The following is a 69,157-nucleotide window of genomic DNA, read 5'->3' as shown; positions in this document are numbered from 1 at the left end:
CAGCCTGGCATGCTCTTCCAGCAGCCTGTCATGAGCTCCGTAAACCTTTTATTTTTGCTCTCTGCTTGGGACTGCAACATGAGATTTTGTTGAGTCCTTGGCAAGCAATAATACATGGCTGGTGAACTACATTCAGCCTGGTGCATCACACTGTATATTAATTATAACCTATCATGACCCAATGAGCACATACAGTTGAAGTCAAATACATCTTCCTGGCACTGTGGCTGTACATACATTTATTTACAAGTATTTTATAAACCACTTACATCTACAGATTTCAAAGCGGTGTACATAAATCATAAAACATAACAATATAAAGACCAATACATAGAATATATTGTATCTACATATCCATAAGACTGAAGACTAAATTACACAAGGAAGGATGACATAAACAGATGTGTCTTCAACGTGTATCTAAAAATAAAGTGCTGGTGCATGTCTAATCTCAGGCGGAAGATTATTCCACATAGTGGGCACCACTATGTTAAATGCCTTGCTATGAACGACTATGGAGCAGATCTCAGCAGGGCCAGCCCTACCATGAGGTAGAGTGGGGCAATGACTTCAGGCAGCAGATGCTTGGAGGCATCAGGAAAGTGTTGGAGGAGAGAGCTGTGGGCCATGTGGCTTGCCTTGCACCCCCTAAACTAGCCTGCTAGCCTGCTGCCTTCAGATGCAGTGGAGGAACCTATCCCTTTCCCAGTATCGAAGTAAGATTCATCAGCTAGTCCAGCTGGCTTTTGTACATGGAATGGAAGGGGGCGCCATCTTGTTCTTCACCCCGGGCAGCAAAATGTCTTGGGCTGGCCCAGGACCTCAGGTATATGTAGCACCACCAGAAGGGTCTCACAAGATGACCTCAAGGATCAAATGGGTATATAGCAGCTTGGGATGTATGAGAAATTCATTTCAGTTCATTTTTTTTATCAGGACTTTACCCAGTTCTCACCTTCCGGACAGAACACAAATTTGGATGCAATCTGTGATCAAACTCCAAGCTTGCAATGTGATTTGCAGATCAAAAACAAAAATCCATTTGACAGCATGTGTACATTTGAAAAATGTGCAAGAAAAAAGGTACTTTTGAAAAACACATACACATATATTTTAATCAATAGGAGAAGAATGTATATATTTTAAAAATGTGCACAGTGATGCGTACATTTGGAAAAATGCCCATGAAAATACTCATGGATTTTCATGTGAAAACAAAAAGACAAAACTTACAATCTGACATGGATGCAAGTCAGAACAAGCTTCGAGATGGAATTTGGATGATTTCGGCAAGCTCGCGTTTTGCTGACTCACACATTCCTAATAGCAGGGTTGGGGAGACACGTAGCCCATGACCACTATGTGGCCCTTGCCATGCCCCCCCCCCCAATTCAGCAGGAATGTGAAAAGATTTTATAATTTATTCATTTATTTTACAAAAGCTGGCACCTTTAGCACTACAAAACGCAAAAAAGGGTCAAGTTCAGCTCGGAAACAAGCTAAATTTAACCCGTTTAGCACTACAGTGGTTTGCTGCCAAATACTGGTGGCAACCCACTGATTTTTTAAAAAATTGGAGGTGCCCTGCAGACTGCAAGGTGCCCTGTAGAGCGCACCCCACAGGAATGTGTCCAGCAGCAAAAATGGCCCCCAGACCTCCCACAGCTTCCCATCCCTTGTCTATAGGGGAAAAGGTGGTCTCTCAGGTAACCAAGTATCAAGTTGCTTATGGCTTCATATAGTAGCAACAAAACCTTAAATCTGGCCCGATTACAAACAGGCAGCCAGTACAGTTCCTTCTGTATAGGTGTAATATGCTGCCTATAGGTCTCCCCACTCAGCAACTAAGCAGAAACATTCCGCACCAGCTGCAGCTTCCGGATCAGCCTTAAGAACAGCCTTAAGGTCTCATTGCAATCATATGACTTTAGGTTACCCATGCCTGAACCACTATGGCCCAGCAAAATCCACATGGTATGCTTGTGGGTTGAAGCCAGATTGAATGAGGGGCTTCTTGGCTTACGCCGGCCATTGACCATGCTGACTGGGGATGATAGGAGTTGTAGTCTGATGCATCTAGACGGAACCAAGTTGGGGGAGGCTGGTTTACTCAGCTTGCCACAGGCTCATTTAAACCAGCAGCTCTAGCAGCAAAGAAGGTTCTCAGCTAACATTACTCAAGCTGCTGCAAGTTCACAAACAGAGATACAAAGAAATCTCCCCCCAGCACAGCCCACACCCTCTGCCAGCCCCATCTGTCTTGCTGCCACTGCGTCGGGTTTTGATTCACCCTACAACTGGAACCTGCGTCTGCTCTTCTTGTCCATTTCAGGCTCGAAGGTGTTAAGAGAAAAGGTAAAAATCAAAAGGGAGATAGGTTAGAAAAACCAAGAGGCAAGAGAAACCAAGATTCTGAAACTTCACACCTATGGTAAGGAAGAAAGAGGGAGGCACCCACACGCACTCAGAGGCAGATAAGATAGGTCAGAGTTTTGCAAAGGAACAAGAGAAAGGTTAAGGACTGAGCAAGGGTTGTGATATGCAGAGCGGCAGGGGTATGTTGGCCAGTCATAAGAACATCAGAAAAGCCCTGCTGGATCAGACCGAAGGCCTCTCTAGTCAGTGTGGCGTAGTGGTGAGAGTGTTGGACTGGGACTCAGGAGACCAGGGCTCTAGTCCCCACTCAGCCATGAAGCTCACTGGGTGACTTTGGGCCAGCCATTGACTCCCAGCCTAACCTACCTTGCAGGGTTATTGTGAGGACAAAATGGAGGAGGAGGATCATGTCTCTAAGAAATAAGTAATATTGTAAATAAATGTTCCAGCAGCCTGTTTCCTACCATGAGCAATCAGGTGCCCACGGAACACCCACAAACAGAATATGGGTGCAACGGCACCTTGCCACTCACGTCCCACAGAAAGCGGCATTCATTTGCATGCTGCCTCGAATCCAGGAAGTAGCACAGAGCCATCACAGCTAGTAGCCAAAGAACTAGCAGTCCTTTGCCTCCCTGGTGGCCCCAGGCTCCTTTCCTGGCTCCTGTCCCACATAACTTCTGCTTGCGGTGTCCACTGATGTCCCACTGCCTGTTGTGGTCACAATCCACAAGTGTATGCCCAGTGCCATGGCAAGCCCACAACTATTGGGGCAGTTAAGAAGGTTGCAGGTATAACGCTGCTAGGCAGTGGAGAGAACTGGCAAGAGAAGACAGGTCAGAAGGGATCAGTAGGCTGATGTGTTCCTTGCTCTGCCTACTGAGGAATGAGGAGTTTGTACACTTTGCAAGTTTTGTGCATGCAAGTTTGTACCCAAAGCCACAATCCTATGTATGTTTAAACAGAAAAAAGTCCCACAACTCCCAGCGTGCCCCAGCCAGGATGGCTGGGGCATGCTGGCAGCTGTAGGACTTTTTTCTGTCTAAACATGCATAGAATTGCACCCTGAAGCATTTTGTGCATTCATGTGTGCAACATTTTAATAACAAAGAGTGGGGCAGATCCAGATTTCGACATACTTAGACCTATCATCATCAATACCTAGACCTATCATCATCAGTGGGATTAAGTCCCATTGATTTCAGTAGGTCTACCTTAGCCTTCCCCAACCTGCTCCCCTCCAGATGTCTTGGACTACAACTCCCAGCATGCTCCCAGGCTGCTCCCCTGTTTTAAGCAGTAGGCTGTTTTGAGACTGCCACAATTCTATGGAATTCTCTTCCTAAGGAGGTTTGCTTCCCTCCTCCTCTGCTCTGATTTAGATGCTTGACTAGTGCCATATATGGGCCAACTGCCATACAGCCCACAGGCCTGATTCCCAGCTGACTGGCCTCCCTCCTCCCTGTTGCCCAGCTGATCGGGGCTGCGAACAGCTGAGGAGCTCACAGATCAGTGCGCTCCTGAGCTATTTCCAGCACCACTCACTTGGGCAGCGGGGAGAAGCATGATTGGAAATCTCCCCATCCTTGCATGTTGAGATGTGAGGGAAGGACATGTGTGTGTCTGGGTGTGTTTATCATGAAGTGGTGGGAAGGAAGTGTATGTGAGTGTATGAGAGTGAGTGCAGGGGGAGGAAGAGTGTGCACCTGAGGGAGGGAGGGAAAACCAGGCCCCACCCACCACCAGCAAGCAGCCCACACACCAGAGCCCACTGCAGCATGCGGCCCTGGGAGCAAAAAGCTTGCCCATTCCTGGCTGAGGCAGTGCCATTGCAGCAGCTTTGGGGCTTCCATAACTGCTTTGCAGCACAATCCGATACATATCCTGGGATTTCTTATTGTTGATTATTATAATTGTTTATATATACATATGCGTGCGTGCATGTTGTCATCTGTTTATATGTTTGTATAGAAATGGTTTTTCTATTATGTACAGTATTGTATTTTTAGGGGTTTTAATCTTTGCAAACCGCCCAGAGAGCTTTGACTATTGGGCAGTATAGAAATGTAATAAATGAATGAAATGAATGAATGAATATCTACTTCGAAATAAGCTCCATTGAGTACAATTAGACTGACTCACAGAGAAGTGAGTATAAGATAACAGCCTTAATTTCTTATGGGTATTTTTGCCTTGGTGCTAATATGTGAGTCATCCTCAACATGGGGCCTTCCAGATGTGCTGGACTACAACTCCCATCACCTCCAGCCAGCATAGCCATGTTGTAGTCCAACATATCTGGAGGGCACTAGGTTGGGGAAGGATGACCCAGCTGGACCACTGGCTGCACTACTGGCTGGCTGGGGTGGGGGTGATGGGTGTTGTAGTGCAACATACCTGGAGAACACCAGGTTGGGGAACATTGCCCCCCATGTTGTCCACCCTCTGCTAATCTTCTAGCCCCTACCCCCAAAAATTAGCAGAGGAGCCGGGGCAGACATAGCAACCCTTGTAGGAAATATTGCCCATAAAGAATTCAATAGCTGAAGCTACTGAATTAGGAAAGCTGGCACTGGTTTTGTGGCAGTTAAGTTTTTTTTTTAAGTAGAGAAGCCCTTAGATGTGGCTGCAGGCTAGGGAGGAAGTGGGGTTGGGTGTGGGGGAGTTGTTCTCAAGAAGCCTCTGCTGTCATGCACAGGATTGATTCTCTCTATGTTTCTTAGATTTTTGCTTTAGGGCAATGCACATTGCTGATACTGGCTTGGATCTAGATTTAGTCATACTTAGACCCATTCAGATCAACGGGACTTAAGTTAGTCACAACTAATTCAAGCCCCGTGGACTTCAATACATCTATTCTAGGTATGACTTAAATCTGGATCCTACCCCCAGTGTGTACAGCAGCCTTCCCCAACCTGGTGCCCTCCAGACGGGTTGGACTACAACGCCCAGCCTGAGGTGGTAGAATCTTGAGGTGATTGTGAGGACTGGATTGTTTCAGAATGCAAACGTGTGTGTTTTTAAATGCTTCCCATGTTTGAAAGTAAAATCCTGCAAGTAAAGAAAACTAACACATCTGGGAGAAGAAGAAAAACATAACCAACTCACTTCTGGTTGTGTCAGCTTTCTACTTGCAGGGGGTGGGGTTAAACATGGGGAGCATTCAAAAATGGCATCTTCCCTCCCCCATCCCCAACTACAGTCTGAATTGAAGGGAGGCCCATTGTATCCCTCAGAACTCCACCAGCCTCTTTCTGCTCTGTACCCTTTGTTGTTCTTTGGAACAAAGAAAACGGCCTCCTACCAGGTTTACTACTGGTCCATCTTGCCCAGCTCTGCCTGCTCTTACAGGCAGTGGCTACCCAGGGTCTTAGGCAAAGGTCTTTCCCAGGGCCTGCTCCTGGTTCGTCTTAGCTGGAGATACCAAGGACTGAACCTGGGACCTTATACGTGCAAAGCGAGTGCTCAACGAGTGCATGGTCCCTGAGCTATGGCATTCCCTGCCCCTTGTGGCTTCTCTCCTCGCGTCTTCCCACGGCTGTGCAGTTCTTGGGGGAAAGCCCTTGTCACTTTCACTTGTACAGCAAAACTCGGAACTTCCCTGGATTCCTTGCCGGAGGACATCGTTGCTAATTTCATGTTCGCCACCAGGACTACTTTTCTTTAAAGCATCACCTATGCCACAAAAAGGGGGCCACAATGATGGAGAGGGCGGTGGGAAGAAAGGAAGTGGAGTAGGACTCCCTCTCACTCCTTTTGGCCTTGCAGTGCCAGCACTGATCAAAGCCATGCTTTGGGAAGTGGGGCAAGGGGAATATGAGTGTCACCCTCTGCCTCTGTCATTGGGTCCCCTCCTTCTTGTGGTGAGATGGTAGATCGCCCCCAGAGGCTTCTGCATCGCCTCTAGCTGGAATAATCTCCCACTTCCCAATGGAGGGACGCCAGGTGGTGACAGCGGCAAAGAGCATGGCACACCCTTCCCCGATGCAGAGCCTTCCAGAAGTCTCAGATGGCGACTCCCATCACCCCTGCCCCTTGGCCATGCTACCTGGGGCTGATGAGATTTGTAATCCAAAACATCTTAGGAGGGTGCTGTGCATCATCATGAATACCAGGAAAAGGGGCTAGTCACTGGTGGGGGGCCCTGCGAGTCCGTGGGCCTTGGCTGGTGCATCATTTACAGGGAAGCGAGGTTAAAACGTGAAAAGAAGCTCTTCCATACAGGGCAGAGAGCTTAGAACAGCCCCCCCCCCAACCTGGAGTCCTCTAGATGTGTTAGACTACTACTCCCATCACTCCCAGTCAGCATGGCCAGTGGGTGGGACATGGGGGTTGTAGTCCAACACATCCAGAGGATGCCAAGTTGGAGACGGCTGGCTTAGAATGTGTGAAACACCCTATCAGATGTTTACAATTCAAAAGATGGTGGGTGGTGAAGGACTGAAAATGCACTCCGGTCAGAAGGCATCTGTTCTCAGGTGACACACAAAACCACGGGGAAGTTGAAATGTGACTGCAACCCCGCCCCCCTTGCATCCACAGTGATGATTTTTAAACATGAGGCCCCCCCACATGCTCCAAGCATCACACACAAAATTGGTGCCCCGTTTCCTATACAGGAGGTGGTGGTGTGTGCAAGGAACAGAGAGCAGCAGCAGCCCTGCGCAAGCCGCCTGTGTGAGTGCCCTGCTCTCAAGGTGTTGCTTGCAGCCTGGTTGCTCGTTGCAACCCACTGGGCTCTGAGTTACTGCGGTTTCTCACTATGGTTTCCCTCGCCGCTGGGAGCGCATCACTTCTCCCCTTCCTGCAACGCACTGTGGCTGAAGGGGAAAAGGAGTGAGGGCGGCGGAGGAAGGAAGCGATTACCTGTAAAGATAGAATGTGCTGTTTATAAGAAAAGGGGTTGGAGCCCTTCCCTCCTGCCTGGAGTTGAACTCGAGCTGCTGCTGCAGGCAGCAGGCCCCAGCCCTGAACACGCCAGGGGCAGGCAGTGCGGGCTCCAGCTTTTAGAGGGCCCTTGGGCAAAGCACCCTCCCCAGGCCCCCTTCCCCGGCGAGTCGGCCTTCCTTGTGACCACTTATGTGCTTGGGAGCCAGCAAGCAGGAGCAGTGTGGCGCTGGCATCTCTTGCTCCTCCTTTTCCCCTCCACCATTGTCTGGGCCAGAGGGAGAGGCAGTTGAACAAGCAGGTTGCCCTGGTGAAGAGGAGCAGCAACTCCAGGGGGCTCCTGTCAGTGGGCGCCTGCCAGGGTGCAGGCTCTCGGCCCAACCACACCTACCCTTGACATCGGCCCCGGGTTTTCCTGGCCTGGCAGTACTGTGATGTGGAAACCTGACCCTGTTGGATTTCTGCCTGTCACGCCCAAAGCTTCTGTCATGGAAGAACATCTTGGTAAGCTGCCCACCAGGATGGAATGTCAAAGTGGATCGTTAAAGGGTCCGATGCAGTTTGTATACCGTTGTTAAGGACGAGCTCAGTTGGGCAGAGACCACGGCTAGGGTGGCCACTTCTGCATCACCCAGAAAGAAGAAATGCATCACTAAAAAAAGAGGAGCATATTCTAATTTGCATGCACATATTCAAATGTAGAAATTACTCTAATTTAAATACAAAGTTAATACCTATGGGGAAGACCGTGCCCAGGTGACCTGTATGTCTGTTCAGTCTGCTGTCCAGGTGCGAAGAGTGGATGGACAGCTTCAAGGCCCCTGATCTGCTCTCCCTTCTTTGGGTTCGTTATCTTTAAATGAGACTTGGACTCGTCAGCCCTTTGAGGATTCCTTCAGTCAGAGGACTGTCTTGCGATAACCCTTCAGTCAGAGGACTATCCTCCGTAAAGTAGGATGTATGTCCAATCTAACAGTAGCTCAGTGATTGTCTTGCCTGGGGCCTGGCTTGCAACAGACTGCCACACAATCCGGTCTAACACAGGCCAATGGGCACGTGCAGGGCTGGTGTCAAGGGCAGGCATAGTTGCCCACATCCCACCCAGGGCCCACTGGAGTTGCTCCTCCTATTCACCATGGCAACCTGCTTTTTCACCAGTCTCTCGTTCTGGTCCAGGCAATGGTGGTGGTGGTGGAGAGGAGGAGGAGGAGCAGGAGATGCCTCGGCCTACTGGCCCCCTGGCTGTTTGGCTGTCAACCAAGTGGTAGCAATGATGAGAAAGAGAATGAGGAACAATAGGAGCTGGTGACAATGGCAATGAGGAGGTAGACGGCCTGAGGGAGGGGCCCCCATTGCAGGTGTCTTTCCCAAAGGCCCTCAAAAACCTGCAGCTAGCACTGGCTGCTTGGGTCAGAGCAGGAGGCATGGTTATGATTGGGTCACATATCAGATCAGGCAGACCGGAACAGAGGGCCAGAGGCAGGAAGCCTAGGGTCCTTCCAGAAATGAGGGTTTATGGTGCTATCACAGACGTTTATGGGGGATCCAAACATTGTTGGATTCCATAAATCCACTCAGGAGGGAAAGACGTAAGAGCTGCACAAGGCCTTTCAAGTGGTGGCACCAGGAACCCTCCAGCTAGAAGCACCCATAGTCCCAGGTGGGCTCCAGATCAAAGATGGGATTGGATCAAGAAGGTGACGTGAGATGGGGCAAGGCAGGTAACAGGCAAGGCCATCTCTGTTAGAGATAGATTGCTCAGATGGCCTGAGTGTCAGGGTGGACACTGAGCCCATAGAATCCCAGAGTAGTTCTGATTCTGAGGAAGAGCAGTTGCTCCTGGGAGAGGAGCGCGCTCCTCTTTCCCAGGGCCCACAGCTGATGGAGATTCCTCCCACCAGCATTGCTAGATTAGAAAGCAGTCCAGGGAGTGACCGAGCAGAGATAGCAGGCTTGGTGGATGCGCGACGCAGACGCAGAGAGCGGCGCCAGATGGAGGGCGCGGAAAGGAGGCGCAGTGCCCAGTTGGTGCGCAAACAACGGCTGCACCCAGAGGATCCAAGGGAAAAGGGGAGGGACTCTCCCTAGTCCTTAAGTTCAGGGGTCTGCCAGTAATTCCCTTTCAAACGGGGACCAACTGTTTCAACTTAGGGCATAGGTACTCCGCTGCTCAGATCTAGTTGCTACCTGTAGAGTTGTTAAGTTGTAAAAGAAGAATAAAGCTTTGAAAGGAATCCCTTTGTCTGTGTCTGGACTTGGCTACTGGATTAGACTGAGAGAGGCCTCCAAGGAGCCCTTGACACCGAGCAGCCTAGAAGGTAGGGTTTTATAGGGTAGCATCTGGTGCCTTACCATTGGGTTGCAAGGTCAGCTGACAACATTCAGGTTTTGGGGGCCACTTACACATCACCAAAAAAAGAATGAATGAATGAAAGGGGGTGCCATTATTATATTATTATAATGTAATAATATTATATTATAATATATAATATTATATATATATATATATATAAAATATTATATATATATATAATTTATATTATATTATATTATATAATAATGCATAATCTGCATAATAATATTTGCATATGCTAATATATATGTATAGATGCAAGTTTAGAAATAATGTCTATAATTTAAAGAGAAATACAATACATCTCCCCATAGTGGAGAGGACTGACTAGGTGATTTGTGTGTAAGGATGTTGGAGGAATCTGTTTGGGGAGTAGAACTTGATAAGCTTTTGTTGGTTCAGCCCCCTGGACTTTGGTCTGTTTTACACCACAGAACGCAACAGGCCAGTTCACAGTTTATCCTTAAAAAAAAAAAAATTGCACAAATTATGGCTGAATTTTGCACAAATATGCGCAATTTGTGCAAATTGCGGTCGCAAATTCTTGCAAGTTTCAAGTGCAATTTGCGTAAATCCCTATTTGCACAAATTATGGCTCGCCACAAAAAATACGCAAAAAGCTCATGAAGTTCAGGGGAAAAGCTGAGGCCTGCAAATTCAGACTGAGTCGGGCACACCATGGAACTCTGTCAAGCCAAAAGAGAGATGGCTTTTCTAGTAATGGACATCCCTACTTCTGTCCCTATTCAGCCTGCTGTTCAGCTATTAACTGAGGATGGGAATTTCAAGTCCTCTGATCTGCTCTCCCTCCTTATTGTTCTTTGACTTCAAACTAGACTTGTACTGGACAGCTCATCAAATAGAGGATGCCTTCAAATAGAGGACCGTCCTCTGAAAGCTCCCTAAAATAGAGGACTGTCCTTTTAAAGTAGGCCACCCGGCCACCCTATGGACTGTAGGGTCAGCTGACTGGTCAGTACTGAAGCTTAAAAGGTGCTCTTGCCCAATGCAGCTGAGTCTGGCTGGATGGGTTGAAGGCCCAGAGTGCTGGCATCACAAGAGTGAAGGTGCCCAAATGTGGATGTCCTGGTTCGACACCTCATAGTTGTAGAGCACATGCTTGGCACGCAGAAGGTGCCAGGTTCAATCCCTGGCACCTCCAATTAATAGGATTGTGTAGGAGAACCCCCTGCCTGAGACCCTTGGGAAATTCTGCCTGTCAGAGAAGACCAGCCTTCTCCCACCCAGTGTCTTCCAGATGTGTCAGACTGCAACTCCCACCATTCCCAGCAGGGAATGTCCAGGCAGGGGAAGACTGGAGCAGACAATGCTGGACTAGATGGACAAGTAATCTTGGCTGGGATAAGGCAGATCCCTGTGTTGTGGATAGAAGGGACAGGCAGGAATGTAATACATGCTAGAGCCCAGATCCAGTTTGAGGTCTAAAATGGAGCCCAGAATGGCCCCCAGGCACCTGGTAGGATGCCAAGGGTAGTCTGAAACTGGAGCTCCCAGCACCTGGGCTCCAGCACCTTACTTCCTGCTCCACAGTTCTCTGCTTGTGCTGACAACGGAAGCTTTTTTTCTTTCATTAACTGTCGTGCAGGGGAGTGAGTTTCCAGGGGGTGGGGGACAATCCTCTGTTTGAAGAGATGTCCTGTCCAAGTCTGGTATAAAGATAAAGAACCATCAGAAAGGAGAGCTGGGCCTTGAAGCAGCCCATCCACAGCACCTGGATAGCAGACTGAACAGGCAGGCACACAGCTCACCTAATGACAGTCCCCCACGCTACGGTGAGATGTACAATATTTCTATTTAAATTATAATAATAATTTCTAAATTTGCATAGCTGTGTCAGTCTATCTATCGATCATCTGTCTATTAGCATTTGCAAAGTACTGCCCTCTTTTGTCCTCTTTTTAGGTGCTGCATGACCTCTTTTTTGGCAATTCATAAGTAACTACCCTACTCACATGTAATTCCCACATGAAAGCCAGAAGCGGGCAAGCTGACCCCTAGCCTCATCTAGAAGTTGCTCGACCTTTCCTGGAAACCGGGATTTTGGATTTCAGTATTTATGGGCTGTGTTGTTTTTTTAAGCCTCAGAACATCCTTCCCAGTTCCAAACTCCCGTGGCAGATTAGACCAGTATGGTCTAATCATAATGTAAAGAGCTGGGCTCTTTACTTTAATGGAATCAGTCAAAAACAACTCTTAGCTGGTTTATTTTCCTAATGAAATTGGGAGCCTAACAAGATCTGGGAAGGCCTAGGTAGGGCAGATAACCCAGAAGCCCACTCAGCCATGAAATCAGCAACTGTTGTTCTGAACTCTCGGGTGGGTTAGACTTGGGCCACTCATGCACCCCAGCCTCTGTGATCTGATTAGAAGCGAACCTCTTCTACCTCCAGTATCAGAGGCAGTAAGCCTATGTACACCAGTTGCTGGGGAATATGGGCAGGAGGGTGCTGTTGCACTTATGTTCTGCTTGTGTGTTGCCAGTCAACAGCTGGTCAGCCACTGTGTGAACACAGTACTGGACTAGATGAACCCTTGGTCTGATCCAGCAGGGCTCTTATGTTCTTATTGCTTGAAAGTAGTAGATTAGGCCTGGTATGGGGAAAGTGGATGGGCAGAAACTCTTGTCCCTTTCTCATAATACTAGAACCTGGCCAGATGCAAAAGAGGACAGAGACTCCTGCACCTTTAATAGTTGTGTAGCAGTGGGAATTTCAGCAGGAGTAGCTTGTCATGCAAGGTACACTTGCTGAAATTCCCACTTCTACACAACTATTAAAGGTGCAGGAGTCCCTGTCCTCTTTTGCATCTGGCCACCACCCCTAACCCTGGGTCAGACACACAGTACATAAACTATGGGATCCTGCTGGAGATTTTTAAGAAAAATCCTGAATGGTGGGCACCTCTGTTAGCAAAATTATGTTCTCATATTAATACCATAAGAATCTTCTCTGAAGGATGGACATTGAGCATAATATTTCCAATTTATAAGAAAGGAGATAAATCTAAATCTCAGAACTATCAGCCAATCAGTTTACTGGATATCAGCTCCAGGATCTGTAGCTGTTTCCTCCTCCAGAAGTTGTCAGACGGGGAAGATGAAAATAGTATTTTACGTCAGGAACAAGCTGGGTTTAGGGAAGGCCACAGCACAGTGGACCACAACTGCACCATTAAATTCATAAATATACTACTGGTTCTTCCAAAAGGCGCTTTGTTTATTTAATTGACATAAACTATGGTATTTACCACTTTGATGGCTGAAAGCAAGGAGGAGCTGAGGAACCTTGTGATGAAGGTGAAAGAAGAAAGTGCAAAAGCTGGGTTGCAGTTAAACCTCAAAAAAACCAAGATTATGGCTACCAGCTTGATTGATAACTGGCAAATAGAGGGAGAAAACGTGGAGGCAGTGACAGACTTTGTATTTCTAGGCACAAAGATTACTGCAGATGCTGACTGCAGCCAGGAAATCAGAAGACGTTTACTTCTTGGGAGGAGAGCAATGACAAATCTTGATAAAATAGTTAAGAGAAGAGACATCACACTGACAACAAAGGTCCACATAGTTAAAGCAATGGTCTTCCCCGTAGTAACCTATGGCTGCGAGAGCTGGACCATAAGGAAGGCTGAGCGAAGGAAGATAGATGCTTTTGAACTGTGGTGCTGGAGGAAAATTCTGAGAGTGCCTTGGACTGCAAGAAGATCAAACCAGTCCATACTCCAGGAAATAAAGCCAGACTGCTCACTCGAGGGAATGACATTAAAGGCAAAACTGAAGTACTTTGGCCACATAATGAGAAGGCAGGATACCCTGGAGAAGATGCTGATGCTAGGGACAGTGGAAGGCCAAAGGAAGAGGGGCCGACCAAGGGCAAGATGGATGGATGATATTCTGGAGGTGACGGACTCGACCTTGGGGGAGCTGGGGGTGGCGATGGCCGACAGGAAGCTCTGGCATGGGCTGGTCCATGAAGTCATGAAGAGTCGGAAGTGACTGAACAAATAAACAACAAAATGTGGTGATGGCCACCAACCTATATGGATTTAAAAGGGGATTAGAGACATCCTTGAGTGATATGGCTATCAATGGCTACTAGTCATTTTTAATCTGCCTACAGAACATTAGTTATTGAGCAGATTAGAAATGCAATACATACATACATACATACATACATACTCATGATGACTATATGCTGCAGCCAGGGCCACGGTGGCTTAGTGGTTAAGACGCTGAACTGCAGACTGGAAGGTCGGCAGGACAGCAGTTCGAGACCCGAGTGCTGCGGGACGGAGTGAGCTCCCATCTTCAGTCCCAGCTCCTGCCAACCTAGCAGTTCGAAAGCAAGAAATTGCAAGTAGATAAATAGGTACTGCTTCGGCAGGAAAGGTAACAGCGTTCCGTGCACCTTGGTATTCAGTCATGCTGGCCACATGACCACAGAAGCGTCTTCGGACAGCGCTGGCTCTTCGGCTTAGAAACAGAGATGAGCACCACCCCCTAGAGTCGGGCACGACTGGCTGGGGACACCTTTACCTTTTTATATGCTGCAGAGGTGTTGAACCCTGTGACATGTTAATAATGTTATGCAGCTGTTTAAAGGCGCAGGAGACAGAGGGTGCTTCCAGATGAGCAGGGCTGGCTCAAGACATTTTGCTGCATGACGCAAAGGACAAGGTTGCACGCGTGCGCACGCACATACACACATGCCCGCATTCAACATATAGAAGTTGACTGGACTGGAAGATGAATCTTATTTCAATAATGGTGACAGGACAGCATCCTCCACTGCACCTGAGGGCAGCAGGCTAGCTTAGGGGGCACACAGCAGGCTATGTGGCACACACAGCTCTGTCATCAAGTACCTTGCCACTGCTCTGACTGCGCCTCCCCCCCCCCCGCCCCGCACCTGCTGCCTGAGGCTGCTGCTTCTCTCTGCCTAATGGTAGGGCCAGCCCTGCAAATGCAGCATTAATGTACAATGGGCCTGCCTTGTTCATGGAATTTTATAGGGAGCCAGAAGTCGTTGCCTTCAATTTGTAACACTCCCGTGTTTAAGGAGGGGGGATCTGTTAAGGAGGAGAAGGCGGAATAGCTGCACCATGTCTTTGGACTAGTAGGACTGGGAGCCCTCCGTCTGAAAGCACCCAGAGAAAAGGTTGGCAACTTTTCCAGCACAGAGAAGCGAGTCCTCTAGCAGAAATACAAGGCAAGACAAATGCTGAAGTTGTGGCATCAAATAACAGCACATCCTGAGAGCCACAGCGGTGTTGTGGACAGAGTTTGACCTAGTTCTCATAGAGGTGATAAACCTGTGTCTGGTCTGTTTGCAGAATGCTGTCAGGGCAAGTGGGGCTATTGCTTAATTCCTCCCAAGAGATGCAGAGGCTCAGGGCTGTGCAGGAGCCCTGCTCTTTAATCCTAAGCATATGGGAACAGGTTGCAATTGCTCATTGGCAAGAGAAAGGTCCCCTGTATATGCTCAGAGGTGCTCTTTATTATTTATTTATAGCATTTTTATCCCACCCTTTAGCCAAAAAGGCTCGCATGGCAGCTTACAAAGATATTTCTTGAGACAGTCCCTGCCCGCAGGCTTACAATGTTAAAACACACAACACAAAGGGAAAGGGGATTGGGAGGGAGGAGGAAAAAAAAGCAAATTCAGGTACTAAATTCTTAGGGCGCAATCCTATGGGGACAGGTGGCCACCTCTGAACTCGGAGGCAACCACCTATCCAATGGAGGGCAGGAGAAGCACGGAGGGAATTGTTCCCTCCACGCTTCTCCTGCCCTGCATTTGCGGCTAGACAGCCAATTTTGGCTGTCTAGCCACAGGAAGGCGAAGCGTGGGAGGAGGCTGCCGGATGACACATAGGATGTGTTGTACCAGCATTTCCGCTTTTCCTGCCCTGGAACGCTCCCCAGAATGCCCCATTTTTGCCACTCCGTACTCCTCTTCCGAGTGCGGAGCACGGGGCCATTCCGTGCTGCTTGCGAGGCACCGCAGAAGGGGGGAAGGTTGGTTCTCCAGGAACCAACTTCACAGCATGGGATCCAAGGTCAGTTCCCGGAAAACCACATATCCTATGGCCGTCTAGCCACTGACTAGCAGCCATAGGATTGCTCCCTTAGTTGCAAAGTTCAGCAGGTCATGGACACAGTGGAATAGCTGCTGCTTCCTCTCCCTCTGATGGCCTCAGCAGCAACAGTTCTAATATATGCTCAGAGGCACAATGATATAGGCTCAGAGGCGCTATTTATTACAATAAATTATATATTTATTATAAGCTGTACCTGATTCATAATTGACCATCATGATTGTGCTCCGCTGTACTATCTTTTTATTGCGTCCTTTTATTTTACATTTGTAGTTGAAAGCTGAAATGTCTTAGTGCTATATTGTATTATATAAGTATTTTTAATACTGATTTTTAAGATTTTTGTATGTAAACCACTTAGAGATTTTACTATATTGAGTGGTATTCAAGTAGCAGTAGTAGTAATCATCATCTGCATCATCAGTAATCTTCATCACCTGTTTCATTAAAGAAAGAAACATGCAGCCAAAGATGGAGCATCTCCCTTGTGAGGGAAAGTGACAACAGCTGGGATTGATTAGCTTGGGAAAAAAGAGGGTAAAGGGAGACATGACAGAGGTGTACAAAATCATGCATGGTGTGGAGAATGTGGACAGGGAGACACATTCTCCCATAGGGAGACAGAGGGATACTCCCTCTCTCATAATACTAGAACCCAGTGGGGTTATCCTATGACGTTGATTGAGGGGAGATCCAGGACAGATAAGAGGAAGTACTTCTTCACACAGTTCATAGTCAAACTATGGAATTTGCCACAACATGTAGTGATGGCCACCAATTTGGATGGCTTTAAAAGGGGGTTAGACAAATTCCTGGAGGAGAAGGCTATCCATGGCTATTAGTCCTGATGGGTATGTGCTACCTCCAGTATCAGAGGCAGTGTGCCTATGTACACCAGCAGCATACGTAGCAGCTCATGCTCCCCACAAGCAGTGGCAGTTCACACTTCTCCCTTCAGCATACACCAGCTCCAGTGGCATGTTGCATCAGCACTGTGGGAAGGGATGGTGCTAAACAGGTGTAGCTCAAGGAGGAGAGATGGGGATACACAACCAAGACCAAGGGGACGTGCAAGAGGATGTTTCTCTGCTTATGGTACTGACTGGGATCTTCTTCTGCTTCTTCTGTCTGAAATCTTCAGCCCCCATGCGCACGCACATACACACACACACACACACACACACACGGAGCTGTTAATCTGTTTTACCCAAATGATTAGTGGCTTCAAAAGGTGCTCTTATTTTTGCTCTGGGGGAGTGCAAAAGGGTGCAACCGGGAAGTGGGGGAGAGAGAGACTCGTCTGGGAACAACAGCAGGATTATTGCCTGATAACATCAACTGAACGCGGGGAAAGGGTTGGGCTATGGATTACAGAGGACTAAAGTCAGTGGATGGAGGGCAAAGTTATAGGTGAAGACAGTCTAATTTGCAGGGCCTTGCAAGGAGGGGGAAGCAGTGGTGCTGTCAGGGAAGGACTGTGGGGGAAGACGTCCAGGGACCCCACTCAACAGAATAAGCAGGAGGGCCCCCAAATGAAGTAGGGCTGGCTTACCACATTTTGAAGTTAAGAGAGCAGTCCTCCAAACTTGGAAGCTTGCGGCCATCCAAAGCAGAGTGGGAGGCGTGGCAGAAGTTATCTTCGCCTCTGTATTTTCATTAGATGGGCTTTTTCATCTGTCTAGCTGAGGCATCAGGGAAGGGGAGGGAAGGAGGCTAGGGAGAGCTGCGGGAGCTCATATCCCCACTTCCCCAGTCCCCTCGCCTCCCTGCCCACAGGCCCACCCCCTTTCTGTCCTCTCCATGCCAGCTGTGAGGGGGAGAGGCAGGGGAGCTCGGACTCCTGAGTCTGAGGTCAGAGCGTTGTCTTCGACCTCGTATCCAGGAATCCGAACTATCCTATGTCTAGGGGCCATAGGATTGCTTTCCCCATCAAGTAATGCACATGGCCATCGAAAGATGAGGGAGCCCACATGCCCGTTAAATCCAGAGACTAAAATTACCTAATTGCACCACTGGTTCAAGTTCTGCCCCTTTCCCTGAAGGAGGAAATGAATCTTGGGATTGGCACAATTCCTGTGGATTTTAGGCATTGGATATGCCAATACTATTACAACTGTCGCTCACAAGAAAAACCCAAAACAAAACTACCCTGGCTCTGGAAAAGAGCAAGGCACTGCACTGCTTACACCCATTTTACAGATGGTGAATGAAGTGGGGCTTGCAATGCTATTCAGTAGGGGGAAGCAACCTGCTTCAGGAGGCACCATGAAGAGGGGATAGATAAAGGGCTCCGTCACACCGGGCTTTTATCCTGCGATTGAGATTGCTCCTTCACAGAAGATTGCAGGCACTGTACATGACCAGTGATCATCCCAGGCATCTCCTGCACTAAATGCCCTTTGTTCCATTTTTAAATAGATCACAGATAATGAGCTATCGAATTACCCCATTATGTTCCACTTCAGTTTCCTCCCTGAAAAGAGTAAAAGCGGCAAGAAGAGGAGCAAGATCAATGAAAGATAATGGAAGACTCAGATACGGGGAGAAGGAGAGGGGGGGAAAGGGAGTCAGTGGTGCTCCTGCATTTAAAACGGAAACAGAAAGCCCTGTTTTAAATGCAGGATTTTAGGCTGATGTAGAAATGCTCAAAGGCACTGTCTGAACAGTGCACCAAGACTTTTTAAACTGAGCGGGGAGTGGGACACCTTATGGCATCTGCTTCAGGCAGCAAAGTGTCTTGTGGCAGCTCTGAAATTAAGGCTGAAAACTAGCAAGCTGTTTGTTTGTTTATTTAAAGCATTCATCCTGTTCGGACTTCATGGAGGTGTACAATCAGAATATATTGTTATATCCTTGGGGTCAGTCTAAATTATCTCCAGGGATTCCTTACCTTTCAGTGCCGCTGAGGACAAAGAGACTGAGGATTTTCCCCAACCCAGTAACTCTTGAAGTGGTAACCTTTGTTCTACAAGGCCTGAGAGGGTAGGATGAAGTGAATCTGAGGGAAGGGTGAATCTAAGACAAAAGGGGAGAGCAGCTTGTCTTGCAGAAGATCCTGAGCAGCTAAGCGGGGATTGATTGGAAGTGTGATGTTGTGGGCCTTCATCCTGAGCACAGTGTAAATAAACCTTTACAGAAGAAACATCACAAGTCTCCAGTGCTCTCCTTCCAGGAAACTGAAGTCTGAGCAAGCACTGAAGCCCCTGCAAGTTCTCCCCTCTCAGGACCGGGGTGCAGGAGCATAACAATATACCATGATCTTAAAAACAGCAACAAAATATTTATAAAAGCACAATTAAAATGACAACCATTTAAGATGCCTGGATAAACAAACATGTTTTTGCCTGGCACTAAAAAGACGGCAAGGTAAGCACTGGGAGAGTTTCTTTAGGGAAGGCATTCCATCGCTGGGCACCATGGCAAAAAAGGCCTCTCTCCCTCGTGACTGAATCGTGAACCTCCCACCAAGGGGTCACAGGGCTTCAGCAGACGCTCTAAATGCCCAGGCAGGTAGGTATGAGAAGAGGAGCTTCTTCAAATACTTGGATACCCAGTTAGGGCTTTAAAGGTAAGTACCATCACCTTGAATTGGCCCCCAGTGCAAGAGCTCCCCAATATAGTCTATGACTTAGCAGGAAGGAATTTGAGCCCAGGGCCACTACTCTATGCATCAGTCGTTACTGCAGCCTTCCTGCTTCCAACAAATAGTTTAGTTTTTCTCAGGGGAGGGGGCATTCCCTTTACTCTGAAGACTGTTGCTGTCATTTCCCTGAATCACCCCTTCCTTGGAAACAAGCTCCCCCAGTACAGGTGAGGTTAATCAATGTCGCAAGCCCATTCCCCTCGCCCCTTTTGAAGCCAGTGCCTACCCTTCGAGACTCTCTCTCTTTTTGTGGTGTTCCTCAGCTCAGAAGTCCTTAGAACATGGTACATCTCTTCCCCCATGTGCCTGAGCCACACTTGTGGATTTCCTGTGAGCCTCAGACAAAAGCTGTCTGCAAAAATTAGGAAGTGGGGTCACACTGCTAATGTTTTGTATGGCAGAGACTAATCGCAGAATCCTAGGCATGTCTGTTCAGTAGTAAGCTCCATTAGGTTCAATGGGGCTTACTCCCAGGACAGTGTGTACAGGATTGCAGCCTAAAGGTAGCTTCAGCACTTCATCAGCCCTCTAACCCAGCCTTCCCCATGGCCTTTGGCCATGGTGGCTGGAGATGATGGGAGTTGTAGCGCAACACATCTAGAGGACACCAGGTTGGGGAAGACTGGCTTATAGACTACGCACTGCTGGCCCCACAGTTTAGGGAACCCCCATACAAGGCACTCACAGGAAGCTTCTTTAGCTTTGAAGAGGTAGAGTTTGTTTGTTTTTGTTATTTTTATCCTGCTTTTCTGTTCAAGATCAAAGCGTGACAGACAGTGCGGTATGGTGGTTAGAGTGTTGGACCAGAACTCTGGAGATTTGGGTTGTAGTCCCCATTTGGCCATGAAACTCACTGGGTGACTTTGGGCCAGTCACTGACTCTCAGTCTAGCCTACCTCACTGGGTTGTTGTGAGGATAAAATGGAAAGTAGGCGGAGGACCGTGTACGCCGCCTTGGGTTTGTTGCAAGGGGAACAAGGTGGGATATAAACGTAATAATAGTAAGTGGCTGGCATAAAGAACTCCACCCCCAAAGTCACAAAATTAAACAAAATATAATAAAAACAAAACAGCGGCTAAAATATGAAATAAGGCGAGCAGGATAAAATGTTAAAAGAACTGAAATATTTAAGAACAGCACAGCAAACAAAATTCAATAAAAGCAACAAAGCACACGCTACGGGCTTTTCTACATGAGGCATTTATCATACACTTGTCATTCCCTAGTCATAGCAGTTTACAAGTTCTTTAGACAAAAACATCACCCTCCAGTTTCACTACTGTGTCCAACCAGCAGTTTCGGGGAGTTTTTTTAGAGCAGCAAAAATGCGGCATTTGATTATGGAAGTGAAAGGAAGTGTGATTTCCTCTTGTGTATTTGCACTATTCTGCTATACCATAGTGCCACTTAGAAGTTATATAGCAGGAAAGCAGGAAAATAAAAGCTCCTCATGTAGTACTCGGATCTCAGTTGTGCGATGCAACTGAAAGCAGATATAGCGGAATAACAGCCAATTAACAGCTTCGTGTAGAAAAGCTCTAAAAGCTAGCCAAAATAAAACACATTTTCATCAACCATGTAAAATGGAGCAAAGAGGGAGCCTGGCGGATATCCACCAGCCATATGTTTCATATTTTAGGCGCTACTACTAAGAAGTCACTGCCCCTCTTTCCCACCTGCCTAACCACACACATGGATGGGACAAAGAGCAGGTCCTCCTGTGTTGATAAATGCCAGGCAGGTTCACATAGGTGTAAACTAGCCTTCCCTAACCTGGTGCCCTCAAGATTTTCTGGACTACAACTCCTAGCATTCCAGACCCATTGGCCATACTGGCTGGAGCTAATGGGAGTTGAAGTCCAAAACATCTCGAGGGCGCCAGGTTAGGAAGACTGGAGTAGCCTTTTTTTCTTTCTTTTTTTAAATTAATTAAGGGTGCAATCCTATGCATGTTTTAACAGAAAAAAAACCTACAACTCCCAAAATTGCCCAGCCAGCATGGCTGGCTGGGAATGCTGGGAGTTGTAAGTCTTTTTTCTGTCTAAACATGCATAGGATTGTGTCCTAAGAATCTTTTTTGAGATTAATTAAGGATCTTGAGGGCACCCGGTTGGGAAGGCTGGATTTTTTTATTTTTTTTTTTAGAATAAATAAGAATTTTCTCAAGATTTCTTTAAGCTGCTTTTGACTGCCTTGGGTGCTCCAGTGAGGATAGCATGTTTGGGGTGGTATTTGTTTGTTTACCAAGCACCCCTCAACGCAAAGTCTCTGGGCAGCTCACAAAACAAAGGCTGTAGTTTAACCATGTGTTTCCTTTCACAGGGGCCCAATAACACTGGAGGGAAAGAACCTGTGATACAATTTTGCACATCCAAGATGTGGCACAGGACAGTATCAGCTGTGAATGAGATGGCCCCGGATAGAGGGCAGAATTTTAAAAATGAAGGAATGAAACCGTTCTCCCACATTATTTATCCGAATCAGGGTCCAAATCAGACCCCGCCAGTGGGCGCTGGTAGCCCCGACGTCAGTCGGGCAGTGAATCTGCTCCGAGTTTCAGTTAGAACTAGTCAGAACTCTAAAGGAGCTATCCAAGGCACCTTGGATAGCTCCTTTAGAGTTCTGACTGGTTCTGACTGAAACTCGGAGCAGATTCACCACCCGACTGACATCAGAGCCTCCAGCCTTCACTGGGCCCCACTATCTGCTTTGCCAAATTTGCCAAATAGTCAGCCTGTGACATTTTGCTGTCTGAGGTGAAGGACGAGACAAAATCCCCCACTCCACGTACAGAAGCCGATTGGGCCGGCAGTTCAATCTTACTTCAACACTGGTAAAAGGACAGTTTCCTCCACAGCACTTGAGTACAGCAAACTGATTTGGGCAGTGGGCAGTGGGCAGCGCAGCTGTATCCTCCAACACAGAAGAACGGTTAGCAGCACAGAAGGAATAGCTGGGGATGCAGCCCCCCAGCAACCCTCCAGCATCCGCTTTCTGAGGCAGCCACCTCATTCTGCCTAATGAAAGGGCTGGCCCTGCTGCCAGAGCTTTGGTCTGTAGCATGGGAAAGGAATCAGAGACCGAAATGCCTCTGAACATGTGCAGGATGTCTTCTGACCACCGAGTCATCAAAGGCAGCTGTGAAGAGGAAAGGGTGTCTGTGTCACACAGTGCAGCTTCCAGCCCATCTTGAACCCTGGCACCTCTCTTCGTAGAAATTAAGTACCACAGAAGAATATTTTCATTCTCACTCTCTTCCTGTCCTCCTCCTTGTGGTGTGGTCGCTTTGACTTTCCTCTCCCCATATAGCAAGAACTGAAGAATGAAGGACACTTCCTGTTGCTTCAGCTGAATCATTCATAACGTGCACCAAAGACATCACGGTGGATTCCCCTTCAGTCTCCCAACTAGTCTAGCTTTACAGCAAAGCAGCAACACAAATCCAGGTAGGTACTCTTTGATCCCCTCCTGCCAGGATCAAAGAACGGGCTTTTCCTTTTTGTTGTCTCTCTTTTGGTCTTTTAGTGGAATAACTGGCAATATGCCTTTACTCTCTGTCTCTTCATTCCCCCACACATCATAATACAGCTTCCCTCCACCCTGGCTTATACATGCTTATATCCAGATGGCCCAGTCTTAACTGTTTTCAAAATAGCCAAATTTACATTCTTAACAATATTAAGTTTGGATCTGAATGACTTCTTCCCAGATCCAAAGGCAGAGTTAATCATAGGAAGCTTCTCGACTAAGTTTTTACTGCACAATTGTCCTGTCTCATTCACAGCATTTTATGAGGGCCCAGCTGATGATGTCTTCCATTTGTAAACCTCCCATGTTTTTCCCACTGTTTCTTCCACTTCTTGCTTATTGGAAAATTTCGGTTAAGAAGGGAAAAGGCAGAATGGCTGCACAATGCATTTTGGTCTGGAGCATTGGGATCTGTCTGTCTGGAAGCACCCGAGGTGCAAGGGCTTACTTTGAAATCTGCATTCCTCAGTAGTCCTTCCTTATCATAGCCCTGCTTTGCCATTTCTTTGGAGTAGCCTCTGAAAATCCTGATGTTATGGTGTGTGCTTTTTAGGAATCACTGAGTCTTTTGTTCTCTGCGCATCCCTTTAGAGTCATGATTCCTGGGCAATTCCAGGTGACTTCTCCAAACGGTAGAGCCATGGATAACCGTAACTGTTCAAGCAGCCCTGTTCACAAAACTGTAAAAAAGCAAGGTAATAGAAAGAAACAAAAATCATGCATGTAAAAATGAAAAAGTGGAATTGCAAACAAGTTCGAACAAGAGGTACAAGAGACGGAAACAGGATAACCGAAACAAAATGGGGAGAGGTAGTTTAAAAAACTGCTCAGAAAGTACAATTGCCAACTATTTTACTGGCTGCTACTCACAGTTAGCAAGAGAGGGCCTTTTTCTGGAAGCACGATGGTTATGAAATCCTGTCCCAAAGAAGGTGAGAGTAGCCCAATCCTTGATCAGGTTTAGGTGGACAGTAAAAATATTTTTTATTTCATTCTGCTTTTATTGGTTTTTAACTGAAGGCTTTAATTCTGCTCTTTTTGACTTTAAAACCTTAGTTTTAATTTTGTCATTTTAAACTCTTTTTTGTTATGTAAATTGCTTCAGGGGGCCTTGTTAGGGCTAAAAATTATATTAAAGGGTTTTACTTATAAATAAGCACACTCTAGGAGAGAGCGGAGGACAGGAAGGCCTGGTGTGCTATGGTCACGAAGAGTCGGACACGACTTAACAACTCAACAACAACAAAAGTTAATAAACATAGTATTATTATTATTATTATTAAATTTTATATCTCATCATTTTATCAAGGATAACCCACAGCAGTTAGCAATACAAAGATTAAAACAATATAATAATAAATTCAAAAATAAAAACACAAAAAATATTACAGGGGCAATAAAACCAGATGGAATTAAAAACAATCACCAATAAGAAGAATCCAGACAGCCAACTAAAACAGGTCCAAAAAGGGAACAGCAGAACCACTATTAATTTAACCCAAAGGCCTTATGAAATAGCCAAGTTTTAGCCAGCTATCTGAAGCCACATATTGTCTTACGCTTGTCATATTAACAGGTGACAACTGTTCTCTCCAAGCTGTCAAAAGCTTCACCTGTGGATTTGTACAGATCAAATTGCTGTTGTTAAGGGCACAGGGGAAGGACAGGCTGTATGTATGTTCTGATCAGTTGGCAACCCTAGAGATGTTGTGATTAGGAGTGGTAGTAGTGGCAGATGGTAGCTACTGTGGCTGTTGGGGTAGAAGCCAGACCAGTTCCTGCATTGAGCAGGGGGTTGGACTTGATGGCCTTGTAGGGCCCTTCCAACCCTACTATTCTATACTATTCTATGTGGCAGAGGTGGATATGTAGAAGGACACCCCTATAGGGTTTGGTTCTTTTGTTAAGCAAAGAAACCACACAAAGGAACAAATTATAAAAGCCATGCTCATTAGCAAAGGCATCACATTTGGCACAAATAATTCGATAAACTGGCGGTGGCAATGATTTAGTGATCTGGAACAAAGATCGGTGAAACAAATAACACTCCATACTTTATTTTAAAAGGCAAAAATGGCAACAGATCATCACCTGCAAAGGCATGTTGGGAGAAGGAAGAAGGGAATGAAGAAATGGAAAAGAGGGGCACACCACACTCTATTGCAATAGAATAGCGGTAGCTGATATTTGGAAAAATGTATTCCAGTTTGGACAGGGATGGGGGCTGGATGCAAGAGAGGACAGGGCTCCTGCAGCTTTAATAGTTGTGGAGAAGAGGGAATTTCAGCAAGTGTAGGATGTCATGGAAGCTTTTTTCCTTCTATTGTGGTCCTCCAAAGGACAATGAAGAAGCAGATAGACCTGCCAAAATGTACAGCTTCCTCTAGCACCCTCTCTGGGACCCAGAGTTTTTTAAGGGTATCATCGGGGAATTCAGCAGTGGGCTAAAACTGCCTTAGAACTGCACCAAGCAAGCAGAAAATGTGACACAACAACCACACGAAAACGGAAGCCCCCGTTGCTTCTGCTGCTGCTTTGCCAAGAGGTCCACATCATACCTGAAAGCAAAGTATCCCTCTTACAAAGCTGGAATCATGATGGCAAAATCATAATGGTGGAAGAAGTTTTGCTGAGAACTGTATAAGACATCTTCTTATCAACACAAAGAGTGGATCTACTGGTAAAAAGAAAAATAGGAGGAGAATATGCAAAGAATGATTACAGAATGCAGGTGCAATTGTATTCTTCACATTGGACTTTGCATGGCAAGCCTAAGCAGGTTTACTCAGAAGTAAGTCCCATTGAGCTCGATGGGGCTTACTCCCTAGTGAGTGTGTTTAGGATTGTAGGTAAGCATGTCTTGGCTTCTAACATGAAGGAAAACTTTTATTAGGTCCTCTAAAAATGGTACCTAAGAGCTAACGAGATCTGGGAAATCTGTGTTTGGATCTTCCAACATCTTTTTTGTTTGTTTCTTTGCCTAAAGGCAGCCACAGTGGATTGGGGCTATGATGCTATGGGCGGAGGTGTTAACTCTTTCTCACACACACACACACACACACACACATGCTCTTTCCCCGTGGAAATTGCTCCCCTGTCCCTGGACGCTGGTATTAGCTGCTGGGCATGGGGGAATACACATACCCAGAGAGATTAGTAAGATGTCTAACACAATATATATGATGGTGGAAATGTGGTTCTCTTAATGCTGGTCTTTTTCTGTCAAGGGCTGCATTTCCTCGTGGGTAATCTGTGGTGAGCAGGGCCAAAGCCAGAGGTAGGCAGGGCCTGAAACAAAGCTGAGTCACCCCTTTTCTCTTTCTACCACCCCCTTTTCTCTCCAGCTTCCTTCCCTTTACAGCAGGGATGGGCAGGAGGTAGACTGGGATCTCCTGGTAGAACTCTGGGTGAATTGCAGTAGCTCTCCAAGGGTTTCTGGTTCCAGTACTTGAACAAGAGCAAGTAATCATTCAAGAAAAAAAAATCCTCTGCTATAGCTGGCTTTGAGCTAATTCCTTAACTCTTGGCCTCAGTGTTCCTCATCTGTAAAATAGGACTACTCACTGGTTGCTTTTGACCAGGTCTTTGTTCCACTCTGCTGTCCAGTTTTAGAGTGTTGTGTTAGACTCCCTGATCTCTGGTAACCTACGTGTAAATCTGTATATATCCCAATACGTGGTTCATGGGGTGCAGTAGATAACTGACTCCATACTCTGATTGGTAGACCTCAGCATTCTAGTATAAAAAAACAAAATAGGACCCACAAGCCTGGAGTCTGCCCACTCCCGCTTTACAGGGCTGTTGTAAAAATTACTGAGATCATGTATGTGAAGGACTCTGATTGCTCCAGATATGCTAAATAGTCTTATTCATATTCTAGGGGAAATTGAGACACTGTCTCAGTAAGTAATTACTTTCTCCATTAGAAATGTCTTCAATGGTTTGTTCAATGTGGCACAGTGCTCAGTAAGCTGTTCTCATGCTCCCCCACATGCGTGCGCGCGCGCACACACACACACACACAAACTTTTACTGGAACTATTACATACTTATTTAACCCTTGTCATGTTTTCTGCTGAAAGCAAACCTTGCAGCATTGTCTCAGCCATTTTCGATGAAAATGTTAGAGGGATTGACTTTGGAGTAGTCAGAATGAAACCACCTCTTGCCTCTCAGCTGACACTATGAACGGGGAGGAGGAAAATTATGATGCACTTTGTTCAAGGCACAACCTTTCCGGTATAAAACCAACTAGACAGGTTCCAGTTTACTCTACATCTATCAGCTGTGGCGTTGGATGTCTAGCAATTCCCACATCAAAAGAGCAATTCCTTCATGGGTGGTTTTACTCTTTCTTCTCTTCCTCTTTCTCAGCACCCATATGTAGATCAGTGGTTTCTAGGGGCTTCTGCATCTTGTCATTAAGCCTAATGGTTATAGCGTCAGATGAGGACTGGAGACACCAGGGTTGAAATCTCTGCTCAGTCATCAAGATTACTAGGTCATCTTGAGCCAGACACTATCTCTGAGCCTAACCTACCTCGTAAAGTTGCTGTGAGGATAAACCAGTGGAGGTTGGTGGCTCCAATTTCAGTGGGGCTGTGAATCCATTCTGGGTTTCAGTCAGAACCAGCCAGAACTCTAAAGGAGCTATCCAAGGTGCTGAACCCTATCACCAGTCTAGGCTCAGCACCTTGGATAGCTCCTTTAGAGTTCTGGCTGGTTCTGACTGAAACCCGGAATGGATACAAAGCCCCACCGAAATTGGAGCCACCAGTCTCCACTGGGATAAACTGACCATGAACACCACCCTGAGCTACTCAGAGGAAGGCTGGGATAAAAATGAAATCAATACATATATAATAATAAAGGAAGATGTGTGTGTCTGTCAGCGTTATAGCTCCAAGACCATGAAACCTAGACATCTGAAACACGGCATGCATACTACAGGCACCATAGTGGTGTGCACCTCTGGGTTGTTTGGTTTTTTAAGCACATTAATTAATTTTAAGTAATTAATGTGCCCATGTGTTTGAAGCCTGCAGTACCATCTTCGGTCACCAGATAGTTCCCTAACCATTGCTTATGTGCCCAGCTCTGACAGCTCTGAGTCTTTACTTGAAGGCTTTGCTGTAACAAACAATGAGCTATTCCACCCAATGCAGTGCTGGGTCCATTCACTAGTAAATAAGTAAAGGAAAAACGGATTGTTACCTGCTCATCACATCTCCCTGAGCAGTGAGACATTCTAGGAGCAGCACTACCAAGTTAGGTTTCCTATGAGAGCACTGGAGACTAGGGTGGTCACTCGTGCATTGCCAAAAAAGAGGACAAAAGAGGGCACCAATCTGCATAACATTTTATGCTAATTTATATGCATACATGTACATTTAGAAATAAGTACTATAATTCAAATACAAATACAATACCTCTCAACATAGTGGGGAAGACTGCGGCCAGGTGACCTGTGTGCCTGCTCAATCTGCTGTCCAGGTGCTAAGGGGTGATGGGAAATTTCAAGGCCCCTGCTGCTCTCTGTTCTTAGGGTTTTTTAATCTTTAAACTGGACTTGGACAGATGAGCCTTTCAAATAGAGGACACCTTCGAAACAGAGGGTAGTCCTCTGGCAGCCCTTCAAATAGAATCATAGAATAGTAGGGTTGGAAGGGGCCTACAAGGCCATGGAGTCCAACCCCCTGCTCAATGCAGGAATCCAAGTCAGAGCATCCCCAACAGATGGCTGTCCAGCCTCGTCTTGAATGCCTCCAGTGTGGGAGAGCCCACTACCTCCCTAGGTAATTGGTTCCAATTACCTAGGTAGGACTGTCCTCTCTAAAAGAGGACACATGGCCACCTACAAGACTTAGAGTGCAATCCTATGCATGTTTAGACAGAAAAAGCCCTACAACTCCCAGCATTCCCCAGGCAGCCATGGGGAATGCTGCTTGGGGAATGCTGGGAGTTGTAGGACTTTTTTCTGTCTAAACACGCATAGGATTGCATCCTTAAATACTTCTTAATGTTTCCCATATATTTTCCACAGGGGTAGCTGTGTCAGTCTGTTGGAGCAAAACCAACAAAGAATATTGTGGCACCTTAAAGACTAACAAAACAAACCTACGTGAAGTTAGCCCTGCCAGCTCACGCTGGCCAGGGCGGAAGGTGTGGTGTGGTGGTGCTTTTGCAGTGCTGATCTTTGTATTTTAAATATACCCAATGAAAGCAGTGGGGTGGGGGTGGGCCCATCTTGGGGAACAGAGCGGCTTTAGGTGCAGCAGGTCCACAGCTGACTTTTCCCCACCCTGCAATGCCTCATTTTGGAATAACACCTCTGGTAGCTTTCTGCATGCTGAGTTGCTGTGGGTGGGGGCATGGCCCCTGTTGGCAGAGCTCCTCTCTGCTGAGCAGGTGGGGACACCTCTGGCATATCCTAACCCACTAAAGCAGGCAACTTATGGGGAAGTTAAGCTGTGGTGGTGCTGGAGTCTCAGCCCCAGGAGTTGTGCTGTGTGGTGCATGTGCCTAAATGTTTTTTTTTTGCCGGGGGGGGGGGGGTTAAGAGAAGGTTAATGGGTAGCGAAAGGCCAGCACTGTGTGACTGTCCATGCTGCCGCCTGATGCTGCATCTGTTTCCTGCTGCTGCCCACTCACCCTCACCCCAGCCATCACCTGCCACCTTTGTCTCTTCTGATGTTTATTTCAGCTCTGCCCACCCCTGCCCCCACCGCCAGGCTGCAGGGCTCTGGACTTGCACTTCAAAGTCCAGCCTTAAGTGGAGCCTCTAATGTCATGGGACACGTCCTTGCTCAAAACGTCCCCCACGAAAATGCTGTGATTAGCCCTGCACAGAGAAAAAAAAAATACAGGCAACCTGCAGGCTTAATTGCAGGCGGAGTGTGTGTGTGTGTGTGTGTGTGTGTGTAGGGGGGGTGTGATTTAGACTGGGAAAACAACACAGAGGAAAGGAGTTCAAGACCCCAATCCTCATCCCACTATTCTGATCCAATTTGGTGGGGGATAAAATTTAGCTGCATTAAAATTTAAAGTTAAAAAAAGGAGTCCCACTCCCCAAACTACATTAAAGTAAAATTTAAAACCTCCTGCATAACATGTACTTTTGCCTTCACACACACTAAATAACACCTCCCCTCCCCCCAAAAGTCCTAACAGCTCACGTAAGCAGTAGTAAAGGGGTCTTTGATGCCAGTGGGTTTTTTTTTTTTTTTTATCAAGTCCCAGTATCTTATTGTAACTGTCTATTTAGCTGTTTTTACGTTTTTACATTTTGTATGTTAACATTTTTATATTAAGTTTTTGTTTTGTAATTGTTATGAACCATCCAGAGAGCTTTGGCTATTGGGAGGTATAAAAATTAAAGAGGAGGAGGAGGAGGAGGAGGAGAAGAAGAAGAATCCTAGATCCATTTACCTGGGAGTGAGTCCCACTGAATTCAGTGGGCATTACTTCTGAGTCGACGTGTATAAGAGTGTGCTAACTAGCTTTATCACCCCTACAGAAGTTCTTTGCCAGCCTCCTGAATGGCTGAAGGGATGCACATGGCTAGATAAACAAAGGACACAGATTTCAGCAGGGAGATGGTGCTTAATGTCCCAGCTGACAGGGTGGGTTGTGAGCCAGGTAATTCCCTTTCCTTTTTCATATCTCACCTTCAGCCATGATGTAGGGTGGCCAAGTACAAAAGAGGCTGGGGCTCCTGCACCTTTAATTGCTGGGTGGAAGAGGGCATAACACGCTACATCTGCAGTGACTGCCCTCATCTGGACAGCTATTAAAGGTGCAGGAGCCCTGTCCTGTTTTGAATCTGGCAACCCTAGCCATGAACCTGACTAGGTGGCCTTAGACCAGCCTCCCCAAACCTGATGCACTCCAGATACATTGGCTACAAATCTCACCATCCCCAGCCATTGGCCATGCTGGCTGGGGATGATGGTTGTTGCAGCCGAACACATCTGGAAGGCACCAGGTTGGGTAAGGCTGCCTTAGACAGAGCACTTCCTCTCCGCCTCGGTTCCCCATCTGCAATACAGAGAGAAAATTTACAGGGTGGTTGTAAAGTTGACTAAGGATATATTCATGCAGTCTGAATGCTCAAAATATCTTGCCTAAAAATGCTGCTGCTCCTTCTCATGGTTGTTGTTGTTATTGAACCAGTTCTCTCTTAAGTAGAGTGAGGCTCTGTCCATAAGGAAGCAGTCTGGCTTGGTTTTCTGTTTTTAAAATGTCTCCTATTGGACCAGTTTGCTGATGGGCAACGCTAATGACCCCCATTCCCTCAAGTGGGTCAAAGGAAACCCTTGACATGCCACACTTCTGGTTCATGCAGAGGTCATGGCTGCCCCTGGTGAGGCTCCTGCTGTTCGTCCTCCCCCACCCCTTAACCTTCTTTTGGCCTTCTAAGAAGAGGGAGATACCAAATCCTCCATCTGGACCCCCTTCTTCATTTCGGTGAAACAGGAACCACCCCTTATACACATATGCTAATCCCCTGTAACCCCCCTGCGAGTCATGTGAGGGCCCTGAAGAGTGCATTTGCCAAAACATGCTGTCAGAATCAAGGGTCTGTTGGTGATGATCCTGCCAGAAGGCACTTAACCCAGTAAGGTCCTGAGAAGCACGAGGTGCAGCATGACGCTACAAGGGATGGGGATGTGATGGTGAGAGCAAGAGACATGGCAGGGTCACCGTGGGATCCCTGTGGCCCCAACGGGTGGAGGCACGACCAAGTAAGTGCACAATATTAAGTGCAGTCAGGGGCTGTGCATGTATATAGCAACCTGTATGCTCCCATTATAAATGAGAAAGCCACATAACCCAGTGGTTAGCATGTTATTGTTAGTTCTTCCTTCCGAGCCCGGCACAGCTAATAACGCAGTCACTGGCCTTGGGCTGGTCACAGCCTGTCTTCCAATCTGTAAAATGGGAATTTTAGATGATTGTCACAGGCATTTTGTTAGAATGGACGAGATATGGCTCGGATAACAATTTGCTTACTCATACAGCTATAAGAAATGAAGGTATTTTCAAATAAACAAAATAATTCTTAAAAGTGGGTTTGCTCCAAGGAATCTTCTCCTGTTCTCTCAGAACACTAGAGTAAGACTGCAATTGATCCCTCAGCAGAATGTTGTTTTGTTTACTTCTAGTAGGGTAGTCAACTTTTTTTTCTTTTTCTTTTACCAGTCCCTGCTCCTGTATCTCTAACAGCAGCTTGGTCTATTAGTACTTTCAGGTGATCTTGCTTATATATCCTTGTCCTGAATAACTTCATCTGCCGATTTCTGCAGATAGGGGCTGCTGCTAGAGGAACAGGAGCAGGCCATGTCATTTCTTTTCCTGGTCACTTGGCATTCCTAACTTTTAGTAGCTTAATTCTAGGCCAGCCTTCTCCAAACCTGGCACCCTCAAGATGTGTCGGACTACAACTTCCATCATCCCCAGCCAGTGAGGGGTAACCTAGTCTGTGTTTCGAGGTCTGCTGCCAGTTTCCTATGGGTAAATGCAGCAGTTCCCCCTTGGGACAGGAAACAAGGATGACCATGTAATGTATTACGAGCGGGGGGAAGGAACTACATAGCTCAGAGTGTATTCTTTCTATGCTTTCTAGGCCACAAGTTAAAACCCTGCAACTCATAGGTCACCAGTCTCTGACCCACTACTGTGTATGAGGATCATCTTCACTTTTCCAAACATATACAAATCCATCCCTCCTTCAGTGGGCTCTTGGCCCAATATAACTGGCATGTACCTTATTCCCAGCACTTTGAAGATTAACCTCAGATCCTGGTGTAAGATGATGATGATGATAAATTTTATCTTGCTCTTCTGCTAAAAGTACCCAGAGCAGTATACAGTATAATAATAAAAGCATATGACATCAGTTCTTAAAAGCAAAAACAAAATACAAGCACCATTCAGAGAGAGAGAGAGAGAGAGAGAGAGAGGTTGCACATTCAAACTGGCAGCAATCAAAATAAGTGTTATACATTTAAGTATTGAAATAAAAGTGTCTTGAATTTCTGGTGAAAAAGACACAAAGAGGGAACCTGATGAATTCCAGTTGGAAGGGCATTCCAGTGTTGCAGCATTGGCACAGAAAAGCCCTGTCTCTTGTGCTCACTTGCCAAATTTCCTGAGGTGGCACTGAAAGCAAGACCTCCGACACTGATTTTAATCTATTGGGGTCCTTAACGTAAACTGGTCCTAAATTGTTTAGGGCTTTAAAGGCCTAAAGAACTGGCACTTTGAATTGAGCTTCGAAACAAACAGGAAAGTAATAAAGTTGACGTAAGATTGAGGTTATATGCTCTGATCTGTAAGCACCAGACTAAAGTCTGGCTGTGCATTTTGGATTACTTGAAGCTTCCAGACTGTCTCCAAAGGCAGATCCACATAGAGTGCATTACTGTAGTACAGCCTGAAGGTAATGAATTACCATGGACGACTGAAGCCAAGTCTCCCTTCTCCAGGTAAGGCTGCCGGTGAGGCAATCCTAGCAACCACTGCCACATGACCATCAAGGGAAAGTGATGGGTCAAAAATTACCCCTTCAAGGGCAGCGCAAGCCCATCCAGAACAGGTTGAGCCACTTCACCTAAGGCACCTGTGTTGCTGACTAATAGTATCTCCAGCTTGTCTGGATTACATTTCAGCTTGTTAAATTCTCATCTACTCCTGAATTGACTCCAGTTTATCACTTCCACTGCCTTCTTCAGATCAAACAATAGGAACAAGAGATATGGTGGCCATGCATCCTACTTTACATTTGAAGGTACCCTCTGTTTCAGTGGCTGTGTCCAGAACAAGTGTCCTTTAAAGGCAAATAATCCTAAGAAGGGAGAGCAGATCAGGGGCCTTGAAGTTTGCCCATCAACATTTAGCACCTGGACAGCAAGCATGTAGGTCACCTGTTCAGTTTTCCCCACTGTGGGGAGATGTATTGCATTTGCATTTCAATTTAAATTGTAGTCAATATTTCCAAGTCTGCATCCCTACCTACACATTTTATGCATATCTGTGTCCTCTTTTGGGGTGCTGCATTTCCTCTTTTTTTGGCAATGTGTGTATGGCCACACTAGAGAAGTAGAGCTGTGTGTCATCTGCATACTGGTGACATCTCAAGCCAAAGCTCCAGATGGCCTTGCCCAGCAATTTCAGGTCGATATTAAAAAGCATGAGAGACAAGATAGAGTATGTGGTACCACACAGGCCAAAGACCATGGGGTAAAACGACAGTCTCCAGGTACCACCTTCTGGGTCTAGCCTTCCAGACAGGAACGAACTATTGAAGAACAATATCATGTATACCTATCCTATCCAGGTGGTCCAGAAGGATACCATGGTTGATTGTATCAAAAGCCACAGGTGTTCAGGAGAACCAGCAGAGTAGCACTTCCACTGTCCATCTCCCATCGCAGGTCAAAAGGATGACCAAGGCAATAATATGAATCTTCACTCCCAGTTTTTCCCTTTCCCCAGAAGTTGGTTAAAACAGGGCATGCCCATATCAAGTGGGACAGATCTTCCTTATTCTACTTCTAGCAATTGTCTTGTGGTAACAAGCCCCATTTCCAACGCTTGTGTGGCTTTCAATAATGCCTTAGTGTTGATTTGTAGGCCTGAGCATAATTGTTATAGGCAAACCTTGGGAAAAGGGAATTTCAGGGGACTGAAAATGTTCTTCAGACTCCCCACCACCACCAAAAAAGACCCTTGCCTTTTTCTTTTCTTTCTATTATGTTGTTGCAGTTTCACACCTGTTTGGACTCATCCCTGTTAATTTCTGTTGCTGGATTAAATGCCAGGCAAGATCTTGTGTTGATTTAGGAATGAAGGAGAGTGCAATTTCCATTCTACAGTACTTATTTCTTCCTCCAGAGCCATGCCATTCTGAAGTATTCTGGCCTGGGTTTGGGGCTCCTGGAGGCACTTGCCCTATATAAATAATTGCCTTCATAATTGCCCTCTTTCCTTAATCTTCTTAAATATCCAAGGGACTTTCAATGCTGCTTGTGCAACTGGTCCAAATTCGTCAATGACAGCATGCTTTAATTATATAAAGCATCATTGTCCTTGAGTTCTTAGGCTGTATTTGTCATAACAGCAAAGAAGTGAGCCAGCAGTTGCCAGCATGAGAGTTAGTACCGTCCTATATGAATGAATACTCAGCCATGCATTAAAAGGGGGGGGGGTAGGATAGGGTGGTGTTGATTGCTAAGATACTGATCCTTCAGCATTAGGAAGTTCATATCCCTATTGCTCTCAATGGATGGAAGAACTATCAGCACTGACCATAAGTGAACTTTGTTAATATATAAGAAAACAGATCAAGAGAACACTTACCAGTTAATATGGTCATCCTGTGCACACATATTCAATCAACAGCACAGTGCCATTTGTACAGATAAACATTTGGAACCTGCAAAAGACAGAAAAAGCAAAAGCTACTAATTTGTGAACAGGGCAGGACTTTGGGGCAGACGTCTGGGGTCTCACTCAGCAGAATTAACAGGAGGGCCCCAAAATGCAGAAGGGCTGGATTGCCATATTTTGAACTAAATTAGATAACACACAATACCATCTAAAGAGCTCCCCTCTGCCAGTAAGACAATTAAGTCTAGAGTCTAAAATTCCCTAACTGCACCACTGTTGGTGAACATGGACAATGCAGTCCATGTTATGTTGGTGAACAGTCCCCCCCCACACACACACCATTTTTATTCTCTCTCTCTCTCTCTCTCTCTCTCTCTCCCTCTCTCCATTTTTTGTCTTCCCCTTTCTCTCTTCCCACTTGGAGAGTTATAACTTCCTCCCCCAGAAGATTCCAGTTTTAGTTATAAAAATATACATTGATATTTGTTTGATTTGTTATGGAATGTTTTTTCAACCATTAAATAACAAATAATTTGAAAGAACAAAAAAAAACCCAACACCAATATTTGTGGACATAGACTAGGCTTCAATGTGTGACTCCTGAGTTTGTCACAGAGCTCCAAATACCTGAGTTTAATTATGTATTCCTGTTCCCCCCACCCACCCGTTGTGCCAGGCTCTGCTCTCCATACTCCGGCTGGACTGAGAGAAGGATGAAAGAAGAAGCCAGGCTACCTTGGAGGGAGGAGGCATTTGAAGAGCGATGCATGTACATTGTGAAGGACCAGCAGTCCAAGCAACACTCCAACCTTCCGCAGGCACAAGCCTCTTTGCCCCGGAACCTAGCCTTCCGGCATAACAGCAGCAATAAGGTCAGAGTGGCAGCCCTCCCAGGGCAGATGTTTAGCTGTGGGGTTCCCCTGGGCTCAGCTTTGCACCCCTTCCCCAATCCTCACCGGGTCCCAAGCCACCCTGAGATCTCGCCACCCTGAGATCTTAATGATACAGGGCAGAATACGAACGTTTTAAATAAATAAAAATAATAAATATATAAGACACAGCTATACATCCTCTGATCTGCACCCTGTCAGCTTCTACCATTCCCACCACCTCACCCCAGCCATAGCAATATATGTGGGTACAGGCTGTGATAGGTCTCCACAAAGCTGGCAACAGAACCATATCTGGAAATTCCGTGCAAATTTGCTGGGCTGTACATTTCCAGATCTTTAGCCGATGCTGCTCACACTGTGGTATCCTTTTTTCTGACCGCTGGGAAGAAAAGAGGACTCCAAGTATATAGAGCTGAGTTGACTTCAGGCATCTGAGATGCTCAGAAAGGAACAGCCTCTGCACACCCAGCTTCCTCTTGTCAAAGTATATGAGGGTAAAGAGATGTGTCGTATTTAAAGTACAGCCACAAGTGAGTTCCTCACCCACAGCATGCACCCACCTTTGCATGCTAGCAGCATATCAAAAAGCGGTTCAGCTGTGAGTCTCGCTTCTCACCTCATGCTTCAGGCAAGCTATCTCTTCATCTTTCGTTCGTTCATTCTTTCTTTCCCAAAGCAGCACGTGTATGTTTATCTATTTACACAATTGTGTTGCACCTTATTAAAAGAAACTGCAAACATTTTTAAAACGTTGCAAAAGTGTTCGGGGGATAGAGGGGAGATGTGTTACTGACATCACAGGGTACTGGGCCAATCAGCACACTCCACAGCCAGCTTTTCCCCACTTCAAATTGATCCGGGCATGCTGCAAAACTGTAGAACCAGATTTTCATCACTCATGCCAGGAGATGAAACAGTATGGTTGTAAGTAATGAATGCAATGAGGGCTCTTCCAAACCAGCCCTGCATGAAATAAGACCTGAGTTAGATAGAGCATGAATTCCTGTATTTGTTGTTTCCTTTTTTCTGAATGAATGTGCTGCTAGCCAATAACAGTTGTGCTATAATGTTGGATTTTTCCATTGTTTCTCAGGGCAGATCTTACTTCTGGAAGTCGGGGGTGGGGGTCCTCAAGAAACTGGGAAATTCCATATCCCTGTGATGGAATGAGTTGCTGAATTTTCTTATCTCTATGGTTTAATCTGTCACTACTTCCCCCAAAGAATTCTGGGAATTATAGCACTATGCGGGTGTGAAGACTTCCTGTGATAGAGATCCCTAGCCCACCCTCAAAAAAGCTACAGTTCCCACGAGGAGAATATGGCTATTTAAATCAGTTTAAGCTTGCAGTGTAGACATGCCCAGAAAGGTAGTAGTGTGGGATCACATGCAGAAATCCAGAATTACAGCAGATCCAACAGGTCTGCTCCTTCTCTCTACTCAAGACAGAGGAAATGGTTGACAAAAACAGAGAGCCAGTGTGGTGTAATAGTTACATTGGACTAGGACCTGGGTGGCCATGTGACTTACTTTACAGAGGACAGTCCTCTATTTGAAGGACTGTCCAGTTCAACTTTGTTTTAAAGATAAAGAACCATAAGAAGGGAGAGCAGAGCAGGGGCTTTGAAGTTGCCCATCAAAAATTAGCACCTGGACAGCAGAATGAGCAGTAGGCACACCAGTCACCTGGTCACAATATTTCCCACTATGGTGAGCTGTATTGTATTTAAATTAGTCATTGGGTTAGATCTAGCTTTAGTGATACTTAGGGCTTCTTCACACCAGGCTTTTTATCCTGCAACTTACCAGAGCTTCTGCTTCTGGATTCTTTGCGGGATTAAGCTTGGCTCCTTACATGGGCGGACACGGGCTTTTTTTCCTGGGACTTCCTCTGTCTACAAGTTCTACATGTTTCCTGTAGTGCCATCTACAGCCACTAGATGGCACTGTGTTATAGCACAACTGCGCAATTTCACATGACCATTAAAGCAGATTAACATTTATTACTGCATTATCCCTGATCTTTTAAAAACTGGGATAAAGGCCAGAAAGTGAAGGAGATGCACTGGAGGTTGTGTAAAGGACCCATAAACTTCCATGAGTGACCAATCACAAGTGGGCAATAAAAGCCTCATATAGAAATGCTCTTAGAGTTTTCAATGGGACAGTACCATTTTTTTCATATTTCCTGACCATTCCGTCGTTTTAATATAAATGTCAATTTTGTCCCATTTTTAATTTTTTGTAAAAAAACTGAACGCGTTTATAATAAGGCTCTATGCTAATCAATGCGTGCAGTAAAACTACTAGTGTGACGAAAGAGGAAGTTCCATTTACTTTATCCAGTCAGGGCCAGGCTTCTTGAGCTAGCGACGATCAGACGCCGCCCCCTTGCTTGTCTGCAGTGGCGGGGAATTCAAGAGGCGGTCGCTAAGCCCCATTCAGCATGTGGGAGCCGGGAGGGTGAGTCTTACTGTTATTTCTACCATCATTCCACCCATAGAGATTCTTTCTGCCCTACATTCAGTTTGATTCGGACTTTTCAGACTCATATTTCAGTTCAACAGGCTGTTAGCTATTTTTTATTACAGCGGAACTCTCCGGTGGGACATTAGCATATGCCGGCTTGTGATAGCAGTCGGGGTGTTCATTTCTTTTCTTTTTTTTCTTGTTGTTGTATGTTTATGATTTTTTGCAGTCTGGCCACTGCAGTCCTGCATTAGAGTGTTCAGTGTGGTATGTCATACAGATTTGTTTACTGCTCATGTTATATTTTATAAGTATTTTATACATGCATATTTATGAGTGTTTTTCATACTTTTCCATGAATACAGAATATTACATAACCTGGTCCCGTTTTTGTCATCCCAATATCCCATTTTTATCTCAAGGAAATATGGTCAACCTACTTAGAGTGGATGCATTAAAATTAATGTGACTTCAGTTAGTCACAACCAATTTGTCTCATTGATTTCAATGGGTCTACTCTCTGGATCCAACCCATTATTTCTAAATGTGTGTATATGTGTGTGTGTATCCATATGTAAATATTATGCAAATCTGTATCCTATTTTGTCCTCTTTCTTGGTGATGTGTAAGTGCCCACCTTACCTGGGAGACCAGGGTTCAAATGCCCATTCAGCACATGAAACTCACAGTGCAATCCTATGAATCTCTACTCAGGAGTAAGTCCCATTGAGTTCAATGGGGCCCACTCCCAGGTAAGTTGGTATCAGATTGCAGCCTTAGCCTTGTGCCAGTCACTGTCGCTTAGCCTATTCTTCCTCACAGGATTGTTAGGAGGATACAGTGCGGAAGGAAGAGAAACATGTATGTTGGCTTGAGATATTTGGAGGAAAGATGGGATATAAACAAATATTTAAAGGAATCTTGACCAGATAGGAGGAGGATCAATTGTACAAGGCAGCTTTTCTTCCTCCATGCAGAGAAGCTAAGCAATATATGGGTTTCTAGAGCTTCTAGAGCTTCAGTCTGGGTCACGATGTGTCCGATTTTCTATGTGTGCATAGATCTTGCTTTGTATAAAGCACGTTTTAACAGTATGTATGAGTGTGTGTGTGTGTGTGTGTTATAACATAAGCACAATCCATGCACATGTGCAAATCTGCCAAACATTGGAGGATACAGGTAATAGCAGGAGAACCACAGGACCTAGCTTGCACTGACAAACTTGTGGTGTTTCTTCAGGTAATGGCTGTGATCAGCAGAGAGTACATTCCACAAGGCACACGCTTTGGACCGCTGGTTGGGAAGATCTATACCAGAGAGAATATTCCAAAGAACGTGGATTGGAAGCACTTCTGGAGGGTGAGCAATGGCCACAGAACACATAAACGGCTCCTGTTAGGCCAGATAAAGGAATCATGCCTGCCAACAGGCAAATAGACCCCCTGGCCAAGGGCTACTTAGTCTGCATCAAACTGCCTCCATATAGCAAAATATTGTGCCATGCAAATGTTTTCAAATATAGCTGCTTAAGTGATTTATGTGGATCTGGCCTAGAGCTAGGATGGCCATCTTTTGTAGTGTCCCTGTTCTTCAGACAGGGGTTTGGCTGGGGCCAGAAGTGTATTTTGCCACATAAATTCACTCCTCACAAGTGGTCAGGCTCCATAAGACAGATGGTGCTGGATGTGGAACACATGCACTTCCTAACTACAGATCCCTTGTGCTCAGGCATAGTATCTTACAAGTGGGACCTGCAACAAAATGTTGTATTGTGGAGTGCTCCTGTTCAAGGTTCCAGCTAGCCAGCCATGTTCTCTTCCAGGAAACTCCATGCGCTTCTCCTTCCCACTTCTTGGTCTCCCTCCAACAATCAGCCAGTACTTCCGGGCCACTGAGTATGCTAGCTGCATTATTTATTGATTTATTCAATTTATGAGTCACCCTGTAGCCGAAGCTATAGGTATGTCTCCCCCACACCCACCCTGCTTAAGGTTTTTTCCCTAACGGATTTTTGTTTGTTTTTGTCCTTCTGCAAGCCTTGGGTTTCCCCAAGCCTGTAAATAGCCTCCTTTTTTGTGCACGGATGGTGCCATTTTGGCTACATCAGGACCCTCACTTGCAGAATGAGTTCACTCTTAGTTTGTAGCATCCTTCTCCAGCCTAGTGCCTTCCAGATGTGTTGGGCTACATCTCTTATAATCCCCAGGCAGCATGGCCAAGGGGGATAGTGGCTGGTTGTAGTCCAACACTTCTGGAGAGCACCAGGTTGGGGAAAGCTGGTATGCAGTATATAGTAATAGCAAATGTATTTTCCAAGTGCAAATCTCTATGTGCAGGATGTGTGTGTGTGTGTGTAGTCTTATAAACCCCACATGTCTGAAGTGTTTCAGTTCAGATACAGGTTTCTCAGCTTATCAGCTACAAGTGATTCCTTTGTTCAGAGATATCAGAGGCCATCTTTTTATCCATTATCCTATATGCATCTGATTTCCAACAGGAGGCAATTGGCAAGGCCCTTTTTGTGTGTAACTACAGAAAGAGAATCTATTTGAAGAAGAGCTTCCATTTAATACATGACATCATTCCCCCCTCCCCTCCACTGCCTTTTCTTCCTGCTCAGGTTTTCTCCGTAGAAGGAAAGCTTCACCACATCCTTGATGTGAATGACCCTTGTTGCAGTAACTGGATGTGCTATGTGAATCCAGCTCCCATCTGTCCAGCCCAAAACCTGATGGCCTACCAGCACAACCTGGAGATCTATTTCTATACCATAACACCCATCTTGGCCGGAGCTGAACTTTTGGTCTGGTACACCCATAGGGTATCCAGGCACTTCCAATGCTTGCTCTCAGGGGAGCCGGCAACTAAACCAGGTAAGAGTTCAGAATGTGCACACCACTCTTGCCAATATCTTACATAATAAGAATTTGGGCGAGGGCCATCTTGTTCCAGGCCCATCAGCATGAATACTGTCAGGGTGGACACTGAGCCCATAGAATCCCAGAGTAGTTCTGATTCTGAGGAAGAGCAGTCGCTCCTGGGAGAGGAGCGTGCTCCGCTTTCCCAGGGCCAACAGATTACAGAGATTCCTCCCACCAGCATTCCTAGCTTAGATAGCAGTCCAGGGAGTGACAGACTTGGTGGACGCACGACGCCGACGCAGAGAGCGGCGCCAAATGGAGGGCGCAGAAAGGAGGCATAGTGCCCGGTTGGCGCGCAAACAACGGCTGCGCCCAGAGGATCCAAGGGAAAAGGGGAGGGACTCTCCCTAGTCTTAAGTTCAGGGGTCTGCCAGTAATTCCCTTTCAAACGGGGACCGACTGTTCCAACTTAGGGCATAGGTACTCTGCTGCTCATATCTAGTTGCTAACGGTAGAGTTGTTAAGTTGTAAAAGAGGAATAAAGCTTTGAAAAGAATCCATTTGTCTGTGTCTGGACTTGGCTACTGGATTAGACTGAGAGAGGCCTCCAAGGAGCCCTTGACAAATACATCAGGATCCTCCCACTCCACATCGTCCAGCCCTGCTGAGATGAAAGAAGTTCATTTTTAGAAAGAGACTCATATGTTCTGCTAGACTGTATGCCAGCTTTCCCCAATCTGGTGCCCTCCAAATGTGTGGGACTGCACCTTCCATCATTGCCAGTCAGCATGGCCTTTGGACAGGGCATAACAACCCTATAAGATGACACTGGTTATATACTTCTTTAACTATCTTAGCTTCCCACAAGGACTCTTGGGAACTGTTGTCTGATGAGATGCTGAGAACTCTGCTAATAGAGCTCTTAACACCACAGTTTTCTGTGAAGAAACTTATTGAAGTCTGTAGTAGTGATATGTCCTTCACTGTAGGTTCTCTCCTAAGAGCAAGCTCCATGTTACACTGAAGCTGTGTACAATGAAGCCCCGAGAGGCTCTTCTCCCTTGCAAAATACACCTTGGTGGAGGTCACTTACATAGGAGAAGGGGTACGGGTCCTTAACCCTTCCCCTGCCAGTTGCTTTTCTCTTAAACCTGCCCCTCCCTCTATTGCTTTTATCCTCACCAGTGTTCTGGACCTGTGTTGATTTTGCAAATGCAGGTCTCATACCATGTAGGGGTAAAAGCAGGGGTGTAATTCAGGGTAGCCCTGGCCTACCTAGTTGTTATCTTGGGATCTCAGTTTTTAACGTTGTCTTAGGTTAACAGAAAACTATAATAATGTTTAGAAAATTAAAATTAACTAGTTCACTCCGTCTGTAAAATGGGAATATTTTTCTAGCCTATCTTCTGGGCCAGGCTAGAAAAAAGTACCCATTTTACAAATGCTTAATTCCTTGATAATATGGTACATAATCTGCATGCTCTGTGTTTTGTGTCTTGATGTGTAATCTGTGGATGAGATTGTGTGCTTGCATTATTGCCTCTGCTGCACATATTTTGATTTAAAATTTTGTGTTTATGGCAGATTATGCTAGTCTGGATTATGGTAGTTTGATAGTGGTGTCCTTGTATTATCTCTGGGGCAAACATTCTTCCTAAGTAAGAATTCCACCCTGGGTAAAAGCAGTTGGACAAGGGGGAGAGGGAAAAATTTCATAGAAAAAGTAGGAGAAGGATTAAGCATTTCCTTCTGTCCTTTCTTTGTTACAAATCACCCCAGTCTATAGCTGTTTGCAAGGGAGAAGGGGCCATTAGAGCTATTTCTAATGCCTGTGGCGGCCTGTGGCAAACCGGTTTTGTGGGATCGGTTCCAGCTTCTTCCTCCTGATGAAGTGGACAAGGTGCTTTCATCTGTAAGACCGACCACCTGCTTACTTGATCCTTGCCCATCTTGGCTCATTATGAGCTGCAGAGAGAGACTGGGTGAGGGGATCAAGGCGGTGGTGAACGCCTCCCTTGAGGAGGGAGTGATGCCATCAGCCCTCAAGGAGGCAGTGATAAGACCGCTCTTAAAGAAGCCCTCCTTGGATCCTCAAGTTTTGAACAACTTTCGCCCAGTCTCAAATCTGCCATTTTTGGGCAAGGTGATTGAGCGGGTGGTGGCGGTGCAGTTGAAGGCACACTTGGAAGAAACTGATTATCTAGACCCATTTCAGTCGGGCTTCAGGCCTGGGCATGGGACAGAAACGGCCTTGGTCGCCTTGGTAGATGATATGAGGAGGGCTCTGGATAGGGGTGAATGCTCCTTCCTTGTTCTCCTTGACCTCTCAGCGGCTTTCGATACCATTGACCACGGTATCCTCCTGGACCGCCTGGAGGGGTTGGGCATTGGGGACACCGTATTGCGGTGGTTCTGGTCCTTCCTCTCCGGCAGGTACCAGAGGGTAGCACTGGGAGAGGAGGTTTCGGACCCGTGGCCACTTACTTGTGGGGTGCCACAGGGTTCCATCCTCTCCCCGATGCTATTTAACATCTATGTGAAGCCGCTGGGGGCTATCATCAGGAGGTTTGGGGTGCAGTGTCATCAATATGCGGATGACACGCAGCTCTACCTCTCGTTTAAATCTTCACCAAGGTTGGCCGTAGAATCCCTGTCCAAATGTCTGGAGACGGTGAGTGGCTGGATGGGGAGGAATAGGCTGAAGCTGAACCCTGACAAGACCGAGGTACTTTTGGTGGGAGACAAGAGGAGGCTGGGGGATGTTGACCTGGTGTTGAATGGGGTACGGCTACCCTTGAAAGACCAGGTCCGCAGCCTGGGGGTCATTTTGGACTCCCAGCTGTCCATGGAGGCTCAGGTGTCAGCTGTGAGCCGGACAGCGCTGTATCAACTCCATCTGATACGGTGGCTGCGCCCCTTCCTTCCCGACCATCTGCTCCCATCGGTAGTACATGCCCTGGTCTCCTCTCGTTTAGACTACTGTAATGCGCTGTACGTGGGGTTACCCTTGAAGACAGTTCGGAAACTGCAGCTGGTACAGAACGCGGCGGCTCGCCTGATTAAAGGCAGCCGCCGGCGAGATCACATCACTCCAGTGCTGAAGGAGTTGCACTGGTTACCAGTTGTTTTCCGGGCCAAATTCAAGGTGTTGGTTTTGACCTTTAAAACCCTATATGGTTCCGGCCCAGCCTATCTTAAGGAGCGCCTCCAGCAGCACCAGACAGGCCGCTTAACAAGATCAGCCTCGGATGGCCTTCTCTCTGTCCCATCAGCCAGGACAGCTAGACTGGTGGGGACGAGGGAGAGGGCCTTTTCTGTGGTGGCCCCCACTCTGTGGAACTCCCTCCCTAGGGAACTCCGTCATGCCCCCTCTTTAATGAGCTTCCGTCGTCCATTAAAAACGCTGTTGTTCAGGCAGGCATTTGGGGTGGGTTAGGGTATTTTAGAAAATACTTTTATTGTAGAATTTTATTGTTTTAAACTGTTTTTATTGTATGTTGTACATCGCCCAGAGTGGCTGGGTGACCAGCCAGATGGGCGATTAATAAATTTAATAATAATAATAATAATAATAATAATAATTTCAGTCCCATCTGATAACTGAGACAGATTTTTTTTAAAAAAGATAGATATTTGGCTTTCTTTCTTTCTTCTTTCTTTCTTTCTTTCTTTCTTTCCTTCTTTCTATTTTTAGAGAGATCTCTACCTGTGATTATTGTAGAAGATATATTTCAACATCATGAGGTATAATATAAATATGTGTGTACTTATATATTTCACACCAACACACATGTATGTGTGCATAGTTAGTGTTGTATTTAATTCCTCTTAAGTAAAAATAAATGTCAAGATAAAGAGCTACAATAAAAGGAGATTTGCCTCCTTCTTTGCAGAATGTCTAGACTCAAGGGATTTCCTGGTAGAGTCCTTCCCTAAGATGGGCACTAGACCGCCACAGAACAGCTCCAACAGTGACCAAAAATGCACAACTATTTACCCAAAGAAGGACAAAAATGGTGATGAGGAAAAGAGAGATGACACTGAAGAGCTAGAAAAAGACATGCCACCAAGGAGGACAGCAGAAAGCCAAAACATGGATTCAAGGACACAGGCCTCCTGTAGAGTCAAAGAGCAGCCTCAGAAGCTTAAGTCTTCCCACAATGCATCTGGGCAGGAAGTTGTATCCAAGGAGCCTGGTCCTCCAGGCCAAAGAGACATGGGCTCAGAAAAACCACATGGCCACAGATATTACCCACACAATCCTACTACTTCACTACAGAAGGAACTCCATCTCAGCAGCCTCTATTCCTCATGCTCAGGGTGCCAACCTATTGGCAATCTTCCTCAAGCCTATCACTATGCCTGCAGCACCACCACTGCCCACTACCCCAAATTTGTAGTGGCCCCTCAAACCTTCTCCCTTCCATCAGGACTGCTACTGACCAGCCCTAGAGAAATATCACCATTCCATTTATCTTCTCAGGATGTCTTGGGGAAACAAGCACCTCCATATCCCTGGATGTATCAAACTGTCTTCCCTCCCACCTTGCCACAAGGAAAACAAGACACCAAGAAGCCACAGAAGCCACTCTCCTCCCGCCTTTCATTGCTGGGCTCCAATGATGTGCAAGCCACCTTTTCAGACAGCTCCATAGTTCAGCCGCTAAAACCTACCTCCCAGTTTCTCTACCAGCATGAGACTGTCGACCTCAGTATGCCAAAGACTGGCCCACCAGTGTCCCAGGAAATTAGCAAGTCAATGCCATACCCTCTGAAGAGGAAGAATGGCAAAATCAAATATGAGTGCAATGTCTGTGCCAAGACCTTTGGGCAGCTTTCCAATCTCAAGGTACATCTAGAAATGTCAAGATACAAATGAGAACAAGCCCATGAATGCATGTTAACCTCCATTTCTGGAGTAGTCTAATGCTTTTAATCCTCCCACAAGGGCTAAATTTGTCTGCTAAAGTATTGGGCAGGGTGGCTGCGTGACACTTGCACGCTTATAGGTAACAGACCAATTTGTACCATACAGAGCAACCACCCTGCAAACACGGTCCACCCAAGTGCAGTTGCAGTACAGGTTTTTGTATTGCCATAGGAGCTGGGTCAACATGGGGTCTTCCAATGCAACACTGAATTTGACTGAAGAAGTCCTATCTCACTTTTCTTTTGGGGTCAGATGCCCCAAAGGAAAGCTCACAAGCAGAACATGAATTCAAGTTATTGTTGTTCAGTCATTCAGTCGTGTCCGACTCTTCGTGACCCCATGGACCATAGCATGCCAGGCCTTCCTGTCCTGCACACTCTCCCGGAGCGTGCTCAAGTTCATATTCATTGCATCGGTGATGCTATCTAGCCATCTCATCCTCTGCTGTCCCCTTCTCCTTTTGCCTTCAGTCTTTCCCAGCATCAGGGTCTTTTCCAGGGAGTTTTCTCTTCGCATTAGGTGGCCAAAATATTTGAGCTTCAGCTTCAGTATCTGTCCTTCCAATGAGCACTCAGGGTTGATTTCCTTTAGGATGGACTGATTTGACCTCCTTGCAGTCCAGGGGACTCCTAAGAGTCTTCTCCAGCACCACAGTTCGAAAGCATCAATTCTTCGGCGCTCAGCCTTCCTTATAGTACAGTTCTCACAGCCATACATTACTACTGGGAAAACCAAAGCTTTGATTAGACGGACCTTTGTCGGTAAGGTGATGTCTCTGCTTCTTACTATGCTGTCTAGGTTTGCCATAGCTTTCCTCCCAAGGAGCAAGCGTCTTTTAATTTCATGGCTACAGTCACCGTCTGCGGTGATCTTGGAGCCCAAGAAAGTAAAATCTGTCACTGCTTCCATTTCTTCCCCTTCTATATGCCAGGAAGTGATAGGGCCAGATGCCATGAACTTAGTTTTTTTAATGTTGAGTTTCAAACTAGCTTTTGCACTCTCCACGTTCACCCTCAACAAGAGGCTCTTTAGATCCTCTTCGCTTTCTGCCATTAGGGTGGTATCATCTGCATATCGGAGGTTGTTGATAATTCTCCCAGCAATCTTAATTCCGACCTGTGATTCATCCAGCCCGGCATTTCTCATGATGTACTCTGCATATAAGTTAAATAAGCAGGGTGACAATATGCAGCCTTGTCGTACTCCTTTCCCAATTTTGAACCAATCGGTTGTTCCATGTCTGGTTCTTACTGTTGCTTCTTGACCCTCGTACAGGTTTCTCAGGAGACAGGTAAGGTGGTCTGGTACTCCCATCACTTTAAGAATTTGCCACAGTTTGTTGTGATCCACACAATCAAAGGCTTTAGCATAGTCAATGAAGCAGAAATAGACGTTTTTCTGGAATTCTCTTGCTTTCTCCATGATCCAGCGAATGTTGGCGATTTGATCTCTAGTTCCTCTGCCTCTTCTAAACCCAGCTTGTACTTCCGGTAGTTCTCAGTTCGCATACTGCTGAAGCCTAGCTTGTAGGATTTTGAGCATCACCTTGCTGGCATGTGAAATGAGCGCAATTGTATGGTAGTTTCAACACTCTTTGGCGTTGCCCTTCTTTGGAATTGGAATGTAAACTGACCTTTTCCAATCTTGCGGCCATTGTTGAGTATTCCAAATTTGTTGGCATATTGAATGCAGCACTTTAACAGCATCATCTTTTAGGATTTTAAATAGCTCAGCTGGAATACTGTCATCTCCACTAGCTTTGTTGTTAGTAATGCTTCCTAAGGCCCACTTGACTTCACTCTCGAGGATGTCCGGCTCAAGTTCAGTGACCGCACTATCATGGCTATCAGGGACATTCAGATCTTTCCTGTATAGTTCTTCTGTGTATTCTTTCCACCTCTTCTTAATCTCATCTGCATCTGTTAGGTCCCTGCCTTCTTTGTCCTTTATCATGCCCGTCTTTGCACAAAACGTTCCCTTGAGATCTTCAATTTCTTGAAGAGATCTCTAGTCTTTCCCATTCTGTTGTTTTCCTCGATTTCTTTGCATTGTTCATTTAAGAAGGCCTTCTTGTCGCTCCTTGCTATTCTCTGGAAATCTGCATTTAGTTGGATATATCTTCCCCTTTCTCCCTTGCTTTTCGCTTCCCTTCTTTCCTCAGCTACTTGTAAAGCCTCATCAGACAGCCACTTGGCTTTCTTGCATTTCTTTTTCTTTGGGATGGATTTCGTTGCTGCCTCCTGAACAATGTTACGGACCTCCGTCCATAGTTCCTCAGGCACTCTGTCTATCAGGTCTAATCCCTGAAATCTATTCCTCACCTCCACTGTATATTCATCAGGGATATGATTTAGGTCATACCTGAATGGTTTAGTGGTTTTCCCTACGTTCTTCAATTTAAGCCGAAATTTTGCAAGAAGAAGCTCATGATCTGAGCCACAGTCAGCTCCAGGTTTTGTTTTGACTGACTGTATAGAGCTTCTCCATCTTTGGCTGCAAAGGACATAATCAATCTGATTTCGATATTGACCATCTGGTGATGTCCATGTGTAGAGTCGTCTCTTGTGCTGTTGGAAAAGACTGTTTGCTATGATCAGTGTGTTCTCTTGGCAAAACTCTATTAGCTTTTGTCCTGCTTCATTTTGTACACCAAGGCCATGCCTGCCTGTTATCCCAGTGATTTCTTGACTTCCTACTTTGGCATTCCAATCCCCTATGATGAAGAGGACATCTTTTTTTGGTGTTAGTTCTAGAAGGTGTTGTAGGTCTTCATAGAACCGATCAACCTCAGCTTCTTCGGCATCAGTGTTTGGGGCATAGACTTGTATTACTGTGATGTTGAATGGTTTGCCTTGGATTCGTACTGAGATCACTCTATCATTTTTAAGATTGTACCCCAGTACTGCTTTTCCCACCCTTTTGTTGACTATGAGTGCTACTCCATTTCTTCTAAGGGATTCTTGCCCACAATAGTAGATATGATGGTCACCTGAATTAAATTCGCCCATGCCTGTCCATTTGAGTTCACTGATTCCCAAGATGTCGATGTTCAATCTTGCCATCTCATGTTTGACCACCTCCAGCTTACCTTGATTCATTGATCTTACATTCCAGGTTCCTAAACAATATTGTTCTTTACAGCATCGGATTTTCTTTTCACCACCAGACACATCCACAGCTGAGTGTCCTTTCGGCTTTGGCCGAGCCGCATCACTCTTTCTGGCTCTACTTGGAAATACCCTCTGCTCTTCCCCAGTAGTATATTGGACACCTTCCAACCTGAGGGGCTCATCTTCTGGCATCATATCTTTTAGCCTTGTGATATGTTCCATGGGGTTTTCTTGGCAAGAATACTGGAGTGGGTTGCCATTTCCTTCTCCAGTGGACCACATTTTGTCAGAACTCTCTGCCATGACCTGTCCGTCTTGGGTGGCCCTGCACGGCATAGCTTATGGCTTCACTGAGTTACGCAAGCCCCTTCGCCACAACAAGGCAGTGATCCATGAAGGGGATGAATTCAAGAGTAACCTCCTAATTTCTTAATATCCCCAATGCATTTTGAGTGTAACATGCCCTTCATCACAGGCAATAGTTCTTGTTCCTTGAATGAGAAGTTCCTCTTTCTTTTCAGAGAGCAAACTGCAACATGTCCACAAGTACAGTGTTCTGTTTTTCCCCATAGGTAAAATGGCAGCCATAGGTAAAATGGCAGCCATTCACATCTATGGGATAAAGTAAAGGACATTATTGTGGAAGAGGAATATAGATGAACTGTTCTCCTGACGTTCAGAATCCTAGAGTTGAGGAACGAGGGTCATTCTTTGTCCCTCTCCCAACTGAATCTCACTGCACCCTGTTTATGGCTCCCAATGAGTTCTGTGGGACAGCATAGGGAGCTGAGCTTGCCTCTGTCTACATAGCTCGACTCTGGCTTCCAGTTCTTTGACAGATGCCAGAATGTGACAGATGAACCCTTGGAACTGGCCTTTATCATCATTATCCTTCCCTCTAATACTGAACTTGGTGTTCCCATGCCAATCAGTTTGGAAGCAAAACAGAGCCGCAGACAAACAAGCAGAAGGTTTCTGCATACCCAAGGGAACCCCAATGTATGCAGAAGTATATTTATTTCAAAAACGACCCTGTCCTAGAAGTGAGTAAATCCCTCCACCCCAAAAAGATGTAGGGGAGAGTGCATACAGAATCCTGACCGCTTGAGGGCAGAGCACAGTCAGTCTGCTCCAAGCCTATTTGCATTTGCTCTGCTTTGGGCTCCTTGAGGCAAGGCGGCTATACACAGGCTGCTGTCTGTTCTACTCTCTGTCTCTAGGGCTCTGTTCTCTCCTGTCACTGGGTGGCTGCCTTGAAGAAAAGGCAGCACTATTATGCTGCCCCAGTTGTGTGGGTGAAGAAGTCGCCCTGCCCTGCCCGGACCGCAACTGGCTGGTGGGTGGAGGTGAGGTTGCGCTTACTCAGCCACTTTTCCCTCACCAACGTTTACCTCAGGGGAAGGAATCACCTCCCCTTTCTACCCTGCCAAGCTCTTAGGGGTCTCTATAATGACAGATTTCTAAGTATGCTTTTAGATAAGTCCCAACTTGCATCACTGGAACCGACTTCCAAATATACATGCTCATAGCGACAGTATTAAACCAATAGTTTTTAAAGGGTAATTAAAGAAATGGCAACACCTCATGAATAGGATAACTAAGGCTGGAACACACTGGCCACCCTCCCTCAGAAGAACACTCTGACACTATTATGTTTAAGTGGGGAGGAAAGGTAGTCAGTAAGAACCATAACTCCACATCTGTGTTGCTATGGAAACCCTTGAGGGCAGGCCAAAGCCCTCATCATGCTTAATGGCTGGTAAAACCTGGCTACGAGCATGGGGCTATGGAGATAGAAGGTTGCTTGATTCTCAGTGATTGGGGTCACAAGAGGAAGGGGACCACCCCACTAGTATCCCCAGATGTAGCCCTTTACTTTGTCTTGTAAAGTATATGACACTCCTGATAATGGGCAGCTGAGCTGCCACTGATAGGGGCACCAAAGGGAGAACAATGGGTGTTTCTACATTAAGCAAAAAACCCAGAAAAACCCAAATCCTTTCTGGAGCTTCCTGCTTTCCATTTCTTTGCGGGATTAGGAAGGGCTTCAAGCCATGTGGTTTGAACTGAGGGAATGCCTTCCTCCTTCCCTGGCATGTGTGCAAAGGAGCGGGGGCGGGGGAGTCTTGTTTTCGTAGCTTAACTTCTGCTGTACTGTTTTCTCGCAGCCCCCAGGAAACCTCTGACTTACTTCTCAGGGGACATAAAATGTAAGATTGTGCTGTAAATCTGCAACCCTTGGCACACTTACTTGGGAGTAAGCCCCACTGAACTTAATAGGGTGCTCTGAAGCAACAGAGGATATTGCTTCTGAGCTTGGTGGGGTGGGGGATCAGATGTGTCTCCCTTCATTGCAGGGAGGCGTTTTACCTTCTTCTCCCTCCAGCTGAGAAACGCAGAGGCAGGAGACTCTGAGGCGCAATCGGCAGGCAATTCTTGCCCTTGCTCCTGTCAAATCTCATCCTGACTGCACCCCTAACAACTGAAAACAAACACCCACAGCGGGCAGACACAGCAGTTTCTTCCACTACTGGAGAATTTCGCAGGGTGGTCATGATGTTCATGTTCCATGGGCTGGAGAAAATACCACTTTTTTGCGTTTGGGGAAAACACGAGATAGGCTGGAGGAAATGGCAGGAGACACTCTGGAGGGGGACAGCATCATCTAAAGAGCTCACAAACTTCCAAGAGAGAGGCAGAATAAAAGCTGTGTGTGATGAACCCCAATATCTGCCTTCTGAAGGAAGCTCCAGAGTTGTGGGGAAGAGGGTATCCCTCCCGTCCTTCAAAGTTGACAGGCCTTTAGTTAGTAGGCTTGAATGGATGAGTGTCTTTCCAGTCCATGCCAGTTTCCTATGTTTTCATCCATACATACATCTCATCCCATTTTTGCCTTAATCTGTGATCATTTTTTTAATCCACATGAAAATTTGTATTTAAATACTATTTTGAATATATTTTCTCACAAAATACACATTAATATATTTTCTGTCAAAATGCACATTCCTAACTGTATTTGATAATAAAATATGCATTTTAAAGCATTTTGGTATGACTTTTGAGCCGAAAACTACATTGCAAAATTCCAAGAAGTGCGGAAGGATAAGTAGGTTCTGATTTGTACATTAAACTGCTTCAAAAATGCAGATCAAAAGAAATCCTTTAACATTCCTATTAGCTAGCAGATTTAGGCCACAATCCTATACATGTTTAGACAGAAATAGGTCCTGCAACTCCCAGCATACCCCAGCCAGCATGTACAAATGTACTACTGTACAAATCAGAATGCATTTATCCTTCTGATTTCATTTCACACTTCTCCGAGTTTTGCAGTGCAGTTTTCTGCCCAAAAGTCATACCAAAATGCTTTAAAAATGCATATTTTAGCATGAAATGCATTTAGGAATATGGTCTTTGAGAGAAATATATCCATTGCTGTGGATTTTGTGAGAAAATTCCTTCAAAATATGTATTTAAATATAAATTTTTATGCGGATTAAAAAAATGATCACAGATTAAGGCATGGCGCTGACTGGGCGATGCTGGGAGTTGTGGGACCTGTTTCTGTCAAAACATGCACAGGATTGTGCCGTTATACAAGTTCATACTTGCAACAAAATGGTAGCAATGTATCCCCAGCCTTTAAAAGAGTGCTCCTGTTCAGTGTTATAGTCAGCCTGGGACAGGAGATTTGTAGCAATGTATGTGAGTCACAGGGGAAACAAGGGAGTGGTTGTAACACTCTTTAGGGCTCACAGATATATGTTCCACAGCAGCCTTCCCCAACCTGGTGCCCTCTGGATGTGTTGGACTACCATTTCTATCCAGTTGCTGGGGAACATGGGTGGGAGGGTGCTGTTGCACTTGTGTCCTGCTTGTGGTTTCCTGGCTGACAGCTGGTTGGCCACTGTGTGAACTAGGGGTGTTCGAAATCCACTTACCATTCCATTCCGGGGCGTCCATGGGGGGGGGACGCGATCCGTCCCTCCCCCCAGAATCCTCCCCAGCATAGAACCGCCAGCCGGGCCCATCCGCAGCCGGACTTCTGTCTGCTGCCGGTCTGCGACCGCAAATGGCGTCCGGCATAACGGAAGTCATTTGCATCCCTGCTTTAGCCGTGATCGGCTACGTGAATCTTTACGTAGCCTATCACAAAAAGAGTAGCAACGCAAATGGTGTAGCGGACACCATTTGCGTCCCTGCTCTTTGCCGTGATAGGCTACATAAAGATTTACATAGCCTATCACAGCTAAAGCAGGGATGCAAATGGCATCCACTACACCGGGGCAGACTGGGGCAGCGGATAGCAGCAGGCAGACTGGACCGGCCGGCGGCAGGTAGGGTCCGTCCGGGGAGAATTTCGTGGTGTGGCGGAAGGGAGTGCTCCGTTCCTCCACGGACTCCGGCGGGCCGGATTCTAAAGAATGAATCCAAGACTCATTGGAGTCCGTGGCGGAATTCTCCGCCATCCCTAGTGTGAACAAAATGCTGGACTAGATGGACCCTTGGTCTAATCCAATATGGTTCTCCTTATGTTCTTATACCCATGGCCATTGTGTCTGGTAAGGCTGCAAGTTGTAGTCCAGAGAATCTGATGGGCTCTAAGTTGGAGAATTCTGTTCCATAGGATGCAGTTCTATGCTCCATAAAGCCCTGTTTGGGGCTCACAGTTCTATGCTCCATAGGATGCAGACAGTTAACGTAACTATCTGGCTGCCACATTTTGAACCAATTGTACTTTCTGAATACTCTTTAAAGGCATCCCAAGATAGGTAGAGAGCATTATAGTAGTCTATTCTGGATGGAAGAACATCTCTTCAGTCACCACTGGTTTCCAATGCCAAGCTAATACAATTTTAGCTGCTAATAGAAGATTTAACACAAATAATATATTGGTGTCTTGAAAGTTCTCACCTAGATAATTCAAAAATATAGTTGATAGATCAAGCCTCAAAATAACCACAGTTATTTGAGAAATGGCACCCAATATCTGAAACCAAAAACTGTAGATGTGATGAAACCATAAATGGAAAAAAAAAGTCTGCCCAGCCTATGAAACATTTCCAGCAATGGACTGTGTTAAAATTTAAAATTGTATTGGGCCTGGGTGGAGCTACATAATAGCAATAGAGTAACTTATATTGTCCCCTTCATGGATCACTGCCTTGTTGTGGTGAAGGGGCTTGCGTAACTCAGTGAAGTCATAAACTATGCCGTGCAGGGCCACCCAAGACGGACAGGTCATGGCAGAGAGTTCTGACAAAATGTGGTCCACTGGAGAAGGAAATGGCAACCCACTCCAGTATTCTTGCCAAGAAAACCCCATGGAACGTATCACAAGGCTAAAAGATATGACGCCGGAAGATGAGCCCCTCAGGTCGGAAGGTGTCCAATATGCTACTGGGGAAGAGCAGAGGGTATTTCCAAGTAGCGCCAGAAAGAGTGAAGCGGCTGGGCCAAACCCGAAAGGACACTCAGCTGTGGATGTGTCTGGTGGTGAAAAGAAAATCCGATGCTGTAAAGAACAATATTGTTTAGGAACCTGGAATGTCAGATCAATGAATCAAGGTAAGCTGGAGGTGGTCAAACATGAGATGGCAAGATTGAACATCGACATCTTGGGAATCAGCGAACTAAAATGGACAGGCATGGGCGAATTTAATTCAGGTGACTATCATATCTACTATTGTGGGCAAGAATCCCTTAGAAGAAATGGAGTAGCACTCATAGTCAACAAAAGGGTGGGAAAAGCAGTACTGGGGTACAATCTTAAAAATGATAGAATGATCTCAGTACGAATCCAAGGCAAACCATTCAACATCACAGTAATTCAAGTCTATGCCCCAACCACGGAGGCCGAAGAAGCTGAGGTTGATCGGTTCTATGAAGACCTACAACACCTTCTAGAAATAACACCAAAAAAAGATGTCCTCTTCATCATAGGGGATTGGAATGCTAAAGTAGGAAGTCAAGAAATCACCGGGATAACAGGCAGGCATGGCCTTGGTGTACAAAATGAAGCAGGACAAAAGCTAATAGAGTTTTGCCAAGAGAACATGCTGATCATAGCAAACACTCTTTTCCAACAGCACAAGAGGCGACTCTACACATGGACATCACCAGATGGTCAATATCGAAATCAGATTGATTATGTCCTTTGCAGCCAAAGATGGAGAAGCTCTATACAGTCAGTCAAAACAAGACCTGGAGCTGACTGTGGCTCAGATCATGAGCTGCTTCTTGCAAAATTTCGGCTTAAATTGAAGAACGTCGGGAAAACCACTAAACCGTTCAGGTATGACCTAAATCATATCCCTTATGAATATACAGTGGAGGTGAGGAATAGATTTCAGGGATTAGACCTGATAGACAGAGTGCCTGAGGAACTATGGACGGAGGTCCGTAACATTGTTCAGGAGGCAGCAACGAAATCCATCCCAAAGAAAAAGAAATGCAAGAAAGCCAAGTGGCTGTCTGATGAGGCTTTACAAGTAGCTGAGGAAAGAAGGGAAGCGAAAAGCAAGGGAGAAAAGGGAAGACATACCCAACTGAATGCAGAGTTCCAGAGAATAGCAAGGAGAGACAAGAAGGCCTTCTTAAATGAACAATGCAAAGAAATCGAGGAAAACAACAGAATGGGAAAGACTAGAGATCTCTTCAAGAAAATTGGAGATATCAAGGGAACGTTTTGTGCAAAGACGGGCATGATAAAGGACAAAGAAGGCAGGGACCTAACAGAAGCAGATGAGATTAAGAAGAGGTGGCAAGAATACACAGAAGAACTATACAGGAAAGATCTGAATGTCCCTGATAGCCATGATAGTGCGGTCACTGAACTTGAGCCGGACATCCTCGAGAGTGAAGTCAAGTGGGCCTTAGGAAGCATTACTAACAACAAAGCTAGCGGAGATGACAGTCTCCCAGCTGAGCTATTTAAAATCCTAAAAGATGATGCTGTTAAAGTGCTGCATTCAATATGCCAACAAATCTGGAACACTCAACAGTGGCCACAAGACTGGAAAAGGTCAGTTTACATTCCAATTCCAAAGAAGGGCAACGCCAAAGAGTGTTCAAACTACCGCACAATTGCGCTCATTTCACATGCCAGCAAGGTGATGCTCAAAATCCTACAAGCTAGGCTTCAGCAGTATGCGAACCGAGAACTACCGGAAGTACAAGCTGGGTTTAGAAGAGGCAGAGGAACTAGAGATCAAATCGCCAACATTCGCTGCATCATGGAGAAAGCAAGAGAATTCCAGAAAAACGTCTATTTCTGCTTCATTGACTACGCTAAAGCCTTTGATTGTGTGGATCACAACAAACTGTGGCAAATTCTTAAAATGATGGGAGTACCAGACCACCTTACCTGTCTCCTGAGAAACCTGTACGAGGGTCAAGAAGCAACAGTAAGAACCAGACATGGAACAACCAATTGGTTCAAAATTGGGAAAGGAGTACGACAAGGCTGCATATTGTCACCCTGCTTATTTAACTTATATGCAGAGTACATCATGAGAAATGCCGGGTTGGATGAATCAGAGGTCGGAATTAAGATTGCTGGGAGAATTATCAACAACCTCCGATATGCAGACGATACCACCCTAATGGCAGAAAGCGAAGAGGATCTAAAGAGCCTCTTGTTGAGGGTGAAAGAGGAGAGTGCAAAAGCTGGTTTGAAACTCAACATTAAAAAAACGAAGATCATGGCATCTGGCCCCATCACTTCCTGGCATATAGAAGGGGAAGAAATGGAAGCAGTGACAGATTTTACTTTCTTGGGCTCCAAGATCACCGCAGACGGTGACTGTAGCCATGAAATTAAAAGACGCTTGCTCCTTGGGAGGAAAGCTATGGCCAACCTAGACAGCATAGTAAGAAGCAGAGACATCACCTTGCCGACAAAGGTCCGTCTAATCAAAGCTATGGTTTTCCCAGTAGTAATGTATGGCTGTGAGAGCTGGACTATAAGGAAGGCTGAGCGCCGAAGAATTGATGCTTTTGAACTGTGGTGCTGGAGAAGACTCTTAGGAGTCCCCTGGACTGCAAGGAGGTCAAATCAGTCCATCCTAAAGGAAATCAACCCTGAGTGCTCATTGGAAGGACAGATAATGAAGCTGAAGCGCCAATATTTTGGCCACCTAATGCGAAGAGAAAACTCTCTGGAAAAGACCCTGATGCTGGGAAAGACTGAAGGCAAAAGGAGAAGGGGACGGCAGAGGATGAGATGGCTAGATAGCATCACGGATGCAATGAATATGAACTTGAGCACGCTCCGGGAGAGAGCGCAGGACAGGAAGGCCTGGCGTGCTATGGTCCATGGGGTCACGAAGAGTCGGACACGACTGAACGACTGAACAACAACAACAAACTTATATTGTACTACCCTCTGAGAAAAACTTAATGAGACATTTTCAGTCAAATCGTAAATCTTCACCTAGGTCTTATGTCATTGGCATTCTTACATTCCCGCCCCATAAATATTTAAATGAGACTTTTGTTAGTTTAAGTTAGTCATGGCTAATTTAAATTCCCTTTATTTCAATGGGCCTATAAGTATAATTAAGTCTGGATCCAACCGATTGAATCCAAGATGGAATTGAGCCCTGCGTTCCTGACGCAATTCCTTCTCATGTAATAATGCTGCCATTGATCACAATATCCCTGAATTTGGAAATATTATATTGTGTTCTTCCCAGTTAGATAATTTTTCCTCCAGATTGAATTTGGGATTCCTTAAAACCAGCATTAAAGTAGAAATAGCAAGGCTCTGTTTCTATATTTGTACTGTATTTTCAGTAATCAATGGAGCACAAAGGTTAAATGTTAATAGTCAGATTCTGCAAATATTATAATCCCCCCACCCCCCATTCTCTATCCATTTCTATAAATTATTTTCTATAAACAGGGGAAATTCATTGCCTTGAAAATTTTTCATCTCTTCTCTCAGCCACAACTGCAACCATGGATCCCATTTTTTATTCCTTATTTTGACCAGCTTTTGCCTCTTCTTCCTGATTGCTAATCTCCCATCTAAATTCCCCAGATCCACAGACTGAGACAGCTCTTGTACCTTTAAGTGTGGCCTGAGAGGGGAAAACTTTACTAAATGTGACTTTTCCCATCAGTGCAATACTTTGATGAGAAAAGCTGTATGTGATGGAATTGCCCCTATTCATACCACTCTTAAAGATATGGAAGCTGTTTTAGAGACAGGATGGAATAAATTTAATGTTGGAAAAATTAGAATATCAAACTTGACAGATTTGTCCATCCCAGTTGGCAATTACAAGCTCACATTGTACTGTCCCCTACAGGTCCACCTGAGAGTGCACAGCGGTGAGAGGCCTTTTCAATGCCAGATCTGTAAAAAACGCTTCACCCAGCTAGCTCACTTGCAGAAACACCATCTGGTGCACACAGGCGAGAAGCCACATGAGTGCCTGGTAAGAAAACTAGTTGTTGATTGGTTGGAGTGGAACAGAACAAATGAGGAAGACTATAGAATGGTGCTGGGGAAATGTCTGGCTGGAGAGATGTTTGGGAAGTAAGGCTGCCAACTTAATTTTTTTTTCTGGCATGTAGGGCACATGCACTATTAACAACTACATGATGAAATGAATCTTTTCCTGTCAACGGGTTGATCCAGTCTTGGGGCCAATCTACTTACATTTTTTTTCACTTCCCATAAGGTTTCACCGCTCGTCTTTCACACTACGCAGGACCTGCCTCGAACTGGGACCAGAATTTCCCACTTCTGTGCTCCCACTTTCAATACCCTGATATCCTGGTATTTCCCATTCATGTGCTCTGCTGTTCCGTGTTCATTACCTTATAAGGTCGTAGTCCCCTCCCACGCCTGACCATATATGGCGGTGTTTGTATTTCCCTCCTGTCCAATCACAGCTCTAGATGCCCCCATCTGGTCTTCCGGCTACTGATAGTATAGCTTTCATAGCACTGGAAGTTTTATCATCAATCAGCAGAGGGCTAGAGGTGCAGGCTCTTGTCTGATCTACTCAGCTGGGTCAGCCCTGGTCAGGATTTTGGATGTGCAGCCGCCAGTAATCAGGCTTCAGGGGGTTGTTCTCTCCCTTCAAATGACACTAACTTTTACCTCCTTCTATCCCCTGCTTTGGCTTTAAAAAAAAAAAATAAGGATCACAACTGAGTGCCTTTACACATGCTGCCTTCCCCCCCATTCCAGCTTAACTGCTGCTGCAATGTTTTCTCCCGGCCCCAATCCTGGGCACTCACTTGCTTGGGAGTAAGCCACATTGAACACAATGAACTTACTACTGAGTAGACATAAGATCACCCTGTAAGTGATCTTAAAAAAAAAAAATTAAGGCATTATCTTCAAATCTTCGAAGAATAGGGCTTATCCAGCCTGATTTCCCCGCACACAAGCATAAATTTCTTCACTGGGCAGTCTTCGAAGATGCAAGCAGTGCCCCCCCCCCCCGACCTGAGCATCTCCTGCCTCTGCATTTCTTAATCGGAGGAAGCGGAGGGTAAAATGCCTCCCTGCAATGAAAGGAGACACCTCTGATCCCCCACCCCACCAAGCTCAGAAGCAATGTCCTCTTTTGTTCCAGAGCACCCTATGGGGCTCAATGGGGCTTACTTGAGGCTTGCAGACTTACAGGGTGATCTTATGTCTACTCAGTAGTAACTTCCATTGAGTTCAATGTGGCTTACTCCTGAGTGAGTGCCCAGGACTGGGGCCACGAGAAAACATTACAGCACTAGTTAAGCTGCTGGGAGAATGGGGGGGATGGGGGAAGGCAACATGTGTAAAGGCACTCAGTTGTGATCCTTAATTTTTTTTTTAAAGCCAAAGCAGGGGATAGAAGGAGGTAAAAGTTAGTGTCATTTGAAGGGAGTGAACAACCCCCTGCTTAGTGCAGAAAGCCTGATTCCCAGGCGGCTGCGCATCCAAAATTCTGACCAGGGCCAACCCTGCTGAGCTTCCAGGATCAGACAAGAGCATGCACCTTTAGCTGTTTCCTTGCTGGTAATAAAGCTTTGAGTGCTGAGGAACCTATGCAATGTCATCTCACGGTCTTTGAAGCTGTGCAGCTTTGAAGCTTCGAAGATGCTGGCAGCCCCCCCAGCTGAGTGCTGGGTGCCATCGCCGCTGCCCCTCTTCCTCGCGCTGGCTGCAAAGGGCTGGCGCAGGGAAAAGAGCATCGGCAGACACCTCCCAGCCTCTCACCCTGGCCTCCAGCAGGTGTGGGGGGGAGAAGAGGATAGGTGCCTCCTTCTTCCCTCCACCCCCACCTGCTACAGTGGTGGCAGCAAGGGACAAGCTCTCACCAGGCTTCGAGTCCCAACAGGATGCTCGCACCATCCCTACACACACACACAGGGATAGAGGAAGAGAGGGACGACGGGCGGGGAATCAGCAGAAGCAGGGAGAGTTTCTGCTCCTCCAATGAGAGCTGCCGTCTTTAAGAGCAGGAAAACAGCACAGCTCTCGAGTGTGAACCGAGCTCGCGCATTCAATCAAGAACCACAACGGGGAAAATGGGTGAGTGTGGATAATCACGTTTTAATGTGAGTGCATTTAACCCAACAGGAGCCCGACTTTGTTGCGATGGTGGGCGCAATGTAGATCGGCCCTTAGTCATATGTAGAATAAAGGTAAAGGTAAAGATGTCCCCAACCAGTCCGACTCTAGGGTGCAGTGCTCATCCCCGTTTCTAAGCCGAAGAGCCGGCGCTGTCCGAAGACGCTTCCGTGGTCATGTGGCCAGCATGACTGAACACCGAGGTGCACAGAACGCTGTTACCTTTCCCGCCGAGGCAGTACCTATTTATCTACTTGCAATTTCTTGCTTTCGAACTGCTAGGTTGGCAGAAGCTGGGACTGAAGACGGGAGCTCACTCCGTCACGCAGCACTCGGGTCTCGAAATGCTGACCTGCCGACCTTCCAGTCTGCAGTTCAGCGTCTTAACCACTAAGCCACCACGGCCATATGTAGAATAGACCCACTGAAATCAATGGGACTTACATTAGCAACAACTTACGTCCCATTTATTTCAATAGGTCTAATCTAAGTGTGACTAAGTCTGGATCCAACCCAATGCATCTGCATGCTGGGAAAAGTCCCACATTTTGAATTTCTACTTGTCATGCAGCTGCTAGAGATAAAGGAGCAATGCAAAGGAGCAGTTGCTTCATCTTTGTGTTGCAGGGGGAGCAGGAGCTGATTTAACTGTAGTGGAATTCACCAATAATTCAGTAACTTTGGAACAGCACTGAACATGAAATAATTACAGGCAGAAAGCAAGGAGAAAGCTTCAAAATAAGTTTGCAGGAAGCCATTGCTGAGGCCATGGGGAGAGGCACTGCTGGATCACATATATTATAGCACTATAGTAAGTGCTATGAGGAACCATAATTCTAATTATGCTTCTAGTTGATTTCTGAAAAGCAATACTTCAGAGCAAACTCAAGGCTACTGTCATCCAGAACTTGTCATTTCGGTCTCGGGCCTATGTTTTTCCATAATAGACCAGTAAGGGGCTTACAAGAATTGATCTCCCTCTTCCCAGGTCTGCCACAAATGCTTCAGCAGCACCAGCAACCTAAAAACTCACCTGCAGCTGCACTCCGGGGTGAAGCCCTACGCATGCTGCCAATGCCACTGCCGTTTCACACAGCGTATCCAGCTCAAGCTTCATCAGCGCCTGCACGAACGCCAGCGCCTGTACTGCTGCCCTAGCTGCCTCAAGACCTACATTCACCTGGTTAGCCTGGAGGTACACCGCCGGGGATACTGCCCGCTCACCCCATATGCTAACTGCTCCCCTGCCCAACTCTGCCATTTCAACAACATAATTGACCGTTTCGACTTCAGTCTGGATGCTGATCACCTAGAAGAGGGAGAGCCAGATCCTGTCAGGGCTGCTCTGCTAGTGGAGACCATCATTCTGAGGGAAATGGCAGCCGCTGGCCAGGGCAATACCCTCTGCTTACCAAGCCTCCACAGGCAGTTCACACTCCTGCCAACAAATGATTTCTCCTTTTATGTGAAGAGACAGCCCTTGCCAACACAGCCAGCCTAACATTTTGGGAGACTGCTGCCCCTTTAGTCTTGTGAATGGAAGTGAGGCCTTTGAGGCCCTGCTCCAAGTCCTGCCATCTTCAGAGCTGAGGCAGGTGATGACAGAAGACAGGGCCTTCTCTGTAGTGGCAGCCTGTCTTTGGAAATCCCCTCCTTGAAAGGTGTTCCTGGCACCGTCCTTGTTTTCTTTTTGGTGCTCTGTGAAAACCTTTTAATTTGTCCATGTCTTTTCAGTATTTGATGAGGTTTTATGCCAGCATTTTACCTTATTTTATTGCTCTGCTGTGTCAAAATATTTTATTTGGATTTTTTAAAAAATTGTTTTTAAAATGGAGTGTCTGTTATTTATGTAAGGTACTCTGAGAGTGTTTGCTGAAGGAGAAGCCTATAAATAGTGTGAAAAATTAACAAATAGGACTCCTGCAAGATTCCACAGGAAGTGTCATCATCTCCTCATGATTCCATAAAACAGTTATGGTGAGGCAAAAATGTAGGATTTGAAAGGCAAGTGATTTTGTACTTGGACTGTGTCAACATTTGGGTACTAGTTTGTATTTGTATTTTGTTATGGGTTTTCTATGTTGTGTACATGTTTTATAAATGCACTGTAGGTTTTCACATGCAAAGACAACCACATCTTTCCAATCCACACTTCGGCCTACTTTCAGGGTTGTATGAATCACACTTAAAAATTGTACCTATGTAATTGTGACCACAACTTAGCTAAGAATTTAGCACTTGAGCCTGTGCTGGGGGAGGGAGCCAGAAGAATGATTAATATTACATTTTTGCCACTGCTCTGCCCTTACAACAACAACCAGACATGTTGTGCCATCCAGAAGCAGTCCTATTTTATGAGGTGAAGTGCCCAGCTCAGGCAAAAGATTTCAAGCACCATTAAAAGTGAGTAGGAGACAGGTATGTTTGGCACAACTTGAAGTACCATCTACCTGGAAGTTTTCTAGTGCTCTGTAATGCTCTTGCACAATTCCCATTCATTTCCACGAGGCTTGTGCAAGAGGCTTGTGCAAGACAGGCTGTGAAGAAACTGTATTTACCTGAGGTAAAAGTTTGGTATATTCATAGGTGTTGTTTTAAATCAAGGACTAAAGTATGATGCGGTTAACTGTGAAAGGGGAAAAAATGTGTCCTTATTCTCGGCTTGAGCCAGAGAAGATATACTTTTGCTTCTGGTAAATACCGTTTCTTCACACAGCCAGTGGGGTGTAATGGTTCTAGTAGCAGACTAGGAGTCGGGAGACCCAGGTTCAAATTGCCACTCGACCATGAAGCTCCTGTAACCTTGGGTAAGTCACAATCACTCAGCTGAACCTACCTCACAGGAATGTTGTGAGAGGAAAATGGGATAGGGGGTGAACCATGTACTGTCCAGCATAGTGAGCTCTTTGGAGGAAAGGTGGGATATAAATGTAATAAATAAATAGGTAAGGCTTTGGGGGTAGATTGTGCCCCATCTTAATTAGTATGAAAGGGTCATTTGGATTTTCCATTAGAAGCACCAAAATAATTTGAGCTGGCCCTACAGCCATCCACACATTGCTTGCATGTTTAATCTCATATTCTGTAGCAATTTCTATTGCTTTTCACTGTCTAGCTCCTAATATATTTGTCCCCATACATAACTACTTGAGGCATCCAGGCCACAAAGCAGAACTAGGCTTCTCACCTCCGAGCCTTTTTGCCTCGGTTTTGAGATGCCTTTAGCATTAACCACATACCCTATGCCTCATATCCTGTGTTGAGGCCAACAGTGCAACCCAAACCACACGAAGCCAGGGTTATTCTCCACCTGATCTAGGCGACTAGCTTTAATTCTCCAGTACCATCTTCTTGCAGTTAGAGGAGATGAGAGCCTATGACACCAGGTGCTCCCCAGATGTGTTGGACTACAACTCCCAGCATCCCCCAGCATCCAACACATCTAGAAGGTACCAGGTTAGGGAAGGCTGCCCTAGGACTTTACCCCAGTCTTTTGAAAAAGCTTTCGTTTCTTTGGCCTTCTGATATTTAATTATGACTCTTTAGCCTGTAACTAAGAGCCCATGCTTTGATTTATGGGAAAGCTTTTAAACTCTTTTCTGGTGTAGTGTCCAAAAGCCAAAAGAGATGTGACATGAGATATCTGTGGCTGCATCTCCTGCTTTTAAAAATGGGGCAGGGAAACTGAATTGGATCCTCAGTGCTGTGGGAGGGAAGGGGTTAAGCCTCCCACCACCCACATGCCCTGTTTTCCCAATTCAAATCACACCGATACACCCCAAAGCTGCTATTAGCCCTGCTGGGGGGTGTGTGTGTGTGTGTGTGTGTGTGTGTGTGTATACCAGGCACAATACCAATATTTCTGCCCAAATTGAGAGGTCGGAGTACAATGGTACAGCAGGAAAGGGTTGAACATTATTTTCCCCAAGTAGCAGGGACCCAGTACAATTCATACAAACAGAGAGCTGGGGGTGGGGGGGTTTACTTCGGGGGAAAAACCCCACACACATTTCATGTCACATCTGTTCTGGTCTTAAGATGACTTGAACTTGCAATATGGCGGTAATACCTAATGAGGCAGTAGTAAAGACAATGTATGTGAACTGCTGTAAACATGGAAGAGTTCTAAATAAATGCATTATTATTATCATTAATAATCTTCTTAAGGGTCTTGAGACACTCCTCTAAAGAAAGAATTCTGCTTTCTACATCTTCTCTGCCTCCCTGGCAATCTGGTGTCTAAGGAACTCTGGTTTCCAGAAACCCTCTTTGTCCTCTCTGTTAGTAGAGTGCCTTTATGTAGGGTGCCATGGCCCCAAATCTATTTCCCAGTGCCCCAAGTCTATTTCCAAGAGCAGTGAGTGTCCACTGGTGTCGGTGGAAGTTTTTTTTTTTTCTAAATGTAATTTCCAGGCATGCGTGGGGGGGGGGATTTCAGGGGGGGAATCACGATTGAAGAAGGAAGGGTTAATCCTCCTCTTCCAATATGTTGTTAAAAAAACACAAAAAACTCCATCACACCCATATACACCCCCCCCCCCTCCAACATGGTAATCAAGCATGGTAATCAACATGGTAATCATTGGTGCCACTGGAAGGTTTGTTCGTGCAGGAGGAATTTCCGGGGGCGGGGTGTTGCTGTTTAGGAGAAAAGAGTAAACCCACCTCTCCTTGTGCAGTATGACCCCCCCCCCTGCATCACCTCTCCATGTGGCAGTTAAACTTAGAGAGGAAAATTGCAAGTGGTGCCAAAAGAAGCTTTCATTTGGGGTGATTTGCATGAGAAATTAGCTGGCTGGCTTTGCCCTCTGGGAAATGTAAATAAATCCTAGCAATTATTTCTGAATTTGCAGACATACATATAAATTAGCATAGGCCAATATTATGCAGATTTGTGTCCTACCAGTCTGAGCCCTGAATCTTTTGAGTGCCTAGTGATGACCCTGGGGAGGAAGGTTCTCTGTTTAAGAAGGTATCCAGTCCGATTTTAAAGCCAAAGAATCATACGGAGGGAGAACAGATCAGGGATCTTGAAGTTGCCCATCAGCAGCACCCGCCCAACAGACTGAGCAGCAGGCACACAGGTCACCTGGTCACAGACTTCCCCAGGATATTCAGATGTATTGTATTTCTGTTTTAATCGGGGGCGGGCAACTTGCAGCCCTCCAGATGTTGTGGGACTGCAACTCCCATCATCCCTTACCATGAGCTATGCTGGCTAGAGCTGATGGAAGTTGCAGTCCCACAACATCTGGAGGGCCACAAGCTGCCCATTCCTGATTTAAATTATTATTTCTAAACATGCATATCTGTATGTATGTGTATGCAAATCTATATTGTCTTTTGTCCTCTTTGGGGGCAATGCATAAGTGACCACACCAGAGATGGCCCAAGACATTTTGTTGCCAGAGGTGGAGCAGCAAATGCCTCCACCTCACTCCCAAGTCAGGGTACACAGAGTGGTCAAGGCTGGTTATTTTGGTATCTGAAGCAGCAAATCTCACTAAGCACCTTTCCCCCTCCCTGGCAGTAAAAAAATACAACAATAATAAATTAAGGGTGCAATCCTTAAGTCCTACAAGTCCCAGCATGCCCCAGCCAGCATATTAAATAACATGTCCATGGAGTCTAACAGTAATCCTTCAGCACCATGGATTCAAAAGCCACTGAGGGAGCAATCCTATGTCCCTAGACAGTGTTTCAGTTTCTGGTATCTGAGGTTGGAACCAGAGCTCCAACCTTGGAGACCAGAAACCATGCTCCCCACCCCTGCCCCCTCCCAGCCAGCATGGTTCTCTCCACACCAGCTACACCTCTGTGCGCAGAGACAGACTAAAAGTCCCAGGGTCGGGGGGGGGGGGAGGAGACTAGGGAAGCTGCATTACACAGGTTCGTATGGGTGCCCCAGCCTCCTTCCCTCCCACTCGGAAGCGCCATGGCTAGACGGGCAAAATCACCCATCTAGAAAAAATGCAGGGTGGCTGGAGCATGGAGGCAAGGATTGCATCTCCTGCTTTTAAAAATGGGTGCTTTTAAAAATGGGTGATACTTGGCTTCGGAGGCTGCTGACTATCTATTGGATTGTGCCCTGAGAGGTCCAAGAGAATATGGTCATGCTCACCCAATCCAGAGACGAAGGAAGCTTTAATATCCTAGGTTTCCTGCCATACCATAAAGCTTTCCCCATTATCCATGCTTAGGCATGGCAGCTTCCACTAGCAGAGCAAAGGCTGCTACCCAGATCAAGGGCCAAGCCTACCATTAGGCAGACTGAGGCAGCTGGCTCAGGTAGCTGATTTTGGCTGTCTTGAAAGAACAGCAAATTAGTAGCTAAGTTATTATTGTTGTGTTTTTATTGCTAGGGAGGAGGGAGAGGTGCTTGCGGGATGTTCTGCCTCAGGTGCCACTATAACTTGACCAACCTTGGGTCTTATGCATTTTTACTTTGGAAGTGGGGGCACTATTTGCTGTTCTGCTTCAGGGAGCAAAACATCTTGGGCTGCCCCTGCCCATCATAGGATGCAGATCCTCAGGGTCAGGGGCCAAATCCAGCCCTCTGGGTGTCCCAACCTGGCCCTCCATGGTTATCCAGAAGGTGATCCTCCTTCCCCCAAATAACCAATTGTTTGGTGTTTTCCCAGCATTTGTGCCTTTTTCCCCATTCCAAAAGGCTGAAATGCCTTTACAAAGGCTGAGTTGTTGGCAGTAACCAAGCTAAAACATACTGGTATTTTTGATATTTTGGCCCTGACCCCTTTTGCCTTCAACCTCACCAACCACTGGAATGCAGCCCCGGGGAGCTTCTCCAAAATGGAATTCAGACCTTGGGCTGAAAGAGGTTCTGTTAACAGACATAGGCAGCTCTTGGCTCCACACCCCTCTGCATCATAGCATGCAACATACACCCTCTTCCTCTGCCATAGATACTTGTCAAGCACTGAGCCAGCAACACAAGTTCAACTGACAGTGTGGGACAACTCTGATAACAGGTTCCTCATTTCTTGGGGACACTTGGAGCACGAAAAGCATACTGATGCTGAATCAACTGATAGATTCCGATGCAGGGCTACTATCATTTCCTGTCCTGGGTGGGATACTCAACCTCCTGCCAACAGTAAAGATGTGCATTCATTTTGGAACTGTAGGGATGCATTCAACCTCCTGCCAACAATAAGGGTGTGCATTCATTTTGGAACTGTAGGGATGCATTCAACCTCCTGCCATCAGTAAGGGTGTGCATTCATTTTGGAACAGTAGGGATGCATTCAACCTCCTGCCAACAGTAAGGGTGTGCATTCATTTTGGAACAGTAGGAATGCATTCAACCTCCTGCCATCAGTAAGGGTGTGCATTGCATTCATTTTGGAAAAGTAGGGGTGCATTCAACTTCCTGCCAACGGTATTGAACTGTGTATTCTCCTAGTAATTCAGCTAGCATAGAATGTACCTGAGATGTCTCTCCTGATATGTTCTTCAGATGTGCATGTCCAAGTAGTAACATGCATGTTCAGGTCAGAATGCTCCTTTGCAATGGAACCATGGTACGTAACTGATCAGAATTCCTTTTGTGTATTTCTCATGGTAATTTTTTCATCTTAATACCCTTCTACTGGAAGTAAGGGTCAAACTAGACATATTTTTCATGTAGTTTGTCCCTGTGTGTGTTCTTGGTACCTGAAGGACTGCCTTCACCCATACCAACCTACCCACATTGAGATCAACACTGGCACCCCTGCTTGTGTGCTGGCCGAACAATTGCCCTGGCAGTCACAAGGGATGGGGCTTTCTCGATAGTGACCTATGGAACTCTATTCCAAGTGACGTCCACTAGGCCCCATCATTACAATTCTTCAAGCAGGCCCCAAAGACTTATTTCTTTACCTTGGCCTATTACTGAGGTTTTTATTGGATGCCATTGGGTATTTGGTGTTTTCTGGTTTTCACTGATAATTTTGATATGATTTTTGTCATACTTTTATTGTGTTTTGTGGCTTTATATTTTCTGCTCCACCTTGGGGGATTTTTTTCCTAAA

At 46.0% G+C, this 69,157-nt stretch overlaps 1 protein-coding gene and 1 long non-coding RNA gene across 2 annotated transcripts; one reads left to right on the top strand and one right to left on the bottom strand.

Moving 5' to 3' along the window:
- Positions 1-21,517: 21,517 nt before the first annotated feature.
- On the bottom strand, positions 21,518-59,386 carry LOC146338067 (uncharacterized). The gene is made up of 4 exons (XR_014784934.1): positions 59,223-59,386; positions 35,263-35,338; positions 25,461-25,579; positions 21,518-23,582 (listed from the first exon to the last, which is right to left on the bottom strand). It is a non-coding gene; the product is annotated as an uncharacterized LOC146338067 (long non-coding RNA).
- On the top strand, positions 22,711-65,275 carry ZNF683 (zinc finger protein 683). The gene is made up of 7 exons (XM_084814407.1): positions 22,711-22,820; positions 35,969-36,164; positions 39,894-40,013; positions 41,275-41,527; positions 45,409-46,364; positions 58,870-58,998; positions 62,113-65,275. Exons 2-7 carry the CDS (start codon positions 36,006-36,008, stop codon positions 62,623-62,625), a joined length of 2,130 nt encoding a protein of 709 aa, XP_084670533.1. The 5' UTR covers positions 22,711-22,820; positions 35,969-36,005; the 3' UTR covers positions 62,626-65,275.
- The last annotated feature ends 3,882 nt before the right edge of the window (positions 65,276-69,157 follow it).

This window comes from Heloderma suspectum, chromosome 10 (assembly GCF_057233095.1).
Source record: "Heloderma suspectum isolate Gila_16-S chromosome 10, 16-S_ref, whole genome shotgun sequence".
Taxonomy (NCBI): Eukaryota; Metazoa; Chordata; class Lepidosauria; order Squamata; family Helodermatidae; genus Heloderma; species Heloderma suspectum.
The sequence above is the reverse complement of the archived record's forward strand: the minus strand, read 5'-3'. Positions and strand labels throughout refer to the sequence as shown.

Excerpts from the sequence above, each read along its gene's own strand:
- ZNF683 (XM_084814407.1), top strand. The coding sequence starts at position 36,006 with ATGAAAGAAGAAGCCAGGCTACCTTGGAGGGAGGAGGCATTTGAAGAG. Across the intron at positions 36,165-39,893 it reads GGCATAACAGCAGCAATAAG|GTAATGGCTGTGATCAGCAG; the intron begins GTCAGAGTGGCA and ends GTGTTTCTTCAG. Across the intron at positions 58,999-62,112 it reads AGAAGCCACATGAGTGCCTG|GTCTGCCACAAATGCTTCAG; the intron begins GTAAGAAAACTA and ends CCCTCTTCCCAG.